Consider the following 72,089-nt stretch of genomic DNA (forward strand, 5'->3'; position numbering starts at 1 on the left):
GGATTTCGGTTCACTATTTCTATTCCCCAAATGTACATTATTCTTAATCGGATTTCATCAAGGAAGTGTATGAATATTAAAACTCTATCTCCATTTAAAAAGCTTCTTTCCAATTATTGGGCTTCTCTGGGATAAAATTGGCATTCGAATTCCACCAAAAACCGCCAGATCCATAACCTCACTCACCCCAGTGTCAAGCTAATAGATAAATACTACAATTGGTCTTCTCTTCTCCTTGATAATAAAGTTCACTAGAAATAAATCATTAAAATGTTGAGCAAAACTAATTTAATTTTCTTCTTTCTTTTTTCTATCTACTTAAATTCTTCTTTGCGTTGTTCTTAATGACATTATTATATTGTTATGTATTCCTCTCACTAGCCCTCGTGGGTAGCATACTTGGTAGGATCGATGTCCTTCCCACACAGGGTGGAGAAGACCTGAGTTTCAGTCCTGTCGATGATGGGAGGAGTTTTTATGGGCCTTTTTTTTTACAAACTGGCTAAGTTAGTCGGTCTCAGGCGAGGGTAGCATGGTTTTTCCTCCCGGAAACTCGGATGTTTCATCCAGCAAACAGAAAATTGACCTCACGCCATTTACAGCAACATAGCCTTAGTCGCTGATAAAACCCTCCTACAACATCTCGCTATTGCACTATGCAGTAACAGTGCAATATAAATGTGATCTAATTGGTGTTCGAGGCTTCAAAGATTGGCAAAAAATTCTTAGAAAGGAAACAAATGAGTAATTAATTTATTATTTATCATTATTATTTTTATTTATTTATTTCATTTTTTTTTACGTTGAATAGACTTTGTTTCCTTGCTTCATTTTGCTAATACTAGTACTAAATACGGTATTTTTTTCATAATTTTCTTGACCACGCAACGTCTAGAAATCCAGGATGTATGATTTTTTCCTTCAATATTTGCACTGAAGGGTAACATTGACTTAGGTTTACTCAGTTTATTTGAGGAGAGCAAAGAAATCGTTCTCCTACAGCCAATACCGGAAAAAATAAATAAATAAAATAAATCTGTCGTCCTTCCTCAAGTCGTACAATATCCTTTAAGACTACTGTTGCTCACTAAGCAAAGAAAAGGGTAACGTAGTTGCGTTTATTGCTGCTCTACATATCTCTGGTGAAGGTTGATCTGTATTTGACCTCCTTTTACACGTGTAATGTCGTGACTTGGCCGATTAATGAGGAGTGTATCGCACTCTACTTTAAATGACTAAAATATTCAAATTCACAATTTACTCTTTTTTTTGGGTGCTATTTAGTAATAATACTAAATATCACTATTTAGTATTTTGATTTTTTATTATATAGAAATACTTTAGTAGTTACAAAGTTGAGAGTGTCAAGAATGAGTTTAATAACATTTATAACCACGAATCGCTCTGGGCAGCCTTCTGTTTAATAAGTATATAATGGACTAGGGACACTGCATTTTTTTAGTAGAAGGAAACCAACGACCATAATAGAAATATAAAAGTTAATCGAGAGAATTGGGGATGAGAATAGAAGATGAACTACAAACGGTGATTGTAACTACGGAAAATTTACGAGAAAAAAGTACTTATTGCTGAATAACTCATAATTTCAATGTCATCAGGGGTCAACCCTGAAATCACAAGAAAGACAGCAAAAAGTGTGCCTGTTTCTGACATTAAATATGCGCTCAGAATGGTGGAGAAATGGGAATTTCGAAATTAGCGGTAAAAGACTTACTATATTTATATATATTTCCCCCCCTATTTGATTTAATCATATTTCATTCTACAAATGTCAAAAGAGCTGATTTATTTGTAAAGTAATTATAAAATTCAGCTTAGCTATAAACGAGACAAGTTAATCTCAGCAAGCTATGTTATACTATATGTCATACAAAATCCAGTGTAATGTAGTAAAATAAGTACAATTGCAAGGTATTTCACTTTTCGAATGTATATGTTCTGTGTTGAGGCAGTGTATGAGCAATTTAATCTGGTAGTTGTAAATATGCTCACCTTACAAACAGGTGTATCAGTGTATGTACAGGTGCAAATAGAGCTTCCGGTTAGTCAAAAGTATTGCTATAACATTGTAATAGTACTGAATTTATATTACCAAATTGTTTTATACGAGTACCTGACCTAAAACTGACATTTGAATACGATGTAGAAAGAAAATTAGTCGACATTACAATCATGGAGGGGGGAAGACGTAAAATTTCAAGTTACTGAACAATGGCACTAATGCAATAACTTTCAAAAAATGCGGAAATAAAATTTAAAAAAATAATAATAAAAAATTATACGGCGACTAAGGGTCAAGGGAGTTTTCAAGATAGAGAGAATACAAGATGTGGAAGTTTTTAGAATTTTGGCCTTCTCAAATATCAATACTTTATACAACGAATTTTATACATATAATTGAATTTTGTTTGTAATAAAATTTGTCCCACATTCTCTAAACTATTTTTTAGTTTAGAAAATGTGAGACAAGCAAATATTTGCTTCAGGCTCAAAGAGACGGAATAATTGGTGAGAGGGGGTTGGCCTTCTCAAGTTAGCCACTGAAAAAGAACATCACCGTATTTAGCAGTTAAATGTTTCATACCGCATCATATTTACACTGTCGCTTTTATTTCAGTAATAAAAGTATTACATAACACATACAAAGTTGTGTGCTTGGATGAATATTTCAACTTTTTGAAGGTCCTAAATATTAAAAAAGAAGAGAAACAATATTAAATATGACGTATCTATCTTGACTATAAATATGGCTGATATATATATAAAAAATGTACTTTTATCATAAAAAATGTACTTTTATCATATTCTCACAAATGCTTGTATTATATATATTCAAGTCCAACTCAATTACAATGAAGTACTGAATAACAAAAAGATTTAAAGTAAATAATAACATGGATGTCACTAAATTGGAGCATTGGGCATTAATCAAATTTTTGATTAGGTGTATTGAGTTAGTGTGTGTTAAGCAGAAAAACAACTAACATTATTAGATGCCAGTATATTGTGTAACTGCGTGTACTCTTCATTTGCTGGAAGAGAAACCGGAGTTTCCGGGAGGGGAAAAAGGCAACCCTTTGAGACCGGCTAACTCGAACACACTGGGAAAAAAAAAGCCTATAAAAATGGCCAGCTCCACCATATACAGCTGTCAAGTGTTCATGAACGCTTGACAGCTGTATATGGTGGAGCTGGCCATTCTGAATAACAGACAAAATTTTTGTCTAAAATTTAATTGGGCTGAAAATCCATAAATAAATAAATTTTCTGTTTATACTCCGCCACGACAACCAAGTCAGTAGAGTTTACAATAAATCGTCAATACAAATATTTATCGTATTTAGTAGTCACGGGCTTGAACCCCGGTCCACTCAAGGAACGCGTGCTATGCACTCTCGCTCCTGACCACTGGGCTACGTCACGCTAAGGACGACCAACAGTGGAGGTCGTCCAGAAATGTGCCAAAAAATTGAAGACCTGGTTATGCAGGATAGACTTATGAGGGATCGGTTGTAGCCATTCTCCATGTTCATGGAGAATGGCCACTACCGATGTTCATGGAGAATGGCCACTGCCGATTTGGCCAAGGTCAGTTCTGAGTACCAAGAATGCCCATACCTCTTCAGAAACAGTGCAGGGCTCAAATTTGTAATGAAACTTTACACATTTGTGTTGCAGGTCAGATCTACAAAGGCTTCTTGCAAGAATATGAAACATGAGTTCATCACTAGGATCCGCAAACAAAACAGGAGTCCAGAAAATGAAAACACCATAGATCAATACCCAAAAAAAAAAAAAAAATTCTAAATTTCACCCGGAAGATCATGGCCACCATTTGATATGGAAGGAATTCTTTTTGGTAGACTTCACGCCACGTAAGAAAATAATCACTGTTCTAACAAAATTTATGAGGGATCTAAAATGACATGAGGCGATCTGCTTCAAATACTTCTCCACAGAAGACCCATAAAGCAATTGCTGCTCTCACAAATTGCGAATTCTATGAGTTAAATCACCCGTCCTACAATCCAGACCTGGCCTGCAATGATTATTTTCTCTTCATAAATCTGAAAAAAAAAAAAAAAAAAAAACACTTTGGTGGCACAATCGATTTTCAAGTGATGACAATCTCATAGCAGTTGAAAGTAGCTTTTTCAGATACCAGAACAAAACGCCTCTTTTGCCAACTGTGTTGCCCTCGTGGGTAGAACAATTGGTAGAATCGCCGTCTTCCCCACGCCGGGTGGAAAAGATCTAAGTTCGAATCCCGTCGATGACGTGAGGAATCTTTATGGGCCTTTTTCCCAACGTGGCTGAGTTAGTCGGTCTCAGGCAAGGGCAGCATGGTTTTTCTTCCCGAAAATCGGGTTTTTCGTCAAGCAAACAGTAAATCGACTACAGAACACACGCGATTTACAGACAGTATACACGGAGCAATATGGCCTTAGTCACTGATGCCCTAAAACCCTACTAATACAGTTGGTAAAATCTGAAAAATCAGGTTAAGGGCACAACTCATGGAAAAGACCTAAGTTCGAATCCAGTCGATGATGTGAGGAATTTTAATGGGCCTTTTTCACAACGTGGCTGAGTTAGCTGGTCTCAGGCGAGAGTAGCTTGGTTTTTCCTCCCGGAAACTCGAGTTTTTTGCCTGGCAAACAGGAAAATTGAACACACACAATTCACAGACATTACATATGTTGCAATGAAGCCTAAGTCATTGATGTGCCTAAAACCTCACAACAACAGCAACAGGTATTTCCTATTTACTCTCAAAATGGAAGATATATATTGTACTTAAGGGGAAATATATTGAGAAAAAAAATATATACATATAGATTATGTGAATTCTTTATTACCGAAGTAGTTATATTGAAACAGGCCAGCCAAAGGCATTCTATAAAGTTTAATCTTGTAGTATCAAAATTTACAAACCTTGACATAAGCCTGGTTTAAAAATATAACGCATTATCATTTAATACAGTTCATTACATCAGGAATCGTCTACTATTTTATCAAAAATTACAATGTATTCTTAAAGTGCATGCTTTCTAGTATGTAGAGAAATTTTTGTTGTGATCCGAATAATTTCCTCTTTCACGGTCAGTGAATAGGTTACAGATGGTGCTTGATATCACTTAGGTAAAGGTTACAAATTCTGATCCATATACATCATCATCAATGGCTAAAAATCCGAAAAATTAGCAATATAGAGACTTAAATATGCGCCTGATACATTTTCTTCTTCGCTTTAGTTCTTTCGGATCTTCCCTAAAAATAATGAAATTACCTATTAAGATTACGTATTATGAAAGTTATATTTTGATTAGGAAGTTGTGTACTCTATTCAAAGTTTTTTAAGTAAAAAAATGATAAATTTACATAATAGTTTTCATTATTCAAACACTAAATCGAGTAAATAACAAAATTAATGGATATGCCTCGCAAAATTCCAACATATCTTTTTATGTACACTCAATGAAAATTATTAGGAACACAGTTCCTAATAATTTTCATTGAGTGTACATAAAAAGACATGTGACAATTGGGACAACTATCAGCACCAGTAACAGTGCGCTGAATGATATAGGTGAGTTACTATGGTCGTGCAGTCATCCAGAAGCCACTAATCACCCCGACTAATGCCAGATGCAGTATTGCTTGGCGTTCTTGGACCGGACACTAATGGAAGCTGTGCTTTGGAGTTACGATTCAGGGTATATGACAGTCGTGCCTGGGTATGGCGGATTTCCAGAGAAAGCCACCTGCCGGACTGTATTGTCCTAACAATGAAGTTTGGGGAGTTAGAGTGATGATCTGGGGCTGTTTATCATGGTTTGGCTAGGGACCACTGGTTGTTTAGAACAAAACCATGAATGCCGATGTCCTGGACAATAACGCGTTATCTACGTTGTAGCAGCAGATTGGGAACCCCATACTTGTATCAGCCAGACAACGCTCCATGTTATATTGCTTCGTACTAATTCGAGGACATCGGCGTTGAAAATCTGAAATGGCCAGCCCAGAGTGCTGATCTCAATCCTATAGAGAACCTCTGGGATGATTTGGATTGTCAGGTGAATGTGAGGAGGGACTACCCGAAAAACAGAACTGAACCGGTTTTCGCTTTGAAAGCTGAATGGCGTAAAATTCGAGATCATTTACAAAAAACTGGTGGATCCTTTCTATGAAGACAGAGATTGCCATAAAGGCTAAAAGTTTCAGCAAACGTTATTAGTATTCTTTAAATAAAGGTTATTTGTAGGGGGCAGTGTATATACCTTGAAGTGCGTGTTCTCCCTCCCCCTCTCTCTGCTTTAGTTCAAGTGTTTGCTGGTTCCTAACCCACGTGACCAGCGAGAGATATGGTTTAAAATAAATACGGATGCTCACACTGGGATAGCTGGTGGTATCACCCAGCTGGTTCCACCTGCTGTTACACTATACTAACTAGAATTTCCTTCTCACATTATTTTTCTACTTGGCTTCTTCGTATGTCTATCACACGCATAGCCGTAAACACGTGACTGACATGAAGGATACCATTTCTTTGTGAGGGGTGAGAAGTCCTAATAAATTATCAACCAAGTGTACATGAATTGCATGCATATGAAGAAGTTGCAAAATGCATTTCAACTATTAGTAAAATTTCAGAGAGTTGAACCAACAAAATTAATATTAAATACGAGTCCTAACGTTCTTATAAAATAACCTTACTGATTATAGAAAGGTAACGCCGGAAATTATTACATTTTAATATCTTATGAGGTAAAATAATATCCAATTTAAACTGAACAACTTAAGAGGAATTACAGATATTTTAACTTAATAAAAATAAGATTATAGTACAAACTGAAATAAAGTACTTACTTAAAGTATGTGGTTTCCACAATTGAATTAAAGCGTACCCGCTTAACTTCTGATTTTTGCTTTTTCATTTTTGTCAGCTTACGATAAAGATCTTTTAGCTTTCTAACCTGTTTTTCATCTTTATCGTGCTTTTTCTTCTTAGGGTTCTTCATTTTCCGAATTAGTTGACATATCCTATAAATATGGGAATAAATAAATCTTATGATTTTCTCTATTCTGCTAAATTCTAAAAATCAAGTATAGACAGTTATTTTCAAGATAGCAATCTGTTAATTGTTTCTAATTCTCTGGTAGCCAAGTATTCGTTATTTCATGCCATGCGGGTTAATGCCCACGAGACACGAATTTTAAACAACGTAGCAAGAAGTTCTGAACAAATCATATTAAATGAGAAAACGAAATATTATCTGTTCATAAATATTATTTGGAATGAGTGGGAGAAGGTAATACCTTCTCGGCGCAATATAGCCGAAGCAGCTTTTGTGCCACAAAACTACAAATTAATAATAATAATAATACCTTCTCATAAATGCAACAAATTCTTTATTTTATATACAATACATCTTTTGACATTCATTACGTTAACTTATATATATATATATATATGAAATACAAAATATAATAATGTGTTAAAACGTGATGCGGCAGTGGAGAGATAAAAATAAATATGATATGACAAATTATTATTATTATTATTATTATTATTTCCAATAATCATTTCAATAATAAACGAATAAAAACACAAAATCGTTTTCAACATTGATGTTTAACTGTAGGTGGAATTGTGAGCTACACAGTTTCACATTTTGGCCCCTGTGATGAGTCAATGCCTAGTTAGCAGGTTGCCAATACGCATTTTTTAGAGGTGATAAAACGATTAAAAGGAACTGCGGAGCGAGGAGTGCCGATTTGAACAGCGCACCAAACTTGAATGAAAAAGTTGTTAATATATTTTCAACAAATAAAAACCGAAGAATGGATTTTATTTTTAAATAAAATTTCGAGATTACCCAAGTCCAGTTAATGTTTTGTAGTATTTTTAACTTGCTTATTATTATTACCATCTGTGTCTACATGTCTGATAACCAAGGCAATTTAATGTAACTTTAAGAAGCAGCACCCCATACATCAGAGTCACGAGCCGCCACTGTGAAAGAAGACATTTGTTAACATTAGACTTGAACTTCTTCTGTAGATTGTAATTTTCAGGTAATACGTATGAACAAAGGTTGTTCCAGAGAACGGAAGTTGAATGAATAAATGAGGAAGAAGAAAAGTTGGCTCTGTGAGTTTGAAGTCGGACAATAAAATGATGTTAACTGGTTGCGGAACGTGTTTCAGACTGCTTTGGAAGAGACATCGGGAATTATAGAAGCCAATTTGTCATAACGATGTTTGTTTTCAACGTATCTGTAAACAGGTTTTTTATTTTATTATTTTTTTTTCTACCTTTTTGGTAAATTGCAATTGGTGTGAATCAACAGATAATTAAACTTATGACATGCGAATATAAGTTGTCACATGGCATGATTATAGTTCCTTGATATCAGATAAATACTGTACGCTTTGCTGGGGCTTCTTACTCGATTCGGTCATTGGGAAGGCAGGTGATGTTTCCGATTTTTAGAAAAACGATCTTTCCAATCTTCCGAATTATGCGGCAGGAGGTAAAGAATCTGGAATTTGTTAGTCGTGTGTTTATACGCCATTTCTTTCTGTAAAAAAACTGAAAGATTCCACTGGAGCGATGCCGACAACGCCAAGACTGGACTGTGCAATAGCGAAAAAAGATCACGTGTTTTGGCGATTCTCGATTTACACGTTTTTTGCACCAATGATAGGGTGAAAGCGTAGCATGAACTTCATGAAGCCATGCATCCAAACTGTCTCTTGTTCACCACTCAAGGCGGCTGGTTGTAGAGTCATAGTATGAGGTACGTTCTGTTGGTACAGAATGAGTTTACTCATAATGTTAAAAGGTTGTGTTACCTGCAACGAATATCTTTCTCTCCGATCGGGTCAACTTCACCTTGCAGTGCTTCATTTTACCGGGTTGCGATGGATTCTTTCAAGACAGCAATGCAGCTATCCACCGTGCAAAAATTGCATCTGAATGGTTCGAGAAACATTCCCAAAATCTACCCTGGCCAATTCTCCAGATCTAAATTCAATTAAGAATGTCTGGGACAGGGTCGGCGGAATACGGTAAGCAGAATATAGGGGCACCAACGTCTGGGGGCGCCAAAATTCAAAATAATATTTAATAAAAGTATCTCTCAGGAGCGCCGCGCCTGGTCTGAGATATGTTGGAAACAGCAGTTCGGTTTCGTAATTTTATATTGACCACAATACAGCAGCTAGCAAATATCTTGATGAAATAGTAAAATCTGGGTCTAGATTCCTTCAGACACCTAGTGGACCTCATGCCAAGACGTGTACCAGTTGTAATATGATTAAATATTAAAGGTTTCTAATTTTTTGGCCAAGTGAGTATGAATCTTTTGCCGTGATAAAACAAACTCAGGTGGATGGAGCCTCACGTGTCCCATCCACCTGAGTTTGTTTGAATACTGTTTACATCATTCAAACAATACATCAATAAATCTGAATACTGTTTACATCAGTATTCAGATTATAATCTGAATACTGATGTAAACAGTTCATTCACGAGGATGGCCAAAGAAAAGAATCAGGTACATGCACAGTAGTAGCGTGGGAAATAAAACAGCAGTTGTTGATGGAAAAGAACAAAACAAAGATCTGTAATTTTAGTATATTGAACCGACAGCCACGATTTTTAAACAGTTTCCCCTCAATCGACTGTCAGTCATATTTACTACAGATATTGACAGACTGAGTAATATTTGCAAAACTGTTATGGATCAACGCACTCGGTTCCAAAGAATTTAGTAACCTATTTACATAGAAATCATAATATTTAAACCCCAGTTTTCAGAAAATAACAAGTAGATTGTAGAAATATACTCTTTTATATGCGTCCTTGAATAACTAGTTTACTGGGAATTTCAAGTTCCTACTGTCAAACAGAAGAAAAGAAAAAAGGGCCGAGGTAAATAGTACAGTACTGAAGCATACGCTTGGGTGATTATTAAGTCGTGAGTTATATACAGTGTAATTCAAAATGACCTTTCCGATTTAAAAAAATTTCTTAAGTAAATCTGATAAAGACACACTGAAGCCAAGTCATATTCAGACATGTAGTACACTCAAAAAGTCCTTTTCAGGCAAATAAAGTTCGACACTTTCTTTTGTTGGGCTCTGTGCCCATTTACAAGATAGTGTCTCAACTCAAGATAGAGGTTGCGTACTTGTATTTCACGTAGATGAATTACCTCGGTATATTAATTAGAGGTCAAACCGACATTAGAAGTACGCAATTTACTAACACGATATACCGACGCCTAATGGCCTTAGTAGCCATATCATGACAACTAAGGCTATGAGGACTTTATGCAAATTTCCAAGAACAACTCTTTGCCCCAGACCACCGCAATCCGTCATTGTACGGCATGGTGCGTTATCGTGGAGGAACATGGCGAGATGCCCCCATTTTCAGAGGACTGTCACAGTGTAAGTCACCACGGAATTATCAAAGATAGTTTACGATTCAACAGTGGTTTTTTGGTACTACACCAACGGTCAGGGTTCCAACCACAAAAAGCAATTCCACTTGATCACGCCTCCTCTGAACTTCATTCTGGGAACTGCGGTTGATGATTTTTTCCTGTAATTCTCCATACACACTCGATCGTGTGATCTGAAAATGTAAGTGAAGCTTAGTCTTCAGATCAGATCACTATACAGAACCAGTTACCACTGTTAGTGTTAGTATTATAATGGCTAAATGATCCACGGAAGCAGATGTTTTCTGCATTTGCCAAAATAAAAAAGAAGAAATATTTTTACCCCTCAGTTATCCATATTTTCCACAACGCGAAAAAGTGGCTATCCAATTTCACTTTGAACTTTACCACCGTAGAGGGAAATTTATTCCAATGAAATAAAACACGCTACCCAAACGGATATCTGATTGTATCATAAACACATATACAGATATAGGATAGATATCTGATTGTATCATATAAACCCTGTCTTTTTCATCCTGAACCACTTTTAACCCCTCCCCGCTAGATTATCAATAATTCCTGGATTTTTGTTATCCAGGTAGAGAAGCGTCAAATACTTTTTGGTAGGCTGGTGTACGGTAAAGGGCTTTAAAATATTATGTGAATATGTTTTACGTTAAGTCTAAAGCAACATTCAATTAAACCTCCTATCCGATTTTAAGTAATATTGTAAATGAGAATCAACGTTTATAAAATGTTTCTGATATATACAGTAGCGGTCATATAAGTTGCATCACTCTGTTAGGGTTTAACATTTCCTTAAAACTCCCTCTACATATAAAATTAAATCATTTTAAGACCATTAAAACATCCTGTAAAACTAGAGTGACCATCCACCTGCTACTGTCTTCACTTCCTATTCAGCAGCGGTATGGCCTACTCTCAGTTAACTACAGGGAAGAAAGAGTAATTATTGCTCGTGACAGGAAGGCTTTTCTAGTCGGCATATAGTTGCAAAAGTTGGCTGCAACCAGCCTACTACGTCAAGGTTACTTAAAAAGAAACGAGAGACCAGAGATGTCAAAAGAAAATGTGGAACAGGACTGAAACGGAAAAGTACTGCAGCACAGAACAGAGTTTTGAAAAGTCCATGCCTCCGTTATCGTTGTGCAAGTGGCGCAGACCTAAAATACTTGTGGAAGAAATATACTGGGGAAAGCTATCACTTGCCCCAATATATTCCAACGAAAACTTGTGATGAGTGGTCTGAAAGTATTGACCTCGTACGATCCCTTATTGGCAAAGTTCATGAGGAAAAATCGACTAACCTGGGCTTAAAATCCAGCTAATTTAGACGATTGAGCAATGAGAATCTGCAATATTCTCAGATGAATCTAAATTTAACCTCTCCAAGGATCGGATGGAAATACTACATTTGGCGTACATCTAACAAAAGTTATCACCCTAACTGTATTCAATCAACAGTAGAGTTTCCACTGGGCCAGATGTTTTGGAGATGCACAACGAACAAAAAAATGGGCAGAATACATTTGTAAATGGTGGCTACTACATACAAATTTAAAGGAAACTACGTTACGGTACTTTTTTCTAAATGTTTGTTGTTTATTAAACTACACAGTCCACCATTAGAATTATGGAATTTTATGGAACTTGGTTGCGGTCTCGTCGTTCTGCTGTTGACCAACAAATAAAAAGGACAGTCACACAAGAATACTTAATCGATCCTGTATGGGAATTTCTATGTTTCTTCTGAACAGTATTTTTTATATTATTTTGGAGTTCTTGTTTTCGTTTTTTTCTTTTCTAATTTTTTTAATTTTTTGTCTTTGTTTTTTACTTTTGAAATTTTTATTTAATAGTTATAAATAAATACTGAATCTAAATATTCTAATCTTTGACTTATTTATTTTTGCAAATGAAAAAAGCGTAGGTAACTATTTGTAGTTAATCAGCGAGTGTTCCGGTACTATTTTTTTTTAGCAATACACCTCAGTAAGCGACTTCTATCAAGGAACAGAAAATTGTTTTCTAATATGTCTCTGTGCCTTTTCACACTCTACGTAAGGTTAGTACAATATTACATACCCATTTAATACAATTTAAAATACTAATATTAACTGGTTTCAAACATTAACTATTTTATCAATTTGTTTTTATTTTTAAATGAAGAAGTTCATGTAAAACTGCAATATCCAATTTTTAATTGCTAAGAAATACTTCCTATTTGAAACAGATTTGAAAACACTGTTGGAGTGATATGGGACAGTAAATTGCTTGATGGCTTTTTTGGAAGGAACCATTATTCATGTCTGGTACCGTGACCTAAGCAGAGATTATATCAAAAAGTATATATTTTTATATACACTCCATGCCAGACGGGTGCAAGGTGGCAGGTAATTAAATCTCGTGGTGAGCTAACAACTACTAATATTAGGGATGGTTGAGGGGGAGAAGACAGAGAGTAGTAATCAATGGACACTGCTCATTGGGGACTAATATTATTAGTGGAGTCCCTCAGGGTTCAGTGTTGGGTCCATTATTGTTTTCTGTATTTATAAATAATATTGATGATGGTATATCAAGCTTAATGTCCAAGTTTGGATGATACAAAGGTTGGCAGGGTTGTTAAGGACACTACTGACGCTATGCTGCTGCAACAGGATCTGGAAAGGTTGAGCAGATGGGCTGAGAGGTGGCAAATGAAGTTTAACATTGACAAATGTAAAGTATTACATAAGGGAAACAGCAACCCCAGAGCAACGTATTAACTCTGTGGTACTACATTGACAGTGGTAGAGAATGAAAAGGACCTGGGGGTAATTGTGCAGGCAGATATGAAGTTCTCTGAGCAGTGCAGACGGGCTGCAAGAGCAGCTCATTGTGTCTTATCAATGATATATAGGAATTTTTCTAGCAGGGATAAGGAGGTGATTATTCCCTTGTATAAGGCAATGGTCAGGCCACACCTTGAGTACTGTATACAGGTCTGGAGGCCTCATTTCAAGAAGGATGTAGAGCTGCTGGAACGAGTACAGAGAAGGGGAACAAGATTAGTGAATGGAAAAAAGGGTTGCTCTTACGAAGAAAGGCTTAAGTTTTGTAAATTACAGTGTCTGGAGACTAGGTACCAGCGAGGTGATCTGATAGAGGTGTATAAAGCCTTGAATGGTTTGAGCATGCTCAATGCTGATGGGATTTTGCCTCTTGCTAATAATAATCACCTGAGAGGGCATAAATTCAAATTGAGGAAAGACAGATGTAGGATAGATGTGCGGAAATTTGCCTTTGGCCAGCGGGCAGTTGGTTGGTGGAACAGACTTCCATCCCTTGTTGTGGAAGTTGATACCCTAAATAAATTTAAGGCTCAGCTGGACAAGGTATTTCGAACGAACGGAGGGGTGAAGTGGAAGTTTTTTTTTTTTGGGTAATTTTGTTTTCCAACTTATTACATAATGTTTGTCACAATAAAAAGGACTGCAGTGTACATCTTTGTTTATTCGTAAATAAATATGTCTAAATAGTTTTTTATTTAATTTATTTTCTTATATACAAAATGCATAATCATTTTAAATCAGTGTATAACAAATTTGAAGGTAATTTTTTTTCCACCTTATTACATAATGTTCGTCACAATAAAAAGGACTGCAGTGTACATCTTTGATTATTCGTAAATAAATATGCCTAAATAGTTTTTTATTTAATTTATTTTCTTATATACAAAATGCATAATCATTTTACATCAGTGTATAACAAATCTGAAGGTATAGGGACAATTTTTAAAATCGTAATATTTGTTTTCGGGAGAAAATTTACAACGATGCAATTTATGAAGTCGCCTCTGTAGATGGAAAATTTGCATTATCCCAGGGGCTCACATGTAGTGAGTATGGGCTTGGCACACCCAGGGTCCGATCTGGATACCATAATTCTTCTCTTCCTTGGTGATCCCCCCCCCATCTCTCTCTCTCTTCCTCTCAGGGTAACTCAAAAAAAAATTTTTTTTTAATGGTGCAGCATAAGCCTCAGGCTTCCTTGCACCCTACGGCTAATAATAATAATTTCATTATTATTACTATTTTTTTAAATATCCCAAACTGGCAACCGTAAATACATTTGATTTATTAATGATTACCCGGAATGAGACGCGTATTACACGCAACTGATACAATTACATGGAATTACTATCAAAACGGTACTGTTGACATTTAAATAGGTCAAGTCAAAAACCCTTGAAAATAACAAAACTTTTTTTTGTTATAACTACTATAAAAGTCATTAACTGTCAAACGAAAACAGCTTGCTCCTCCTTTGATATCAGAGGAAATATATTCTAAAAAAAAAAAAAATACCACTCAGCATATTTCTTGACGTTTGAAATCTCATCCTGCTAATACACTATTTTCAGTAATAGTAATCCTGCTTACGTTCATTCTTGTGGCATGGCACTCTCATCCAGCTATTAGATCTGGGTTACTAGTGTTTTCACCCCATTTTCGTAATGAATACAGGTGTTTCATTGTTCCATTTTTATATCCCACGTTGTAATTAATGTTGGTTTATTGCCACTTAACATTCAATACGTTAAAATTTCCACTTAAGTTAATTCTGAGCACTAGACAGGATAGACAGGATAGGAAGGGAGGAAGTGTTATGCTGTTAATTAAGAAAAACATAAAATCAAAAGAAGTGCACCCAGTTGATACAGATGAACAGTGCTCTGTTGAGTCAGTTTGGTGTGATATAAGCACTGCGAAAGCCAAAATAAGAGTAGGAGTGTGTTATAGGCCTAATGATACGAATGAGTACAATGAACAATTGTACAGAGAAATAGAGTGGGCTAGTAAATCAGAATGTCTTATAATGGGGGATTTTAACTTCCCAGATATTGACTGGAACTTGTAGGTTGGTCACTCACACTCTAGTCAGACTTTTGTGGATTTATTGGATGATTGTTTTCTGCAGCAGCATGTTCGAGAGGCAACCAGAGAGAGAGTAATATTCTTGATCTGGTTATCAGCAGTGATCATTCGTGTATTAAGAATTCGCAGATAAAGGAACCACTAGGTGGCAGTGATCACAGTGTACTGATGTGGGATTTACTTAAAGATTTAATTACCATCAGGGGTAAAGGAAAGGGTTTTTGCTTCCGTAAAGGCGAGTACAGTGGTCTCAGAAAGTTTTTAAATTCTGTACAGTGGGATCAACTGACGATGTTACCAACAGTAAATTTGTGGGAAGCATTCAAGGAATTAATCGTGGATGCTACTAAAAGTTTCATACCTATTAAGAAATATTGTTTAAGGTTTAGGACTAAATGGTTATCAAATGAACTAATGAGACTCGTGACAGAGAATAAAACTGCATGGGATGCAAATAAATTATCAAGCGACTCAGAAGCCGATGGCAGATATAAGCTAGTCTGTAATCAGGTCACAAAGGAGATTAGGCAGGAGAAGGCAGATTACGAGAAATCCTTGGCAAAAGATGCTAAGAAAAACAGCAAGGATTTCTTTACTTATATAAACTCTAAAAGGAAGGGGATGAATCTGATTGGTCCACTTGACATCGATGATTCCACTGTTGATGATCCTGCTCAGATAGCAAACAAACTGAATGAGTTTTGCATCTACATTCACACATGAGGAATTATTAAGGTTTGAAAATGGCAAAAGGTTATCAAATTGTAGCAGGGTACTTAATGATTTTGTAATAACTGAGAGCAAAGTGGAGGAGAAATTGTTGAAGTTAAACATAAGAAAAGCACCTGTGTTGGATGGGGTCTATCCAGTTATATTAAAGGAGCCAGCAAAGCAACTAAGCAAACCCTTAGCCATAATTATGAGAGCATCCTTGGACTAAGGGGAGGTTCCCACGGACTGGAGATGTGCAAATGTATCCCCAATTCACAAAGGGGAATCGAAGGGTGACACGAGTAAGTACAGACCAGTTAGTTTAACGTCTGTTCCGGGTAAAATAATGGAGTCACTAGTTAAAGATGCATCGCAGGATCATCTAGACAAGACTGCAGCAATAATTCAGACACAGCATGGGTTTGTTAAGGGAAAGTCTTGTCTGACATTGGTTATTATGATGTGGTTACAAAAGAACTGGATGCAAAAAATAATTTTGATATCATATATTCGTATTTCAGGAAAGCTTTTGACACAGTTGCGCATGGAAGACTATTGTACAAATTGGAGCAAAATGGTATTAAGGGTAAGTTGCTACAATGGATAAAAGGATGGTTAAGTGGGAGAAGACAGAAGGTGATAATCAATGGGTGCTGCTCTTCGTGGACTAATGTTATTAGTGGAGTCCCACAGGGTTTGGTGTTGAGCCCACCGTTGTTTTGTATATTTATCAATGATATTGATCAAGGTATATCAGGTTTAGTGTCGAAGTTTGCAGATGATACAAAGGTGGGCAGGGTTGTTAATGACAGTAATGGCAGTGTGCTACTGCAACAGGATCTAGATAATTTGGGCAGATGTGCTAAGAAGTGGCAACTGAAGTTTAACTTTGACAAATGCAAAGTACTTCATATAGGTAGAAGTAACCCGAGAGAAAAGTACCAACTGTGTGGTACTACACTTAAGGTGGTAGAAAATGAAAAAGACCTGGGAGTAATTGTGCAATCAGATATGAAGTTTTCTGAGCAATGCAGACAGGCTGCCAGGGCAGGTCATGGGGTTTTGTCAATGATATATAGGAATTTTGCTAGCAGGGAAAAGGAGGTGATTGTCCCTCTGCATAAGGCAATGGTCAGGCCACGCCTTGAGTACTGTGTACAGGTCTGGAGGCCTCATTTTAGGAAGGATGTAGATTTGCTTGAGCGTGTACAGAGAAGGGCAACAAGATTGGTGAGGGGAATGAAGAGATCCTCTTACCAAGAGAGGCTTAAGTTCTGCAAATTGCAGTGGCTGGTGACTAGGCACCTGCGCGGTGATCTGATTGAGGTGTATAAGGCCTTGAATGGGTTGAGCACGCTGAATTCTGATGGGATCCTTCCACTTGTTCAGATTACGAACCGAAGGGGGCATAAATTCAAATTAAGAAAAGACAGATGTAGAATTGATGTGTGGAAATTTGCCTTTAACCAGCAGGTGGTTAATTGCTGGAACAAACTTCCATCTGTCGTTGTGGAAGTTGACAGGTTGAATAAATTTAAGGAGGAACTGGACAGGCATTTGGAGGGAATGGTGTGATTTTTTTTTTTTTTTTTTGGCTGATGCTGCATAAGCTCATACACTTGCTTTCTTGCATCACATGCCACTACTACTACTACTACTATTTTCACCAGCTTAATTATGTTTCATTTATCACTTTTGGTAGGCCTAATTCGTAAGTTGCTTCTCGTATTTCACATAAAAAAAAAAAAAATCTTTTGACTGTAAATTTATTAATGAATTATAAATACAGTACTTATTAATAAATATAATTCCCCTTAAGTTAATTCTAAGCACTTTTTTCACCAGCTTAATTATGTTTCACTTATCATTTATGGCAGGCATAATTCGTAAATTATTCGTATTTAACATTAAAAAAAGTAAAAATAAAAAATAAAACAATTATTTTGATTGTAAATTTATTAATGAATTATAAATACTTATTAATAAATATAATTCCCCCTTAACTTAATTCTAAGCACTTATTTTTCACCAGATTAATTATTCACTTATCATCTTTGGTAGACATAATTTGAAAGTTATTCGTATTTCACTTTTTTTTAAAAACAATTGTTTTGATTGTAAATATATTAATGAATTATAAATACTTATTAATAAATATAATTTGATTGTAAAGTAATTAATAAATTTAAAAAATAAATCTTCACACTGAATTATTAAATTCAGTGTGAAAATTCATGTTGTGTTATTATATTTAATAATTAGTTAAACTTTTTGGATTAAACTTTTTTGGTTTTATTGCTTTTAAAGATCTTTTATATATCATGCTAAACGACAATTTTACTCCTCATGTGGCTGAGCCTAACACTAGCCCCCCCCAAATCACATCAAACGTCACTCTAAAAAAAAAAAAAAAAAAAAAAGTAATAAACAGGGTGTCTCAAAAATACACGGCATAACTTCAGGAATGAGTTCCTCATATGTAGACAATAAAAATATTTTATATCCACATAGTTCCGGAAATGCTTGGTTTCCGAGTTTTGAAGGTCTGTCTATGACACTTAACTGTTCACATCACCTTATAGTAATTGTTCAAATTGCCTTCTTGTTCAAATTGTTCAAAATACCTTCTGCCTAAATACAGGCCTCACATCGACGTCTCATAGACTCACGAAGACGATGCCAAATTCCTGGCATGTTTCGTATTGTCTCACAACCTGCCACAATTCGATTGCGGAGAGTTTCCACATCAGCTACCGGAGTCGAATACACCAATGACTTTAAATGGCCCCACAAGAAGAAATCTAGTGGGTTTAAATCAACCTTTCGTGGTACAAACGACGAGCCTCCAGAGCATTGCCGTCCGCCAAACAGTACATAAAGTGCATACCCGCTTGCTCCTGATTTGAGTATGGTTGGAATGGAAAACCACCAGATTCTGTCAGTGCCTTGTGATGAAGGAAATCACCTGCGGGAGATAAGACATTCTGGTTAATAACTCGAGAACCAAGCATTTCCGGAACTATGTTTATATAAAATATTTTTATTGTCTACATATGAGGAACTCATTCCTGAAGTTATGCCGTGTATTTTTGAGACACCCTATATATAATTTTAAAATAAAGGCTAATATCAGTTATCAACCTATATTTTTCAGACATTGCACACTGCCTCTAAATTTGGCCATCTGAAAACATGTATATATGTATCTACCAAACTGATAAAAAACGAAGATTATTAGTACTGCACAGAAAATGTACAGTATTACTTAGGCTGATTATACAGATATTAATATTGAGTAGCGAACCCATAAGAAAAGCGAGGAATAGAATGAATCAGGATAGCAACATAGAATGTGAGGGTGATGAGGGAGGAGAAACGGTAAAATTTAAGAGAGAAATGTAAACTATGTTACTCAATATTGTTGTTATTGAAGAATTTTAGGCGCAATAACTTAGGTTTATTATATATGTACTGCACCGTATATAATGTCTATAAATTGCGTGTGTTCTGTGGTCGATGAGCTGTTTGCTGGACGAAAAACCGGAGTTTCTGGGAGAGAAAACCATTCTATCCTCTCCAGAGACCGACTACTCAGCTATGTTATGAAAAAGACTCATCAAGTTTTTTTAATTCGGTGTGGGGAGGACGGTGATTATACCAATTATGCTACACACGAGGGCGCGAGGAGGAGGGGGAAGGATTATTCAAGTTATGGCATAAGGAAATTTCTCAGGTCGTGAGATTGTCTGTTGGCAGCAATAATTATATTTCCACTCATAACAAAATAAATAATTTGGTTGCGAGGCCCAATGCGGTTGCGCTTATTGCACATACCAAACGTCGGCTCTGTGCTCTTCTAAATCCATGTAAACCCCTTAAATATCTTGTATAAGTATATACAAAATAAAAAAATTCAAATTATTATATTAGGGCCACCCGTAATTTCTTACATATACCCGTTCATGTAATATGTCTGTAAATTGCGTGTGTTCTCTGATCGATTTGCCTGTTTTGCTGGACGAAAAACCCCAGTTTCTGGGGGGGGGGGGAAACCTTGCTATCTACGCCTGAGACTAACTCAGCCACGGAGTGAAAAAAGCCCATTAAAGTTCCTTGCGTCATCGACGGGATTCGAACCCGGGCCTTTTCCACCCGGTGTGGGAGGACGGTGACGATACCACTGTGCTACACGCGCAGACTTTGAATATATGTATACAGTATACACTTAGTGATCACTGAATTATAATCACCCCCATCCGTAATGGACTATGTTCGAAGTATAAAAAGCCGAATAGCTTCATACGCCGAAGCAGAGGTAATTTGCATCTGGTTGTGCTACTCAAAGTGATAAAGTAGCAATTATGACGTAGTAAAGATATTACGGAGTTTCAAAAGGGCATGCTTGTGGGAGCTCGGGTGCTTCCATATCGGAAACGATACGTCTTGTCGTTTGCTCACGGTCCGCTTTGGTTAAGGTGTACAAAGAGTGGTGTCGAACGAGTCAAACCACCTCCTGCCGATAAAACTGTAAATGATTACTCAAGGTGAATTGTTTAGTAAATGAAGGGTGCAGCGGGTTTTACGGGATCAGCGACAGATCACTGTGCGACAGTTGACATCGCAATACAATATGGGGAATACAAGAACAATATCCCAAATGACGATGCGCCGCACACTCAGATGTATGGAGTTCCACAGCAGACGACCCAAGAGACACGCTCTCCTCACCGCTGATCATCGGCGATTGCTGTGGAAGACTGAAAACGAGTGTGCTGATCGGATGAGTCCAAATACTTGGTGCAATACGCCGATGGACGCCTTCTTGTGTGGCGAAAGCAATACAAGTCCATGGCGCCCACTAGCCAGCAGGTTGCGGTGGTTGCTTAAATTAGGGCATGTTTTACTGGCGAGAACTAGTATCCCAGGTGCGTATGGACCAATGTTTCACTGGTGAGGTTTACCGGTAGCTCTTAGGAGACCATGTGCACCCTGCCATGTTGCATTTTTTTCGGACAGAAACGGGATCTTCCAAGACGATAATGCGCCGTATCATCGGGGCCGCACTTTGCACGAGTGGTTCGAGCAACACAGTGAAGATATCACTCATCTTGATTGGACTCCAAATTCACCTCAATCCAATTGAGCACCTGTGAGATGTTTTGAAGCGGTAAGTGAAGCATACAGAGACTCAACGGTCTTCTATTCTGACACTGTGGAAAGCCTTGGAGGCAGCATGGCTGCAGATCCCTAAGGACGTCTTCGGACATTTAGTGAAGTCAATGCCTCTTTGAAAAGAACTGATCACACAAAAAGCACAGAATGAAACATTTATTCTGATAAAAATTTCTAAAATCTTAAAAATATTATATGCACACGTTGACGTTGCACATGTAAATATGTGGTATACTTGAAGCGCGCCAGATTCTTTTTAGGTGATCTTTCATGTGCTTAAGGCTACGATAACTATTAATATTCCAAGGAAGTTTCTTAAACGCCAACGTGCCGAGCTTTAGATATGTATTACCGTCTGTATGAAAGCATGCAAGAGCGATTATGTTGACTAACAGCTGAACTTGTTTACATCCGTAAAGGTTTATACTGACTAGAAGATAGTACTAGTGGTTAAATTGTAAATAACAGTTCAATTTGTTAAATATGAACAAATGACAATAAAGAGTCAGGGCAAATGTTATCAGAATATCAACGAATGTGCTTCATCGAAAACATAATTTCTGAATGGAGAATAAGAAAAAAAAAACTATTCTTCCTAAGAAATAGTTATTATAACTAGGCAGTCTTTATCAATTCACATAACACTTTGCTTTTTATAATATACCGTGGAGAAATTCAATATATTCCTCGAACGTAATAACTAATTTTTTTTCGCCATTATAGCTTATAATTTAAAGCTTGTTTTTATCTTGTTGTAGCAGAGGGAAAACAAGTTTTTATTTGTGGAATGTTTATTTCAAAAAATATGGCCTAAGAATATCAGGACTTCAACTGCACTGATAACGCAATGGCTCGATTTTCACAACAGAACAGATGTCCTTACCAAAATGTTGACTACTTGTTGAAAAGATAAGGCTGCTATGAAAGTGTTTTCAGGCTTAACCAGTCTTTCATCAGATAACAAGTTGCCTCTAGTGACAACACTGAGATGGCAGCTGACATCGACTTCTTTACAACTGAGTTGTCTGAATGTTTTTTCTAGAAACCACTAGGATATGATGAGGAGCCAATTGGTCCTGAAGTAGAATATCATAGAGATCCGATCTTTTTTTTTTTTTTTTTCAACCGCTTAAACTTTTGGTGAGGCCTTTTGTACGATATCAAAAGACGCGTGTGTATGTGAGTGTATTATAAATGGAGAAGTGTCACTTTTTTTTTTTTTTTTTGTTGCATGAATTCTTAAAAAAATAAATACGATTGCTGTATAACTGGATTAATTTCTTAATACTTACAGAATTTTTTTTTGATACCCAAAAGTCACATTACAACCATGTTTTTTTATTTTTTTTTTATTACCTAATTAAGTAAATTGTTATATGAGATTTGACTTATTGATGCAATTAATTTAAAATTATAAATTCTAATATGATATAAATAATTTCTAACCGTATTATTATTTATTCAGTAAATAAATTAAATTGGCCCACACACAGTATTCGTATGCTAGGAGGAAATACAGAATATTATACAGTTTCGTTCCTTTGAGCTACCGCGTACCAACGTCATAAACGTTTCAAAATATTACCGCAAGATGGCGTTACTTGAACATAAGATTAATTATGTAATAAAATATGTACTCTTATTCTACACGAATAATTCAAAGTTAGTTTATTGAAAAGCCCCTTGGTTAGAGTGATGTAAATATGCTCGTGTAGCAGATAGTTAACGGGAATTTGATATTTCACAACCTACTACTACTTGTAGCAGTCTTGTTTGAAAAGCTATTATCAGCACCTGCATTGGTATGGTGACAGGATCCGAATCTGGTGATTAGGTTATAAATACTTAAACAGCATAACAAGAAAGTTTACGAATAAATCGAAACTATTAAATGAAATAATACATATATTACTTTTCCACATGTAAATTGGCTGTAATAAGTGTATACTGAGAGTCTGACATATCGGCCAGGTGCCACGACATGAATAATTTGGGAAACCCTGCTTTAGAAATTTTCAATGTGGAGATATATTTTCAAGTGATCACAAATAAAACGCCTGTGAAAGGAAAGCTGTGTGCCACACCAAATTAATATAAATATAAAAATCCTGGAGAACAGAAAGAGAATTAAAATATTTTAAAATGTTCTTACTAGGTTGCCATCAGAAGCTAGCACAAAAATTCCAGTTGATCAAAAAAAAAAAAAAAAAAGTATCGTATTACAAGTACGAGCCCCACTCACAAACTTTATCGGGACCGTATCATGAAAACTGCATGGAATGCATATATAAAACTATCAAGTAATACAGAAGCTTTATGGTAGATATAAAGTAGGCTGCAATCAAGTCACAAAGGAGGTTGGACAGGCTAAGGCAGGTTACGAGAAGCCTATGGCAAAGAAAGCAAAAATTGTTATATTAGGATCACCTGTAAGTGATTACATATACCCATCTATGTATTTTGTGTGTAAACTGCGTGCGTTCTCTGGTTGATTTGCCTGTTTTGCTGGACGAAAAACTCCCAGTTTCTGTGGAAAAAAACTTGCTAAAAAAGCCCATTAAAGTTCCTCGCGTCATCGACGGGATTCGAACCCGGGCCTTTTCCAAAGGAACTCATTTCGAATCCCGGGAGAAGCTTTTATGGATCTTTTTCACAACGTGGCTGAGTTAGCCGGTCTCAGGCGAGGGGTGCATTATTTTTTCTCCCGGAAACTCGAGTTTTTCGTCTAGCAAACAGAAAATCTACCTCAGAATGCACGCTATTTACAGACGATATACACGGAGCAACATGGCCTTAGTCGCCGATGCTCCTAAAACCCAACAACAACAAGGAAGGGATCGAATCACATAGGTACACTTGATATTGATGATTTTACCGTTGATGAACCTGCTTCGGTTACTGACACGCTGAATAGGTATTTTGTAAATTCACACATGTGGAATTGTTTAGGGAAGGGGATGCCAGATGTTTATCAAACTCTTAACAGTGAGCTGAATGATTTTGTGATAACTGAGGAAAGTTGAAGAGAAATTGTTGAAGTTAAACATAAAAAAGGCACCTGAAGTGGAAGATATGTATCCAATCATATTAAGGGAGGCAGCAGAGGAGCTAAGTAAACCTTCAGTCTTAATTATGAGAGCACCTTTGGATTCAGGCTAAGTACCTGTGCACTGGTAAAATGCAAATGCATTCCCAGTTCACAAAGGGTGACATGAGTATTTACAGACCTGTACTATACTTGGGATATTAGAAAATAAAAGGATATATGGGTAATTGTGTGCAATTTGATATGAAGTTCTCTGAGCAGTGCAGATAGACTATCAGGACTGCTCATGGAGTTTATTCAATGATATACAGGAATTTTGCTATCAAGGTTAAGGACGTGATTATGTGGCCTGATCATAGCCATTGTACAATGGCTATGGTCAGGCCACATCTTGAGTACTGCATATAGGTCTAGTGCCTCGGGGTACTCTTACCAAGAAAGGCCTGTTCACAAATTACACCATCTGGAGACTAGGCGACTGCGAGGTGATCTGATTGAGGTGTTTAAGGCTTTGAAAGGCTTGAGCAAGCTCAATGCTAATGGAATTCGTCCTCTTGCTCAAACTATGCATGGGGAGTAAATTCAAATTGAGAAAGGATGGTTGCAGAATAGATATGCAAAGTTTGCCTTCAGCCAGCGGGTTGTTTATTGCTGGAACAAGCTTCCACCCGTTGTTGCGGAAGTGGATAGTTTGAATAAATTCAAGGAAGAACTAGACGAAGTATTGGAGAGGACGGATGGATGAAATAGGATTTCTTTTGTTGATGCTGTATCAACTTGCTTTCTTGCATCATTTGCTACTATTAATATTAACACTAATAATGGACAAGATGATCCCACACAACACATCGATAAGGAGGAAATGGCCACCCACCTGATCAATATAATGGTGACCAACACCAGCAACCTTCAGAAAACTAACGAGGAAAAGATCAGGAAGTCAAAGATATGTGGTATATGAAACAAGTAGGGGCATAAATTCAAATTGAGGAAAAACAGTTGCAGAACGGATCACTGAAGAATTCAGCACTGAAATTAGAATGGAATTCGGACTAGATAAATGCAACACGGTTGCATCAGTCGGTTGAAATTACGAGATGAAAACCTGTAAACAGGTCGAAGACATGACAGAGGGAAAGACATACAAGTATCTGGGGATGATGCAAGCTGACATCTAGAACACAAGGAGGTCCTCTTTTAGCAGACACCAGTCTGGGAAATCAGGGACTCAGCTTCTTGCTAAAAGCAAAACTAAACGGAGGGAACACAGTCAAAGCTATAAGCGCCTACTGAGAGTCCCAGAACTAACGTAACCTTCGGGATCATAGAGTGGACGAACATCGAACTGGGGAAGATGATAAAAAGGACGAAGGGTCAACAATATCATTCGAAGGCGGCCTTCAGAAGACTAACCACAGAAGCTCGGAAAGAAGGAGAACGGGTTTTGACAGATCTCTTCGTACAACAAAATAAAGTGATTAAAAACCTAAAGGATTACTTCCGGAAAAACACAGCGCCATTCTTCCAGGTCATAAGGAAGATGAACAAACGGCACACCCTGCTCAACTGCTACGATGAGCCCCCACCCACACAGATGAAAGAAACGAAGATAGAAAAATAGGCAACGAAGGCACTACAATGACTTCCATCAAGACTACATGATGGAGACTACATGATGGAAGACATGATACAAGACTATATACTAATGCATGGCTCACCAGCCGGATGCTCTTTCCCGAGACCAAAACATTCATGCTCGCCATCCAAGACCAGGTAATTAACACCAGGAACTACAGAAAATACATCGCTAAGGATCCCAGAGATGGACGAAGCATGTCCACGATGCCACCTTGCTCTAGAAACAATCGAACAAGTCACCCCGGTGATTTGCTGGATTTTTTCAGTACACTAATAGGCAAGACCAGGTTGCCAGGAGAATACATCAGAAGCTAGAGAAGAAATACCAACTGATCAAAGAAAATATATCGTATTACAAAGATAAACCTCAGGCCGTATTAGAGACCCCTACCCATAAGTTGTACTGGGACTGCGCCAGTCAAGATCGAACAATCTGATCCTGCACAAGACCGGATAACTATCGCTGGTAAGAAGGAAAAGGCTACCTACGTGATCGATATAGCGGTGCCCAACACCAACAACCTCCAGAAAACCTACGAGGAAAAGATTAAGAAGTACACAGACCTTATACAGGAAGTCAGAGCAAGGTGGCATGTGGAACAAGTAACGATCATTCCCATCACCGTGTCAACCACTGGCATGGTGCCAAAGAGCCTACAATATAAGAAACTAACAGCAATACCCCTCCCAGAAAACACCTTCAAGGAACTCCAGTAAGCTGCGAGGCCTGACGTAGCCAAGTGATAAGGTGCGAGAGTGCAGTAGCACACGCGCTTTGAGTGAACCGTGGTTGCTGTGACTGCTAAACGATTGTATTCATGATTTATTGTAAACTCCTCTAACCTCTGGTATGGGGATTAGTCATGCCGAAGTATAAACAAGAACAAGAACATCCTGGATGCCTTTAGGATAGTCCTCGACTAATCCAAAAAAAAAAAAAAGCATAAGAACAAAGAAATAATGTTAAATATGCACCTAATTCCCATTAATATTGAAATCACGGGCACATGTAGTTTTGTCCAATAAGCTTTAATTACTCCTTTTCTCTGAGATAGGAAGCGGAAAAATCTTCAATTTTTGTTCGGGCACGATTTCCTATCTGGAACTTGGAGGGAAGGGGGATGAATGCCTTTTTTCTGTATGTAATTAATGACCATACCCAATGATTTTTTTTAACAGAACATATAATTTCTACTACTGCAGGTATCAAATCCGAGTACTGTATAATTAGTAGATGCGAACAGTGTTGCCAACTCTTAATAATACTTCCCGCTAGCCGCATGCTCAAAATCCGTTATTTTTAACACTTAACCCGCCAACTTTTTAAATTTTCATTTGGGTTAAATCCTATTAATGGGTACCATAAAAAAAATTTAAGACCCTACATTATGTCCAGACAAAAACCTCCAAATTGCATATTAAATGCAGTTTATTCTGAGGAAGAAGTCAAAAATAACAACTACCGTTTAACGGAGTTGAATTTATTAATCACTTGATTTCTTGGTTGGCGAAAAATCACATTTTGCGAAGTACAGCTTTTGGTGAAGTTTGCAAACATGAAATGCGGCTAACAAAAAGTAAATGTAAAACTGATGTGTTTAGATGGAGTTGTAAGAAACCTTGCCGTAAAACAAAGAGTATTAGACATAAATCATTTTTTGATGATAGTACATTAGCGTTATCTCAAAATTTATTATTTCTATACTTCTGGTCCTAAGATTGGTCTCAAGATCGCATTGCTCTTCATTTAAATATCAATTTAAAAAAATAGAAAAAAACACTGTTATTGGAAAATGCAAAGATCTGAGGGAGATCTGCATGATATCAATAATTGATTAAGATAGTTAACTAGGGGGATTTCAGAAAATGGAATGCCTATCGAAGTTGAAATTGGTGAATCAGCATTTTTCAAAAGAAAATATATAATAACCCCAGGGACTCACATCTGGTGAGTATGGGCTTGGGTACCCAGGGTCCTGAGCTGGATATCATCATTGTTCTTCTCTTTCTTGGTGATTCCCTTCTACTTCTCTCTCTCTCTCTCTCTCTCTCTCTCTCTCTCTCTCTCTCAATAATTCAGAATTTTTTTTTTTTTTTCGGTTGGTGCAGCATAAGCCTCAGGCTCCTTGCACCGTATAACTAATAATAAAATAATAGAGGACGACTAATAGGAACACAATGGGATTTTGGTGCATTCGAGAGAATTACCAAGCAATGTTTTTTTAGTTCCGGTAGAAAATAGAGATAAAACAACTCCATTATCAATTGTAAGAAATGGTACAAGAATCATCAGTGATGGATGGCCTGCATATAAAGATCTCTACCGAGACATTAATTATACCCATGATGAGGTTATTCATCGCTATAATTTTGTTTCTCCAGATGATTCAATTACGACGAAGAAAAATAATCCAATGGCATTCCTTCGCGGTTTCAAAAAAAAGGTGGGGCTAATTCATTCGAATTTTTTCCACATTTTTAGATTTGATTCAATAATTTAGAGCTATGAACCAACGGTAATATCGTTTGACCGCGAGTATAACTACATATTGAAATTGTTGTGGTTCCCCTCAGGAGATCCCTGAATAATATAAAACCGATTCTTCGCTTTATATAAAAAAAAAACTATTAAATAAGATATCCCTACTATGTTTACGATGTATATCAATAATACATTTCAATTATGAAATATTTATATCGTTAAATAAATATTTCTTAATTTAAATGTTACATTGCCAAAATATATAAAATGCTAAACATATTTTAAATTTTTACATTTAAACTCATTCCGCTAAAAAAAAAAAAACCGCTATCCGCTATTACATATTTTAATCCGTTAAATCTAGTGGGAAAACCGCTAAATTGGCAACACTGGATGCGAAGTAAATGAGATTTTGGTGAATGACGGTTAGCAATTAGGAAAAAGGATTAAGCCTCAGGGAAAAGGATAAAATGCGGATTATCCGACGAAATTATATATGCCGTGACTGCTCCCCTTAGTAATGAAAGGATTATGATGTTATTTCCTCTGTAAGTATATTAAATGTATTTGTAGATTTGTAGATTAGTAAATGTTTCCTCTGTATATTAAATGGTATTATAACTGGATATATAATACATCTGTGGTCTCTTACGGTGAACATTATGAGATTACGTTACAATTAACATTTTAGTTAGCGCCCGGAATTGTTTTAATTGGGTAAGCTAGGCAATACCCAATTAAAACTTTTCCAGGAATTAGCTCAGCAAGCTAAGCTACATATAATTCTCGGAAATGGCAGAACGGGCGTAGGATCACTTGACGTTTTAAGACGTTATAACTGTTGCAAGTAATATGATATTTTATATAAATTTATTTCTGTATTTATTATGATTATTATAAAAAAATATTATTATTATTACATTCTTACGTAACTCACAATAAAGACTAGAACTACACAGCATATCATATGGGTCGGAATATAGTACACTTCCGATTATTCTTGGTGGCATTCCTATAAAGTACACATTCATATACATAAAGGTGTATAAAAATTAAAAAAGTTTAATTTTAAAATTTAATTTAGCAGAGTAGATTCATTACAGTTGACACGCTTTGTACTATTTTCCTGTTTATTCATCTTAGTTGACTATGTATAAATATAGTGCAAATGCATCAGAAATACATAGCTATATCTGAATAAATCAGAATATTGGTAAAGCGGCATCGTTTTAAGTTATATCTCATATTGTGAATACCTTCACAACGAGTTGCCATGATATTGCACTACTTCGAATAAGTAACGCTTCACCTGAGGAGAAGACTAATGTTACTTATTCTCAGATGGATACCACCACCCAGACGGCACCGTTTCAGGGCTATTTGGCCCTTCTTCGGTGGGTGGGTAGGTACCCGAGTGATGCAATGATGGCAAAACAGTTATGAAGTATAACTCCACAATATGAGAGATGCCTGATGGTGTATCATGTATTTAGACTCAAGCGTTTAGGGCATAAGCCTCAAGCTATGAACCCATCTTAGTTGAATAAACGTGAAATAGAAAGATAGATTATGCCCTTCAATAGAAAGAACAGCATGACAACGCCTCGGCACACCCGTTCTTTCCATTAAAGAAATTTTTATGAACCACTCCATTATTGTGGAATCATATCTGCCATAATAAGCGCATTTAGCTGCCTGTGATCCCCCCCCCAAACTTAAAGCCCCCCTTTGGAAGGCCACAGATTTGCAACAACTGAGGAAATTATTTAAAACGCGAAACAGGAACTATTAGTACTGTAATTCCAAATGAGGTAGTAGTAGTAGTGGTAGTGGTATGTGATGCAAGAAAGCAAGTGTATGAGCTTATGCAGCATCAGCCAAAAAAAAAAAAAAAAATCACACCATTCCCTCCAAATGCCTGTCCAGTTCCTCCTTAAATTTATTTAACCTATCAACTTCCACGACAGATGGAAGTTTGTTCCAGCAATTAACCACCCGCTGGCTAAAGGCAAATTTCCGCACATCTATTCTACATCTGTCTTTTCTTAATTTGAATATATGCCACCTTAGGTTCGTAATCTGAACAAGTGGAAGGAACCCATCAGAATTCAGCGTCTCAATCCATTCAAGGCCTTATACATCTCAATCAGATCACCGCGCAGGTGCCTAGTCTCCAGCCACTGCAATTTGCAGAACTTAAGCCTCTCTTGGTAAGAGGATCCCTTCATTCCCCTCACCAATCTTGTTGCCCTTCTCTGTACACGCTCAAGCAAATCTACATCCTTCCTAAAATGAGGCCTCCAGACCTGTACGCAGTACTCAAGGCGTGGCCTGACCATTGCCTTATACATAGGGACAATCACCTCCTTTTCCCTGCTAGCAAAATTCCTATATATCATTGACAAAACCCCATGACCTGCCCTGGCAGCCTGTCTGCATTGCTCAGAAAACTTCATATCTGACTGCACAATTACTCCCAGGTCTTTTTCATTTTCTACCACCTTAATATAGTACCACAAAGTTGGTACGTTTCTCTGGGGTTACTTCTACCCATATGCAGTACTTTGCATTTGTCAAGGTTAAATTTCAGTTGCCACTTCTTAGCCCATCTGCCCAAATTATCTAGATCCTGTTGCAGTAGCACACTGCCATTACCGTCATTAACAACCCTGCCAAGTCTGAGGAATGTTTCCAGAAGTTTTAAAAGTGGCGTATGCAGCGTCAAGGAGAGACTTCGAAGAAGATCCACTAGAGATAATCATATGTACTAAGTTTTGTAATCTTATATCAATAATTATTAAAATAATAATAATAAAATAAAAATAATTATTCCTATTTATATATATTGCTAGTTTAAAAATCGGCAAATTCTATCCTTTTCCAATTAATTCAATACCCGAAATTTATGATCACGCTTCGTACATGTAATCAGATATATTTATAAATTTTCACGTCTTTATAAATTTCCACGTTTTTATAGAATTAAAAAAAAAAAAAAAAGTCAGAATTCGCAACTGTACCTTTCCAGAGTATTGGATTCCCAAATTTTCAAACGTATTCATATATACGAGTATGTTACAGTTATATATATTTATTTAAAATTGTGTTAGCAGATAAACTACTAATAATATACGAATTTAGTTTTTCGTTTCCATAAAGTTAGACTATTCTTTTGTCAATCAGTAGCAAAATATTGAAATAACAATATAGAATATAAACATAACGTACAAAAATAGTATATTTATAAAACTAAGTAGAAGCAAAAATTCATTATACAGATTCTATTTAACTTACCACATTCGAATTTTGCGACACATTCTTTGCACAATGAAATTTCGATTAGGCCTTTTACCATTTCGATCAGTTAACGGTTCCACAAGAAACATGTCTAGCTTATTTATTCGAATTTTGCGACGCATTCTTTGCGCAATGAAATTTCGATTAGATCTTTTACCATTTCGGTCAGCTAACGGTTCCACAAGAAACATATCTGGTTTTGATGGAAATGCACTACCCTCTGTTTAACCCTAAGTTGACACCAAAGACATGCCTCTCTAACCAGTTTACACGTTTTATGTAATATTCCGACATACAAAACATAGTTCGATGGTATTAATGGCATACGCTAGCACCAGGACTGGTGCTAGCGTATGCGGTGCCTGAGGCAAAGCCTGGTAACAAAGCCCAATTCATATCGTATGCAATAGCCAGGACCGACCAAGGTATGTCTGCGCCCCGGGGAGATAGATTTTTCGGCGGTTCTTTACTAAGGATGTATATATACTATATATATTTATTAATTTATTTGATTTATTTTTTCATGATTTTGTAAAATTTGGCGCCCCGGGCAAGGATACTGCTAGCTCATTCCTTAATCCGGCACTGGCAGTAGTGCATCTAGCAGCGTCACGCCTTTGCAAATGGATCAATGCGTACGCCTAGTGAAGGGCCCTAATTGTATTTAACATTATATAAATTTGGCTTTTAACATTTGGCTTCTTTTTCTTATCGATTTTATTTTATAAAACCATCCTTGAGTTTTACTCTTTAACCTTGGGACTGAATGCATGAGTTTTCTCTTTTAACTTGGAACTGAATGCAGTGTTTTTAAACGCGACAACTTTTAAATAAGTTCCCCGTCAACATCGCGATCTTAAAAATCTCACCTTCTCAGAAATAAACTTTGGAAAAAAAAAGTTAAAAATTAATGTTAAGTAAAATATTACGAATTCAGAACTCCAAGAAGAAATGTTCAGTGAGAGCATCAATACCATTCAGTGGCGTAGCTTAACCCCGAGGGCTCACATCTGGTGAGTATGGGCTTGGCACACCTAGGGTCCTGAGCTGGATATCATCATTCTTCTCTTTATTGGTGATTCCCTTCTACTTTTCTCTCTCCCTCTCAGGGTAACTAGGGATTTTTTTTTTTTTTTTTTTTGCTAGTGCAGCATAAGCCTCAGGCTTCCTTGCACCATATAGCTAATAATAATAATAATAATAATAATAATAATAATAATAATAATAATAATGTAGGCAGGCAAGGCAATTGCCTCCGGGCCCGGGGCATTTAGGGGCCAAGCGTTTTTGGCTGTCTCCTCTTTTTGCAATTTTCATTAATTAAGTAGGGGCCCGAACATGCTCTTTGCTGTTGTTGTTGTTGTTGTGGTGTTTTCTGGCGCAAGAGCTACTTAGACCATATTGCGCCTATGCTCTTTGCCTCGGGGCCCGAAAAAGGGTAGCGACGCTATTGATACCATTGTTAATAAAATTAACAAAATTTTAAAAAGTCAGCTAAAAAAATTAATATTTTAAATACATTGATACCTATTTTGTAATTTATATTTTTATTATATTAGCAAAAATAAAAATAAAAAAATAAATTAATAAAAATAGACTATAATCTATGTACATATTGTAATACAAGTTCTGTATACATTCTAACAATATTATTTGTAAACCTTTCTGCTTTTGCCGTCCAGGGTATGTGTGGCTGCATATAGTGTACATTTATTCACGTACAAATAAACGGGTATTTATTTGTTTATTTACCAATTCCTCGTCCCCCTCACCCGCAGCGAATTGTAAAATTTCATTTGTGTCTCCACTCCTTCTCATTTGGCTATTTGCGAATGGCCCCCTCAGGGAAACCATAAAATTGAAAAGTGACAAGAAATTTTGGACCATTCATATAAAATGTCCTCGATTCCTGGAGTGATGTGAACAGAGGTACATGCAGATAAATACACCTTTCCAGTTCATTCTACAGATGCTCAATGGGATTGAAATAGTGATAGTAACAGTATGAGCCATATAGTGCAAGGAGACACAGGCTTTTGCTGCACTGCCAAAAAAAAAAAACCTGTTGACCTTTTAATTTATTCAAACTGTCAGTCTCAACTCCCTGTGAGGGCAACTTGTTCCAAAAATTAACAATTCCTGATAAAAGAAAATTTCCTATAATCTAATCTGAAACTCAATCCCTGTAATTTGAATTTATGGCCTCTGAAATTCTTTATAACAGTGAGAATTTCACTTTCGTTCATTTTACTAATCCCTCTCAGAACCTTATAAACCTCAATCAGGTCGTCTCTGAGGTGCCTGGATGCCAAGCTCTGCATGCCACATAATCGGAGTCTTTCCTCCTAAGGTCGTCCTTCTGCCGATCTCACCATTTGAATTGCCCGTCTTAGTACACTTTCAAGAAGCTCGATGTCTTTTTTCAGATGAAGTAGCCATACTTGAACACAGTATTCCAAATATGGTCTTACAGTTGCCTTATACACTGAGTGATCACTGAATTATGACCACCTATCTAATACTTTGCAGGTCCTCCTTTTTCCCTCAGTACAGCAGCTATCCGACGTGGCATTGATTCAACAAGATGTCGGAAGCGTTCGGGAAGTATGGCCAGCCAAGCTGTGTGTAATGCGCCCAACAATGCAGGTATGGACGTGATTGGTGAATCCAGAGGCCCGATATGCCTTTCCATAGTGTCTCACAAGTGCTCTATGGGACTGATATCGATTGGAGTTTGGAGGCCAATCGATATGCTGAAAGTCAGAACTGTGTTCCTCTAACCATTCCTGCACAATAAGTGCCCGATGGCTCGGCGCATTGTCATCTTGGAAGACACCATCGCCATTCGGGAAAAAGTGTAACATAGCGGGGTGTACACAGTCAGCAAGTAGTTGCCGATAGCAGAGACAACTGATACGTTGTTCCACATGCACCAGGGTCCAAGTTCCTGCCAGTGAAACATTCCCCACATCACACAACCGCCTCCATCGGCCTGCACTTTTGATACCATGCATTATGGATCAAGAGCCTCATGTTGTTGACGCCAAATCCCTACACGACCATCCACGGTGTGGAGTAAATAACGTGACTCATCCGACCAGCACACCTTCTTCCCGTCTTCTAACGTCCAACATGCATGCTGTTTGCACCAGGCGAGTTTTTTATGCAGATGAACTTTGGTTAGGAGAGGATGCCGTAGGGATCGTCTGCTGGTATAGCCCATACGTGCGAGCGTGCGACGCATGGTCATTCCAGATATTGTTCTGGCTTGGCCCATGTTGTATAGCTTAGTCAAGTCTTCAACAATGCTGCGCCTGTTCGCCTGTAGGAGTCGTCGGACCCGGCGCTCACCTCTAACTTCAACCTTTCGCTGATCTTTTCAGTTTTGCCGTCGGGTCGTTGTTTGACCATTTTGACGCCAGTCCTGGTATACTTTAACTGCGGCAGCTCTCGAACGCTAGTTTAGCCGTTTGGGAAATCGATGCACCAGCTCGTCAAAGTCCGATAAATCCTTCCTTTTACCCATCACGCTCGGAATTTTACTACCTACTGAACCATTGACACCTTATCTATGCTACGTAGGTCGATTAACTGCGCATTCTCGTACCTCACGTGGTCAACGGATCGCATGCAGTTTTCATAGGGGTGGTCATAATTCAGTGATCACTCAGTGTATAGTGGGATTATGACTTTTCTATCTCTACAGGATAGCGTTCGATAAATCATCGATAGGATATCATGGGCTTTTCTGGCTGCCTGTTTACACTGTCAGACAAACCTATTATTCTCCAAGTATCTGCGGATTAGACTTGCCAGAGCAGATGCTTGTTTTCATGTTCCTCAAAACAATTTTTACATATTTTAAATGGTGGATAGCTGTGGTGTCATCCCGTGAGAATCCTCTTCCATATGGGCAAACGTGCAACATTGATTGATGTACATAATTCACAACAATGTTCAGATATGCTCTATGCAGTGTTCTTCAGCAAGGTCAGACAGCTAAGAATACAACACAAAAACATGTCCAGAACCATTTAATTTCCACCAGTAGCTTGTACCATTTGTATACCACTGGATAGTTCCAATGCCTCATGTCCTTTCCATCATATATACAACCTTCCGTCTAGGGGGAATGCATCTACAATATAAATATCCGTTTATACTCAGGACTGGCAAACTAGGCGGGGCATTACATAAGAGTTCAAATGAAATGTTGGAACATAAAAGAAGAGATCTGTAGGCATACATGTTTGCAGAGGCGGCTCGTCCATAGGCACTTCGGCATCCCCCGCTATTTAAATCTAGATATACAGTGAACGGAGTTATACGAAATTTTGTGAAGAACAATGCAACGCAATGAATATTTTTATTAACAGGATCCGCATATAGTATGCGCATCCTCCATTTCCAGTAATCATTTCAATAATAAACGAATAAAAACACGAAATCGTTTCCAACTTTGAAGTTTAATTAACCATAGGCCTCAGTGTGCGCCAGGCAGTGACACATTTTACATTGCAGTGAATATTTGGTAGTTGGTTGCAGCATATTAGCAACTTACCAATATATATTTTTTATAGGTGAAATGAATCAGTCACTGTAAAGCGCCCAGTGTAGATTTCATCGTTGACCATGATGGATGTGTAGCCACAATGTCGGTGTCTTCTTGTTATTCGCCCGCATTCCCATTAAGTAACTAAATAATATCAGTGTTAAGTCAACACGCAACATTCAACAGTATAATTATGTGATTACAACTTAATTGCGAATTGAGCTTGAACTTGGTAAATTAAAATTATATTATGAGGTGATGTGTAAGTAAAATATTATTTCTACGACATACGATTTTGTGAAATTTCATTCGATCATGGCCTCCATGCTTCCCCATGAAGTAAATCACGTGACAGTGAATAAATTTCAGCAACTTAGTTTTTCACAATTATCTCTCCAAGAAAAAAATGCGATTAAAAAAGAAGGCCGCCCCACACCAAAGATTCAAATTTCTCAGCGGGGAATAAGTAATAATAAGAAATATATTCGCAGTTTTTTAAAACTGAATGGTACCAAAGGAAAAGTTAGCTTTGGGGTTGTGAAGTTAAAAATGCATTGTTTTGTTTTCCATGTTTACTGTTCGGAGGTGACTTAACGGGGACAAAAAGTGGCTTTACAAACATAAACAGAATGAAAGAAAAAACTCTAAAACATGAGAGTTTGAAAAAACATATTGATAATGTGATCCACTATCGCATTGAGGAAGCGTTAATATTAAAGAACAACTTAGTGAGGCCTGTACACTTTCAATCTGCAAACATAACAGAAAAGTTACCAAGAATTGTGAGGTATTATCTAAAATAATACACTGTATTAAATTTTGTGGACAGTTTGAAATTCCTTTAAGTGGACATGACGAAAAATACGATTCTAAAAATCCGGGAGTATTCAGAGGATTAATAAATTTCGCCTGTACACTAGATTCCAATTTAAAAAACCATTTAGAAAGTAATGCAGCCTTTAAAGGCATTTAAAAAGGTATTCGGAATGATATTCTTGACTGTTTACTGCAAATATGCCGGGATGAAATAAAAAGAGAAATTAAAGAACCTTTTTTCGTAGCTGTCATGGCTCAAGACGCAACAGATGTTTCAGAACATATACAAATGGTAATTGTTCTGAGTTATGAACTGAATGGAGATATTTTTGAGCGTTTTTCGTTTTTTTTTCACTCCGGAAAACCAAATGGGATACGAAATATCGAATTGTATTCTAGATCAGTTAGACATAATCCTCGAACTGGTTGCTCGGAAATTTGATGGCGCAAGTGTGATGAAAGGCAAGAAAGGGGGAGTTCGGGCTAAAATAAAAGAAGTGTACAAAAATACACATTTTATTTACTGTTATGCACACCAACTGAATCTGATGATGAGAAATGCAGCAAATAATACCCGAGATTCAAGAATATTCTTTTCGAACCTCATGTCGATACCGACATTTTTCTCGAGATCACCACACCGTCTCTCTGTTCTCAGAAAGCATATGGACAGCCGTGTTGCCAGATCTTCCCCTACAAGATGGAACTTCAATATACGCACCGTGAACAGCATTTATGAAAATGTTGAATCCTTAAAAAGTGCATGGAGGAACTACAAGCGACAGCAATCCAGATAAGACGATTTCAGAAGCAACAGGAATTTTTCTCTTCTATCATGCAGTATGATTGATGACTTTTGAGGTTATGATGAACATCGTGGCGAGATCCAATATTCCTTACATTTCGAGGATACAGCTCTAAAACGGTGTTTCCAGGCCGGCCGCTAGTTAGTACACCGGACCGAACCTAATGGTATCTCTCTAGAAGGCTTCCGGATCAGCTAGTGTATAATCTTGCTACCTCTACTCTGCCAGATAGTGATTGGAGGGAGTCCGAGTAGTGTGTGTGTGCGGAGAGCATTGTCAAGGCCACGTTATGTCAAGGATCTGGGTATATTCTTACCATGTCTACACCATATCCAAAAATTTCATTACTTCATACAGCATGTCCCACCCACTTTTTCCTACTATTGAATACACCATGAATTGTCAAACTAATAGAGCAAGCTTATCTGCAGAAAGATCTAAACCTCCCAAGCACTTCCTAATTCATTTCACAAATATACGTGGTCTCAATTCTAATCTCAACGATGTCCATTTCCACTTGCAGTCTGCCAAACCACGTGTACTTTTTTTGACAGAATCTCAGCTATCGGTTGATTCAACTACTGCTCATCTCAGATGCCCAAATTATTCGCTGTATGATTCCTTTCGCCTCAAAGGTGGTACTTGTGCATATGTCCGTTCTGATATTTCCTGTCAGAGACTTGGCAATTTGGAATCTCCTCTCTTTCATCTTCTCTGGCTAAAAATCTCTCTACCTCATTGTGTCAAATTCATCTGTTGTCTCTACCGTTCTCCCAACTCCACTAATCACTTGGAGCTCTTTGACTTCCTCTCTTTGCAACTTGACTTTCTCCAGTCCAACTTTCCTAACAGTGAGGTAATTTTCCTTGGTGATTTTAATGTTCACAACTCCAGCTGGCTTCCTTTTTCTAGTCACACCGACCCAGCTGGTCGAGATGCCGAGCCTTTTGCAATTACTAATGACCATGCACAGATTGTTCATTTACCTACAAGAATAGCGGACAATCCTAATCATACAGTCAATACGCTTGATCTTTTTCTCACAAACAACCCTTCTAAGTACACAGCCGAAGTGAGAGGGCCTTTAAGCCAGGTGGGTAAAGTGCCTGTTTAGCAACCCAAAGGTCGCGGGTTCGAAATCCGCCTCGGGCTTGGATCAGAGTAAAATGCAAAAACTTTGGGAGGTGCATTATGGCCACAGAAGCCGATGCGCCAACAACTAACAAAAAAAAAAAAAAACCAACTTGGTGATTGTCTCTTCTCCAATGGAACCTTTATCTCATGGCTATTCCCAACCTCGTGTTGTTTGGCATTACAAGAATGCAAAATGGGATGACCTGCGAGACTTCGTTTCTTCTTTTCCTTGGTCGGATTACTGTTTCAAAACTTCTGATGTCAACGTTTGCTCAGATCGTGTCAGTGAAATTATTCTTGCAGGAATGGAATCCTTTATCCCACACTCCACTTTAAAATCTCGTCCTTTATCTAAACCTTGGTTTTACAATAAATGTGCTAAGACTGTTCAAGAGAAGAACGTTGCATATTGTAATTGGCTTGTTTCTAATTCTTCAGTTTCGTTTTCTGCCTACACCAAAGCTCGCAACAATTGTAAAGGAGTTATTAATCAGTCCAAACTAGAGTTTGAACAGGCTAAGAGTAGAAAACTTGCTTCTTGCCCTAATGGTAGCCGAGCATTCTGGTTTCTTGCCAAAACTATTGGCCACAACTTTTGCCCATCTCTGCTCCCACCTCTGTCCAAACCAGATGGTTCTGTAGTCACTTCAGCCAAGGATAAAGCTGACCTGCTAACATCCCATTTTTCTTCCAACTCATGTATTAATGATCTTGGTAAAACACCTCCCACCATTCAATGCCTCCTGTAGTCTTCCGTCAAAAGGATGTCAGAAGGATTTTGTCCAATATTGATGCTAAGAAAGCTCCATGTCCCGATTGTATTTCTCCACTTGCTCTCAAAACTTGTGCTCCTGAACTTACTCCTATTCTTTGCCGCCTTTTTTCACTTTCTTGTCCCAAAGGTGTTTTTCCTTCTGCTTGAAAATTTGCTCATATCCAGTCAGTTCCAAAAAGGGTGACAAATCCCTCACATCCAATTATCGTCCCATTGCAATTACTTCTACTGTTTCTAAAGTAATGGAGAAATCAACTAACCGCCAACTCTTAAACTACCCAGAAACCTTCCGTCTGATAAACGATCGCCAGTATGGATTCCGTCAGTGTCGATACGCTGGTGATATTCTAGCTTATGTTACCCATTTATGGACTAATTCAATGGAAAGGTTCGGTGAAACACAAGTAGTTGCTTTTGACATCTCAAAGGCTTTCGATCGTCTTTGGCATAAAGCTCTTCTAAACAAGCTTCCATCTTATGGTTTGCCAACTGTTTGTAGTAATTGGTTATCCAGTTTTCTCTCTGATCGCTCACTGAGGGTGATGGTAGATGGCTCTCTGTCTTCTAACTTCTCCACTAATGCCGGTGTCCCCCAATCTTTTCCTCTTGTATATTAATGACCTTCTTCCATTGACTGGAAATCCTATCCATAGTTTTGCCGATGATAGCACATTGCAGTCTACTTTCCATTTTGAGAAACCTTGCCCTGTTCAATCAGCTTCAAATTATCGAAAACCTGCTACCAATTCCTTAAATGCCGATCTTCAGGTAATTCTCCAGTGGGGCAAAGACAACTTAGTTGATTTCATCCCTTCTAAAACTCAGTCTTGTCTTATATCTCGCAAAAAGGATTCTTCTGCTCCTATGCTTATCTTTAGTGACACTCCGATTTCTAGGCAAAATGATATATCTCTTTTGGGGATTACCCTGACTTCTAATCTCTCTTGGCACAAGCACATTACAAATATTGCTTCCTCTGCTCTAAAAAACTTGGTTTTCTCTTTCGCTCTCGCCGTTACTTTTCTTCCAAACAGCTGCTCACTCTGTATAAATCGCAAATCCGCCCTGCCATGAAATATTGTTCCCACATCTGGGGTTGTGCCCCCAAAACCTCTCTCATGCTTCTTGATTCAATTCAGAAGAGGGCAGTTAGGTTAATTAATGATTCATTTCTAACAGAGTCTCTCCACTCGCTGTCTCCTAGACGTACTGTTTCTGCTGCATGCCTCTTCTACAGATACTTCCAATTGAAACTCTGAATTGGCTTCTATAATTCCCGCCCTCTCTTTCAAAACAGTCCGAACACGTGCCGCCACTAGCCAACATCCATTTACTGTCCAACTTCAAACTCACAAAACCAACTTTTCATCTTCCTCGTTTATTCATTCAACTGCCGTTTACTGGAACAACCTTCCTTCATACGTATTTCCTGAAAATTACAGTCTACAGAAGTTCAAATCCAATGTCAGCAAATATCTTCTTTCGTCTTCTCAACCTCCAATCCAAGCACGGTACTAAGTATTACAGGTTGTAATACCTCTCGTGTTTGGGGTTTACATAAAAAAAAAATCTTGAGTAATGAAAAATCCGAGTTCTTGTCAGAACTTTACCACCAGATAATGCCTCACGTGGAAGTTATTTATAACCAAATGCAATCTCGAGAAATTGAGGCAGTTAAAATACATGAATATATAGGAAAGTTTAAGAATGCCATTCTAAAAATCAGGAATTCAATGTACTGTGAAAATCCTTCAAAGCACTCATGATTGAAGCGAAGGAAGCATGCGACTATATAAGTGAGATTTCTTTTACAAAGCAATTAATTGCTGCTAAATTGTTTAACAAAGAAAACTTTGTTATTTTTCGTACGAAAATGCCCATGGAAGACTACTGAGGCATATTCCATGATTGAAAGAGAAAAACGTCTTACGGAATTACAAGTTTTCTATAGCAGACACGATCTACACAATTATTGCAAATTAACTGACTTGCTGAAATTTATCTCAGAAAATAAGCTATCTGAAGTTCTTGGTGAACTTACAAAACTCATAAAAGTTCTTTTGACCATTCCAATGACTACTTCAGAGCCCGAACGCTGCCATTCGTCATTAATAAGAATAAAAAAAAACATTTTTAAGGAGCACTATGAATCAGGAAAGGCTAAATACTCAAGCAATGCTTTCAATAAAGAAAAGCTTGGTCAACAGTGCACCAAACTTGAATGACAAAGTTTTTAATCTATTTTGAAGAAATAAAAACCGAAGAATGGATTTTGTTTTTAAATAAAAGTTCAAGTCTGTAAATGGTAAATGTCTCGATAACGTTTTGTTGTATTTTTAACTTGCTTATTATTATTACTGTGTATGTCTACATGTCTTATAACCAAGGCAATTTAATGTAGCTTTAAGGTGCAGCTCCCTCAAACATCAGAATCACTAGTCGCCACTGCATATTTGTAATGCATGTGTTGTGTTGTTGTTGTTTTATTTTTGCAGCAAAGCATTTAATGCTATGAGACATTCCTTTATTGCGTAAATAAATTGTGTATTCTATTGGCGGTTTACCTGTTTAACTGGATAATAAACCGTCTTTGTGGGGGGGAAGGAGGCTAGTAATCTTCCCCAGAGATTCATGTAGCACTCACCTGAAATCTATGTAACCCATGTAAAAGTTCCTATGGCCTTCACGGAATTCAAACTCAGGAATTTTCCACATGATGTGAAAGGACAGTGATTTTAACCGCTGGTAGTCGTAACGGCCAATACATACATATTAAGATAGTTCAATTAAAATGCGTTCAAAGCTTTAAAAAATCCTTAGGAAAAGTTAAAAAGTCGCCTTTAGCATTTAGACTCTTCCATTGCTTCTTTAATCAATATATTCCTACTTTAAAAAAATTATTTTGGCTGTTGACAACTATTTTTCGGTGTCTGTTTTGATTTCAACATTCGAATTGAAATGGATTAATTTTTAAAACTTGAAATAAAAAATAAAAGTTCTAAAACCTATGTACTTTGCATTGATAAGATGTGAAGAAATTGGATTGGCATGTTCAATATTAAAGTGAAATGTGTACTGTATATAGTTTTCTATATAATTTATTTTCATTCCTTATTTGAAAATGTATTTAAAAAATAAGGATTTACAATCCTTATTTTTTTTAATACATTTTCAAAATTTTGCTCTAATAAAATCTCCACTCACCTTATGTGCGAGTTCAATGTATTAGGAAATCGTTGCAAAGTTTAAAAATACTAAGGCAAGGATACCAGTATTCAAAAGATAGTCAGAGATATTCTGCACAGTTTTGGCAACAGTGCCAGTTCTGCTAGTGGATCAGGTCTCGAATTCCATGACCAAAAATAAGAAGGGTGTTCACTTGCTAGAAACAATTGAACTGACTTTTTTTTCTAGCGTTAAAACTATTTCAGTTGTTTGTGAGTGTATAACGATGTACTGGGGAAGGGAAATAATGCAACTTCCAGCATTGCGTTCGAAACAGGTGCGTCAAAAACAAGGCTGAAAGAGATGCAACAGTTAAATGATTGGCTGCTGTGTATATGAGCTAATGATTAACAGTAGAGGAACGAAACGACTAGAAATAGCTTTTTTTTTTTTTTTTTTAATTTTAAAAATTAGTGGTTGTTTCAGTTAATGGAAGGAGAGTCAGTTAAAAAAAACTAAAAATTTCTGAGTTCCTCCCACTAAAAATTCTTGAATGGGTTCCTCCCTCTCCAATAAAAAAAAATCAACCATCGGGATCAGTGACCACGACGGCTGATCTGAGGGAATTGAAATTTTTCCATCAATGAGGACTCCCTTCGAAACAACTGATTGGGTACAGAAATACTTCATCTCAACTCCGATTAATAATTGACGTATGCTTTTCTTTTAATCCTGGATATTTACATCGAGATCCTTCATTTGGCATTCTTTCGTTGAACACAAAGAAATAAATTTCGTTTATAATCGGTATTGCCACTTTTGAAACTACAGTGTAATAATCTTAGTGCAGCCAATATGCCACACAACAGTTAATAATAGGCCGTACATTTTTTTTATGCATTTTTTGATAATGTACAGGTGTGGTCCTGAAATGTGCCAATTGGTACCTGCATACATTACCCCGAGATCACCGCCAAAATAATGATCGACAGAGAAACGAAATGAAAACAAATGCCTTATTTAAAATGTTTAAAGATTGGAACTATAAATTCTGGCCACCCATAATCTGTGCCCCTACCAGCCTGCTGAACGTCTTTCCAGTGATTTTTAACAACCATAACAAATCAGCAGTATCCTATCCCCCCCTCTCCCCTCCGTGGCCTGGCGCTATGGTAGTTTTGCCGAGGTAGCTAAGGCCATACCGTCAGTATATCATCTTTCCATTTTGCATGAAGAAAACCAGTTTCCTGGAGCAGGAAACACCTAGTCGCCCGAAATCAACTACTGTATTTTGTTGTTGAATTAGTTTTTATTTATGATGTGAACGAAGTGCTTTTAAACATTAGTGATGTTATAAGTTATTTAATAACTAAACTTTAATTATTTTCTAAATCACTCCACATGAGAAACAGTGCACTGGATTCGGAATTTCACCATTTGAATGTACATGTATTTCTTAATAAACAGTTTTGGTTTTGTAATTTTTGAAAATACTCATGTATATTTTATATCCTGTACCAGTACTGCGCAGTGAGGTATAAGTACAATAATTACAATATTTGCCGCTAGAGGACAATTAACTGTTGAGTCATATGTTTATGAAGGCGTCTTGTTTAGATGTTAAGATGAGTTCTATGGAGAAGGCTAAGCAGTTTTTTCACAACAGGTTGGACGGCATCAAAAATGCATTACACCCAGAAGAAACTAAAGCATCTGATACTTTTGATGTGCAGAATGTGTTTTTAATCGATAAAGAAGAAAAAAATTATTCTAGATATGCAGCTGAAGTAGCTCTGCGAAAATATCATGGGCTTGTATTCGTACGTTTAGCGGGTATATTTGGTGCTGCAGCTGTGGCCCTAAGTGCATATGGAGCTCATGGTAGGTGTACGTTAAAATTAGAAGCAATTTAATTAAAGATAAATCGTTTCTACGTTAAACACACACACACAAGACCTATACACAAATTTTTGTCCCAGTACAAATTGAATTTGCCGGGTATAAATGAACATTCAGATCCACTCCTCCCAAAAGGTTTGTTTATTGCTAGTTTTGTTTCCGAGACGGGGGGGGGGGAATGGATCAGGGCCAGGTCTAATCGTCTTCCAGTTTCTTCCGAGGTGAGATTAGAATGTGGTACCCTTTATATATGTTTATGATGCGAGATACGAATGCGACTCCTCTTGTTATATACATCTTTGTTAATCATGAGCTTCATATTGCAGATATTATTATTATTAGCCATATGGTGCAAGGAAGCCTGAGGCTTATGCTGCACCAGCCAAAAAAAAAAAAAAAAAAAAAAAATTCCCGAGTTACCCAGAGAGAGAATCAGAAGTAGAAAGGAATCGCCAAGAAAGAGAAGAATGATGATATCTAGCTTAGGACCCTGGGTGTGCCAAGCCCATACTCACCAGATGTGAGCCCCTGGGGTTAATATGGAGACGTTTGAGCCAATGATGGCATTCTTGGTCACTCACAACATCACAGATGTTGTAAGTTCAGTATTGATAAAAATGAGAGAAAAGGAGGGAAAGTTAGAATCCATCCGGTAGTTGAAATATTGCAAAGATTTACAACAGTGGGAAAAAAAAGTGTGAAGATCTTTGTCAATGTAGGCAGCATGGCTTATATGCTTGACCAGCTGGTTTTTCTGCCTATGCTACATAGGCCAGGTTTACATCTTGCTTGTTTACGGCTGCAATCCATGTAACTCAGGTTGATAAAGATGGAGTATCACCGTTGGAAGCTTAACTTCTATATTTATACTTGTTGAATTTTATTTATATATTGGGAATTTTAATGTATGTTATACATTAAATACCATCAGTTTAAATACGTTAAAATTTATATATAAATTTTAATACATATTATATTTTAACTGTACCGGTATTTAATTTATTTAACCGGTATTTAACTGTAACAGTATTTAATTGTAAATAGCATTTTTAATTATGATTTTAATGTGTACAGTATACTTTATTAGAATATTAAAATATTGTTCTGCAATTTATTGTTTTAATAGTATAATTAATGGGTGATATTTAATGTATTCAGTACATGACCTTAAGAGGATTTTCAATGAAGTTAACTGTTTATTATGATGAAAATTAAGTGTCAGCATGATTCATTGTACAGTTCTTCAGATCCTTAGCAGTACTAGTAGATGTAGAATCGATACTTTTGTAAGTTTAAAATAAGAGAGGTACGAAAGTAGACATGGGAGAAGTTGAAGAGCATGGAATATAAATAAAGGGTAAAAAAATGAAACAGAAAAGCAATGCAAAATAAAAATGAAGGGGAAGAATAAAGATAATAAGAAGAGAGAAATTAATAGAAAATATGAAAGTATGAACATCTTGACATGGCATTTTGTATGGGCAGAATGCCCGAGGGTTTCAGTTCTAATTCTAGATTTCCTGCACTGGTGTAAGGTTAGAAAAAATTAAATAAAATAAATGCTGTAAGTATAACTACTTTCACTCAGTAAGAAATAACCAAATAACAATAAACCTTTGCTTGAATGGGACTGAATTTAACAGATTTCAGAAATAATGGACAGCACCCACTGAATCAGGCTCTCTCTGCACAGGAGACACTGCATCGGCCTGATGGTGCATCATTTCAAGGGCTCTCTCTGTCAAAGATCAGAGAGAGCCCTTGGATACAGTCATAAACGCCATTAGTTTTTCTCCAGACTCTCAAATACATTCTTATTACAGCTACTGAAGGAGTCAGTTATTCAGAAACCTCATCAGAAAACTATTCACTTCAAGCTTCTTGGTGCTCTACACACTAGTTCCAAGGATAGTTCCATCCATGCAGAGTTCTAGGGAGCCACGGGTTTCCTCATCACTTCTATCAGTGTGATGCAAACATCAATATGGAATCATCTGAACCTCTAGGAAGAGAGAGAGAGCTTCAGACTGTGAATAAGCCTTGGTTAGAGTTTTCGTAGCATTGTATGACACTGCACGATTTCTAGCTCTTGTACTTCATATAACTTGTGATAGTAGTAAAATAGAATATGGCATTAAATCAGTTAAATGTCTTTTTTATTTCATATCACACACCTTGGATACAGTCTAGCAACTTTGGTAAAAGTATGTACAGTAATACCCCGACTTACGCGATCTCAGAGTTACGTAGTTCTTGATTTTTTCGTTTGGTGTATATCTAAAATTAGCTTACCAGTGATTTGGAAGTCAAATCATAAAGCTTGGGTGACAGCTTCTGTTTTTGAGGACTGGTTTGGCCACCACTTCATACCCGAAGTCGAACGTTATTGCAAGTCTAAACAGATTCCATTTAAAGTGATGCTTCTTATTGACAATGCACCCGGTCACCCTCCTGCCACCCTAATTAATTTCGACCCACGTGTGAAAGCTGTGTTTTTGCCTCCAAACACAACCAGCTTGCTTCAACCGATGGACCAGGGAATCATCAAAACATTCAAGGCTTACTACACGAGGCGTTCGTTTGCACGTCTGAATGAAGTTATGAGACAGAATAGTGAGATATCTGTTAAAGACTTTTGGAAACAAATCAATGTTTTAGATGCCGTAAGAATCATTGAAGAATCTTGGGATGAAATTCACAAAAAAACATTGAATGGTGTCTGGAAGAAACTTTGTCCATTTTTTTTTCAAAAACAAGACGAAAACAATGCCAGAAACTGATCATGTTGCTCATGTGATAGAAGTTGTTAATCTTGCCAGGCAATTAGATTTGGAACTCAATGGTGATGATGTCAATGAGCTCATAGAGATGCGTGAGCAAAACGTCACCGAAGTATCCGACACTTCAGACCCAGTTCCACCAGAAAAGCACATGACAATTGCAAACTTGACAGAAGGTCTCAGTTCAATTGAAAAGGGCTTAAAAATTTTAGAAAATATAGACTCCAACGAAGAATGCGTTATAGCTACAAAGCAAAGAATAAAAAAATTATTAGCTTGCTATGAAGAAATTCTGCGTGAAAAAAAGGCGGCGCTGTGTCGTCAGACAAATTTGTTAGATTTTATGAAGCCACGACATCAAAATAACTTTTTTACGTAACTCATTTATTTTTTTAATACATATTTTGTATTAATATGTATAAAGAACTGCAATTTTATTAAATATTTTTCTTCTAAACTAGTGTTTTTGTTAGTCCTTGGTCCCAATTAAACAAAATTTATGTATTTATATGCAAAGTTGTACCCCGACTTAAGCGATTTTTGTCGGACCCACCTATTGCGTAACTTTGGGGTATTACTGTATTTCAAATGATATCATGGCATCAAATAATATCAATTTGGCTCTGGAGAGATTGCGCAAAACTCATGGGGTAGAATTTTTCTCAGCGTGATCTGTGCTTGTTAACAGGAGAGACTGCTTCTACAGGGATGGGGTACACTTAAATAGAAAGGGTGCAAGAATATTTGCTGATGCTATTGAGGCATTGTTGGGTGGGTCGGAAAACTGCTAGCTTGAAGGAATTCACAGACTAATAGGTTAATAGTAGCCACAGGCAGAGGTGGAAATGATTCTTGCACTGCTTCTATTGAAATGAGCAGCAGCCTGGAAAGCAGGTTTCTGGAGATTTCGTGAACTGCTGGGAGTCATTGTTATTTGGTTTATTTTGAGGAGCATTAGCAACTAAGGTAATATGCTCCGGGAATATGCGGTGGTCATTCCCTGACCTTTCCGCATCCTCTGTATTTGGTGTTGACAGGCTCGAACTCCGGTCTAATCAAGAAGTGTGTGCTACGCACTGCTGCTCTTTTCCACCTGGCTACGGAGGTGCCCTGGGAGTCATGAAACAAGTAAATACATGGGTTGTGTTAGTGTAACTAAGAGTAAGAATAGTAAATAAATTTGATGAATTTGACATGCTGGTCAAGACATCAAACACGGACTGGGGAATACGTGTACAGAAAGGATAAACAGGATAAGAAAGGAGGAGGGGGTTATGCTGTTAGTTAAGAAATACATAAAATCTAAGGAAGTGCATTCATTTGACATAGATGGACAGTGCAATGTTGAGTCAGTTTGGTGTGACACTGTGAAAGGAAAACAAAAATGAGAGTATGAGTTTGATATAGGCCTAATGACTCTGATGAGTACAATGAACAATTATTATAGAGAAATAGAATGGGCCAGAGTGTCTCATAATAGGGCATTTTAATTTCCCAGATATAGACTGAAACTTGTGGGTTGGTCACAGAATTTACAGATAAAGGAACCACTATGTGGCAGTGATCACAGTGTACTGATGCGAAATTTACTTAAAGATGTAACTACTATCAGGGGAAGGGTTGTTGCTTTAGTAAAGGTGACTACAGTGGCCTCAGATTTTTTAAGTACTATACAGTGGGACCAACTGATGATGTTACCAAGAGCAAATTCTAAATGGGATGCATTCAAAGAAGTAATCTTGGAAGCTACTAGACTTTGTTCCAACTAAGATATATTGTTCTTGGTTTAGGCCCAAAAGGATATCAGATGAACTAATGAGACTCGTGGCAGAGAAGAAACATGCATGGGATGCATATAAATTATCAGGTGACACAGAAGCCTATGGTAGATATAAGTTGGTCTGTAATCCATTTACAAAGGAAGTTAGGTAAGCAAAGGCAGATTATGAGAAATATATGCAAAGAAAAACAGCAAAGACTTTACTTTTATAAACTATAAAAGGAAGAGGATGAATCAAGGTCCACTTGACTGTAGATGATTATTCTCAGATAGCCACCAAACCAAATGATTATTTTGCATCTACATTCACACATTAGGAGTTATTCAAGGAGAAGGCCAGATGTTTATCAAACTCTAACAGGGAGTGAAATGATTTTGTAATAACTGAGAACAAAGTGGAGGAAAAATTGTTGAAGTTAAACGTAAAAAGGCACATGGGGTGGATAGGATCTATTCAGCTATAATAAAGGAAGTGGCAAAGGAAGCAAGCAAACCTTTAGCCATAATTATGAGAGCATCCTTGGACTCAGGGGAAGTCTCCATGGACTGGAGATGTGCAAATGTAACCCCAATTCACAAAGGGGGATTAAAAGGTGACACAAGTAATTATAGACCTGTCAGCTTGACTTCTGTTCCAGAGAAAATAATGCAGTCACTGGTTAAAGAAGCACTACAGAATCACCTAGGCAAGACAGCAGTAATAATTCAGACCCAGCATGGGTTTGTTAAGGAGAAGCCTTGTCTGACCAATCTGATTGGATAGATTACAGATGATACAAAGGTTGGCAGGGTTGTTAATGACAGTAATGGCAGTGTGCTACCGAAACAGGATCTAGAAAATTTGGGCAGATGAGCTGAGAAGTGGCAACTGATTGACAAATGCAATGCAAAGTATTGCATATGGGTAGAAGTAACCCCAGAGGAACATACCAACTGTGTAGTACTACAATTGGGTAGTAGAAAATAAAAAATAACTGGGAATAATTGTGCAGTCAGATATGAAGTTTTCTGAGCAATGCAGACAGACTGCAAAAGCAGGTCATGGGGTTTTGTCAATGATATACAGAAATTTTGTTAGCAGGAAAAAGGTGATTATCCTTTTGTATAAGGCAGTGGTCAGGCCATGCCTTGAGTACTGCATACAGGTTTGGAGCCCTCATTTTAGGGAGGATGTAGATTTGCTTGAGTGTGTACAGAGAAGGGCAACAAGATTAGTGAGGGGAATGAAGGGATCCTTTTACCAAGAGAGGCTTAATTTCTGCAAATTGCAGCGACTGGAGACGGCACCTGCGACGTGATCTGATTGAGGTGTATAAGGCCTTGAATGGGTTGAGCATGCTGAATTCTGATGGGATTCTTCCACTTGCTCAGATTACGAACCAAAGGGGGCCTAAATTCAAATCAAGGAAAGACAGTTGGAGAATAGATGTGCGGAAATTTGCCTGTATCCAGTGGGTGGTTAATTGCTAGAACAAATTTCCATCTGTCATTGTGGAAGTTGATAGCTTAAATAAATTCAAGGAGGAACTGGACAACTTTGTGTTGTGAATTTTTTTTTTTGGCTGATGCTACATAAGCTCATACTCTTGCTTTCTTGCATCACGTGTCTATTACTATGATGTGGTCACAAAGGAACTGGATGCCAAAAATAATTTTGATATCATATACTTGAATTTCAGGAAAGCTTTTGACACTGTTGCACATGGAAGACTTCTGTTAAAATTGGAGCAGTATGGCATTAAGGGCAAGTTGCTACAATGGATAAATGGAGGGTTGAATGGGAGAAGACAGAGAGTAGTATCAATGGATACTGCTCTTTGTGGATTAATGTTATTAGTGATGTCCCCTGGGGTTCGGTGTTTGGCCCATTGGTGTTTTGCATATTTATCAATGATATTGTAGGTATAACTAGCTTAATGTCAAAGTTTGCAGATGATACAAAAGTTGGCAGGGTTGTTAATAACAATAATGATAGTATGCTGCTGCAACAGGATCTGGAAAAGTTGGGCAGATGGGTTGAGAAGTGACAACTGAAGTTTAATATTGACAAATGCAGAGTACTGCATATGGGTAGCAGTAACCCGAGAGAAATGTACCAACTGGGTGGTAACACCACCCAGTTGGTACTTAGTGGATAATGAAAGAGACCTGGGGGTAATTGTACAGTCAGATATAAAGTTTTCTGAACAGTACAGACAGGCTACCACAGTAGGTCATGGGGATCTTGTCAATGATATATAGGTATTTTGCGAGCAGGGACAAGGATGTGATTATTCTTTTGTATAAGGCAATGGTCATGCCTTGAGTATTGCATACAGGTCTATAGGCTGCATTTTAGGAAGGATGTAGTTGCTAGAATGAGTACAGAGAAGGGCAACAAGATTGGTGAGGAGAACAAAGGGGCGCTCTTACCAAGAAAAGGCTTAAGTTCTGCAAATTGCAGCATGTAGAGAGTAGGCACCTGTGAATCGATCTGATTGAGGTGTATAAGGTCTTGAATGGGTTGAGCACGCTGAATTCTGATGAGATTCTTTCGCTTTCTCAGATTACGAACCTGAAGGGGATAAATTCAAATTGAGAAAAGACAATTGTTGAATATATGTGCAGGAATTTGTCTTTAGCCAGCGGGTAGTTGATTGCTGAAACAGACTTCCATATGTTGTTGTGGAAGTTGATAACTTAAATAAATTCAAGGCAGAACTAGACAAACATTTGAAATGGATGGATGGATGAAATGGAAAGGTTTTTTTTTTTTTTTCTGGCTGATACTGTATAAGCTTGCTTTCTTGCATCATATGCCTCTACTAATGCTAATATGACTGCAATTGAAAAGAACTATATTAATTTTAGCAGCTTATAGTACCATTATTTCATTGTTAAGTTTTTAATTTAACAATTTATTTCTTAATTCATTTCACCTTACCTGAATTTCACATTTTTAACCATATGAATTAAGAGGTGAGTACCATAAAAAAAATTTCTAAAAAAAAAATATATATATATATTTAACGATGAAAGATACTATAAAACCATTTGGAAGTGTTAAGGACGTTTTCTGGGACAGTTACATTGAACAAAATAACTACCACAATACAGATACTTAAAAGGCAATGTTATAAAGGGTTTTTAAGTGATAGAAGGTGGAAATAAACGGGCACTGAACTTCTTGGACTAATGTTATTAGCATAGTCACTCAGGGCTCAATGCTGAGCCCTTTACTGTTATTTATTTATTGATATTGATGAAGGCATATAAAGCTTATTGTCTAAGTGTTGCAGATGATATAAAGGTTGGCACTGTAATTTATAACAGGAATTAAGGAATAATAGTGCAACATAATCTAGAACAGTGGTCTCCAAAGTAGGGTGCGTGAGATAATCCTCAATAAAATCGTGAATGTTGTTTTCCACACTGATGTGTAATCTAGATATAATGCATACCAAGTAAATTATTTATAAATAAAACAAATAATATTGCATTACATTTACTACACTTGTTACATTAATGATTTCTTATCATTTTGTACTTTTGAACTTCAATTTAATTTTGTTTTGTATTTTTTTTTATTTGTGATCTTTTAAAATTATGTGATTTTAGATATAATACCTTTCATATAAATGATTTATAAATAAAAAATATATTAAACTTATATATTTAATTTTTTTTTCTGCTTGTCCTTTTAAATAAAATAAGGGTGCATGACCAAAAAAGTTTGGAGACCATTGATCTAGAAAATTTGGACAGATTGGCTGAGAGGCAATGTTTTTTTTTTTTTTTTTTTTTTACGAAAATCCCAAGACAAGAGGTATTAGAACCTATAGTATTCAGTACCATGCATGGGTTGAAGGAAGAAATGAGGAAGAAGAAATGTTGGTTCTGTGAGTTTTAAGTTGGACAGTAAAAGGATGCTGACTGGTTGTGGCATGTGTTCAGATTGGTTTGGAAGAGAGAGTGGGAATTATAGAAGCCAATTCAAAAGAGCAGTGCCCATGGAAGTATCTATGAAAAGAAAAGGCATGCATACACTGAGTGATCACCGAATTATGACCACCCTTATGAAAAGTGAATGCGACCAGTTGACCACATGAGGTACGAGAGCGCACAGTTAGTCAATCTACGTAGCTTAGATAAGGTGTCAGTGGTTGAGTAGGTAGTAAAATTCCAAGTGTGATGGGTAAAAGGAATAATTTATCGGACTTTGATAAAGGACAGATTTTGGGAGCTCGATGAGCTAGTGCCTCGATTTCGCAAATGGCCGAACTGGTGGGGGTGTTCAAGAGCCGCTTTAGTTAAAGTGCCAGGACTGGTGTCAAAATGGGCAAACAACGACCCGACGGTAAAAGTGCAAAGGTCAGCGAAAGGTTGAAGTTAAGAGGTGAGCGCGTTAAAGACTCGCCTGGTGCAAAGAGCATGCAAGTTGGATGTTAGAAGACGAAAGAAGGTGTGCTGGTCAGATGAGTCATGTTATTTACTCCACACAGTGGATTGTTGTGTATGGATTTGGCATCAACATGAGGCTGTTGATCCATCATGCATGGTATCAAAAGTGCAGGCCAGTGGAAGCGGTTGTATGGTGTGGGGCATGTTTTGCTTGCAGGAACTTGGACCCCTGGTGCATGTGGATCACTGGTCTCCACTATCGTCAACTGCTTGCTGACTGTGTACACCCCACTATGTTACACTTTTTCCCGAATGACAATGGTGTATTCCAAGATGACAATGCGCCGAGCCATTGGGCACTTGTTCAGGAATGATTTGAGAAACACAGTTCTGACTTCCAGCATATCGATTGGCCAACTGCTTGCTGACTGTGTACACCCCGCTATGTCACACTTTTTCCCGAATAGCGATGGTGACTTCCAAGATGACAATGCACTGAGCCATCGGGCAGTTTTTGTGCAGGAATGGTTTGAGGAACACAGTATAATACAGTGATCACTCAGTGTATAAGAAAAGGCATGCAGAAATAACATTTATTAGACAGAGTGGAGAGATTTTGTTAGACATGGGTCATCAATTAACCTAATTGCCCTCCTTTGAATGAAATTTAGAAGCCTGAGAGAGGTTTTAGTCACACCACCCTAGATGTAGAAACAATATTACATGGTAGGGCAGATTTGTGATTTGTACAGAATGAACAGCTGTTTGGAAGAAAAGTAACACCAAGAGCGAAAGAGAAAACCCAGTTTTTTAGATGCAGAGAAAGCAATATTTTTGATATGTTTTCTATTAATGTGTGAAGGTTGCATCATCTTGATTGGGTGTGAATCTCGGGAACTTATCAGGTGCGATTATTGATAAAGCTCCGACCATGATGGGAACATGAAGGTTTTGTGAAGTTAATTGAATAAGATGCAATAAAAGATTCGGAAATAACTCGCTAATGAGATATTGCTGTATCATCCACCAGGAAAACCTGTATGCTAAATAACTAAAGTTTTTCATGTCTGTTGTGATCAAAGTAATGCCTTTCATTCAGTCTAAAGGCTAACACCACAAACAGTTTGAGAAATTCTGAATGCCATGGGCAAGAATTTGAAGATGTTTATTGTTTTTCAATGGTTAAACTAAGATAAATATATGATTAAGCACAAATTTTCAAGGTAAAAAAAAAAAAAATGAATTGTATGCTAGAATATATTGGTAATCAGCTTACCAATATACTCTATTATTTTATATTGATTACCAATATAAAAGTTTAGATTTCTAAACTTTTATATTGGTAATCAGCTTATTTTTGTAATTTTTTTCCTATTTATAATATTATTTTACAATGAGGTTTATTTATTTATTATTTATTTTTTTTTTTTCAGTCCTCTTTCCACATGAAATACCTGAAGAACAAAAAAACATATACACAACAGCTACTTTTTATCATTTCATTCATTGTTTGGCACTTCTGGCTGTACCACTGACCAAAAAGCCATACTTGGTGAGTTTTGCTGTTTCGTTTTCAGTTTTTTTTTTCCCTTTTTTAATGTTTGCATCGCTAAATATTGTACTTATTTCTATGCACAGATGACTTTATTCACTACTGTTCATAATCATTGTCCTCTTATTAACAACTTTTATTTAGTTTATGTTTCATCAATGTATTACCTATACAGTATATATATAACTATAAAAGAAGTTGAAGAAAAGAAAAAGGAAACTGGGGAGGAAGACAAAAGGGGAAGATGAGAGGAGGCAGTATAGATATTGAAAAGGTAAAAAACATAATAAAAAATAATACATTTTAAACATAAGAAAAAATATAAATATATTGTTGGAAACGAACAACCCTGGTGTCTCCTCAAGTGTCAACCACCAGAATTGCATGAAAAATGACAATATAGTGTCCTCTGTTTCTAACATAAAGTACATGCCATAGCAAAGTAAAATTAATAAAGTGAATTAGGGGAAATAAGGAAGGTATAAATTTAGAGTTGAACAAAGTAAAGATATAAGTAAAATGATGAGTATAGAGGAGGATATGTAAAACAGGCATGTAATTTATGGTTGACATGACAGAGGAACTAATGAAAAATATACAAACAGAAAATATGTAGACAGGTAAAGAACTATTAGCATAACGAGCTGGAATCATAAGCAGCACATGATAGAAACAGTTGTATGTAGCGCATGGCAGAAATATAATATACAAAAACAATAGCCAGTCAAAACTAAAGAAGAAATATAGTCTACAAATAATGTTTTTAAACATTATTTGTAGACTATGGATAGCAAAAACCAAAGGAAATATGGACAAAACAGTTAGAAGAACGCTTAACCAGTATAATGGACGCTGACTATAAGATGGGAACAGGCTTGAAAAGAAATACGTGGGTGAGTATATACTATACGTATGGTATACTATACTACGTGTTTCTTTTCACTCCTGTTCCTATCCTATGGATGCTAACAATAGGACAGGATTTCTTTAGTTTTCACTATCCATAGTCTTCAAGTAATACATTTTTCTACCATCTATTTTTTTTTTTTTTAGTTTTCACTGGCTGTTGTCTTCATATAATATATTTCTACCACATGCCACTTACAACTCTGGGCTCGTTCATATGTTAGTAGTTCTTTAGCTGTCTATATGTTTTTTGCCTGTATATTTTTCTTTAGTTCCTCTGTTGTGTCAACTGTAAATTACATGCCTGCTTTATATGTTCTCCCCTATACCCATCATCCATCATTTTACTTTGTTCTACTCTAAATTTATGCCCTCCTTATTTCCCTTTATTTGGTTTATTAATTTTGCTTTGCTATGGCATGTACTTTGTTAAAATCAGAGGACATTATATTGTCATTTTTTTGTGCAGTTCTGGTGGTTGACACTTGAGATGTCAGGGTTATTTGATATGTGACAATATATATATTTTATTGTGAACAGTGTTGCCAAAGGCAAATATTTGATATGATAAGCATCCTAGTATGCAAATTCAGAGTATCAAATAGAAATCAAGCTACCACCTTACAGAGCTGCATGTTATGCAAATTATTTATGTCTATAAAAACACAGGTTGTGACCTCATCATTTCATTCCCATTTTTGGCTTGCTCAGTTGGATAGCCACATCTCCAGTATCCAGGATGGCAATTCGTCGTCATTTAGATCATTGTTTGAGGTGCCCGGCCCTTGGATGGCTTGAAGCTGGGTAGTCACAGGCTGAGGTGGTGTGTTGGCTTAATGTGCCATGCAGTGTCATCTCGGCACTATGGAAGCAGTTTCAGGAGACAAGAACCATTACAAGAAGAGCTGGCCAAGTTTGCTCTACAGCTACGTTAACCAGAACAAACTGCTATCTGGCCCTAACAGCAAGATGGAGCCCTAATGTGTCACGTCATGAACTGTCTCTTGAGGTTGCTGCGGCCAAGGTGAAAACATTTCCAACTGGACTGTGTTAAGAAGGCTCGATTCAAGTGAACTCTATGCAAGGAAGCCAGTTTTTTGTATCCCATTAACCTCAAATCACCGTAGAGCTCATCAAAACTAGTGTTATTAACATGTGACTTTGAGCCCTGACAAATGGAGCACAGTTCTGTTCTCTAATGAGTCCTGTTTTAGCCTACAAACAGATTCGAGATGTTATTTCATCTGGAGACGGGGAATTCAGTACTATACCTCCAACATCAAAGAAAGGAACACCTATGGTGGAGATGGTATTCTCATGTGGGTGGAATAATGATCAATGGTCACACCTCATGTTTTTGATAGGGGTACTATAAGTGTGCAGATGTACTGAGAACAGATCCTAATCCAATGTGTGACTTTTTGGTGGTGCGGTTTTCCCAGATTTTCTTTTCATGTACAATGGTGCCACTGCACATAGAGTTCAAGTGGTGGACGAATATCTTGAAACTGAAGATACCCAATGACTGCCATGGTCAGCATGATCACCCACCAGACTTAAATCTGGATGAACATGTGTGGGATACCCTTGGGTGTCACATTGACGACAGCCACCTCCTTGGTCACTTGGTGAGCTAAGGTCTGCACTGGTGAAGAATGAGATTTGTTGCCACAGAATTGTATAGACACCCTTATATTGAGCATGATTCACTGCCGCCAAGCCTGTTTAACTGTTGGAGGGGATCATGCATGGTACTGATGTCATGTGACCATATTTTCGAGCATCTTGTATCGACTTCTGTAATGTGACCTTTTTGTTAATTCTTATACAAACCCTGTAAATGCCCCTTATACCTGTCTGTAGTTTCTCACTATCTCCTAATTTTATCGTTATTCTATGGTACATCACTATACCAAATTTGGTCCTCCCTTCATTGCAAGCTGTATAAGTTACCAGGGCCAGATTTAAACTTGTTGTGGCCCTAAGCTATAACATATAACATGGTATAATCTCCACACAAGTACATGGTGGGTGACCACCCAGGAGTGAACCAACGTAAGCAGGGGTCGAGGTGTGGCACCCACACCACATGGAGGAATGCCACCCCTCTGTGTTACCAGGCAGTACTAGGTGGTAGATGACTCTCATCAACCACCACTTTGCTTATTGGAGGCTTGAAGTGGTGGAACCCATGTTTAGTCTCCAGAGCTAAATTCCAGTCAACCCTTCCCCATCTCTTCCATCATGCAGTATGATTGATGACTTTTGAGGTTATGATGAACATCGTGGCGAGATCCAATATTCCTTACATTTGGAGGGTACAGCTCTAAAACGGTATTTGTAAGCTGGCTACTAGTTAGTACACTGGATCGAACCTATTAGCAACTCTCTAGAAGGCTTCCGGATCAGCTAGTATATAATCTTGCTACCTCTACTCTGCCAGATAGTGACTGGAGGGAGTCAGAGTAGTGTGTACGCATGGGGGCATTGTTGAGGCCACGTTATGTCAAGGATCTGGGTATATTCTTACCATGCGTACACCATATCCAAAAATTTCATTACTTCATACAGCATGTCCCACCTACTTTTTCTTACTATTGAATACACCATGAATTGTCAAACTAATAGAGCAAGCTTAAAGATCTAAACCTCCCGAACACTTCCTAATTCATTTCACAAATATTTCACAAATATATGTGGTCTCAATTCTGATCTCAACGATGTCCATTTCCACTTGCAGTCTGCCAAACCCCATGTACTTTTTCTGACAGAATCTCAATTATCAGTTGATTCAACTACTGTTCATCTCAGTTGCCCAAATTATTCGCTGTATGATTCCTTTCGCCTCAAATGTGGTACTTGTGCATATGTCCGTTCTGATATTCCCTGTCAAAGACTTGGTAATTTGGAATCTCCTCTTTCCGATCTTCTCTGGCTTAAAATCTCTCTACGTCATTGTGTTAAATTCTTCATGCCCAAATTATTCGCTGTATGATTCCTTTCGCTTCAAAGGTGGTACTTGTGCATATGCACAAGTAGCACCAAGTCTCTGACAAGGAATATCAGAACGGACATATGTCCGTTCTGATATTCCCTGTCAGAGGCTTGGTAATTTGGAATCTCCTCTCTTTGATCTTCTCTGGCTTAAAATCGCTCTACCTCATTGTGTCAAATTCATCTGTTGTCCTGTTCTCCCAACTCCACTAATCACTTGGAGCTCTTTGACTTCTTCTCTTTGCAACTTGACTTTCTCCAGTCCAACTTTCCTAAGAGTGAGGTAATTTTCCTTGGTAATTTTAATGTTCACAATTCCGGCTGGCTTCCGTTTTCTAGTCACACCGACCCAGCTAGTCGAGACGTTGAGGCTTTTGCAATTACTAAAGACCTTGCACAGATTGTTCATTTACCTACAAGAATACCAGACAATCCTAATCATACAGCCAACAAGCTTGATCTTTTTCTCACAAACAACCCTTCTAAGTACATGGTTGAAGTAAGAGGTCATTTAGGCATCTCAGATCACAACTTGGTGATTGTCTCTTCTCCAATGGAGCCTTTATCTCATGGTTATTCCCAACCTTGTATTGTTTGGCATTACAAGAATGCAAAATGGGATGACCTGCGAGATTTCTTTTCTTGTTTTCCTTGGTCGGATTACTGTTTCAAAACTTCTGATGTCAATGTTTTCTCAGATCGTGTCAGTGAAATTATTTTTGCAGGAATGGAATCCTTTATCCCACACTCCACTTTAAAATCTCGTCCTTTATCTAAACCTTGGTTTTCCAATAAATGTGCTAAGGCTGTTCAAGAGAAGAACGTTGCATATTGTAATTGGCTTGTTTCTAATTCTTCAGTTTCATTTTCTGCCTACACCAAAGCTCGTAACAATTGTAAAGCAGTTATTAATGAGTCCAAACTAGAGTTTGAACAGGCTAAGAGTAGAAAACTTGCTTCTTGCCCTAATGGTAGCCGAGCATTCTGGTTTCTTGCCAAAGCTATTGGTCACAACTTTTGTCCATCTCTGCTCCCACCTCTGTCCAAACCAGATGGTTCTGTTGTCACTTCAGCCAAGGATAAAGCTGACCTACTAGTTTCCCATTTTTCTTCCAACTCATGTATTAATGATCTTGGTAAAACACCTCCCACCATTCCCAACATGCACCATTCAATGCCTCCTGTAGTCTTCCGTCAAAAGGATGTCAGAAGGATTTTGTCCAATATTGATGCTAAGAAAGCTCCAGGTCCCGATTGTATTTCTCCACTTGTTCTCAAAACCTGTGCTGCTGAACTTACTCCTGTTCTTTGCCGCCTTTTTTCACTTTCTTATTCTACAAGTGTTTTTCCTTCTGCTTGGAAATTTGCTCGTATCCAGCCAGTTCCTAAAAAGAGTGACAAATCCCTCCCATCCAATTACTTCTATTCTTTCTAAAGTAATGGAGAAATCAATTAACCACCAACTCTTAAACTACCTAGAAACCTTCTGTCTGAACAACGATCACAAGTATGGATTCCATCAGTATGAATCCACTGGTGAAATTCTGGCTTATGTTACCCATTTATGGACTAATTTAATGGAAGAATTCGGTGAAACACAAGTAGTTGCTCTTGACATCTCAAAGGCTTTCGATCATGTTTGGTATAAAGGTCTTCTAAACAAGCTTCCATCTTATGGTTTTCCAACTGTTTTTTCTAATTGGTTATCCAGTTTTCTCTCTGATCGCTCACTGAGGGTGATGGTAGATGGCTCTCAGTCTTCTACATTCTCCACTAATGCCGGTGTCCCCCCAAGGTTCAGTTCTTTGCCCTACTCTTTTCCTCTTGTAGATTAATGACCTTCTTCCATTGACTGGAAATCCTATCCATAGTTTTGCCGATGATAGCACATTGCATTCCACTTTCCATTTTGAGAAACCTTGCCCAGCTCAATCAGCTTCAACTTCTTGAAAATCTGCTATCAATTCCTTAAATGCCGATGTTCAGTTAATTCTCCAGTGGGGCAAAAACAATTTAGTTGATTTCAATCCTTCTAAAACTCAGTCTTGTCTTATATCTCGCAAAAAGGATTCTTCTGCTTCTATGCTTATCTTGGTGACACTCCGATTTCTAGGCAAAATGATATATCTCTTTTGGGGATTACCCTGACTTTTAATCTCTCTTGAAAAAAGCACATTACAAATATTGCTTCCTCTGTATCTAAAAAACTTGGTTTTTTTCTTTCGCTCTTGGCATTACTTTTCTTCCAATCAGGGCGCCTCCATAGCCAGGTGGGCAGGAGCATCAGTGCGTAGCACACGCTTCTTGATTAGACCGGGGTTCGAGCCCGTGACCACCAAATACGGAGGATGCAGAAAGGTCAGGGAATGACCACCGCATATCCCCGGAGCAATATGGCCTTAGTTGCTAATGCTCCTAATAACCAAATAACAACAAACTTACAGTTCGCCTGTGAAAATATGAAAAAAGGATTTCTTAAGATGGACCGAGGCCCCTTGTAATGTGAGGCTCTATACTGTAGCTTGTTTAGCTTATATGTAAATTGGGCCCTGCAAGTTACACCTTGTTTTCTGCTTGTTCTGTTAATTTTGTCAAGCAGTGTATCTGTATATTTCTATCTTATGTTTAAAATGTATTATTTTTTATTATTATGCTTTTTACTTTTTAAATATCTATACTCTTTTCCTTTTTTGTATCTGTATTGCCTCCTCTCATCTCTCCCTTTTGTTTCCTCATTTTACTTTTTCTTTTCTGTATATTTTATATATATATATATAGTGGATACGGCAAATAATTAACAGTTATAAACGTCAGATAATTAATTATAATGGTGATACAATCAGTGAAAACCTAAACAAAGAACCTAACAAGGGAGAGAAGAGCTGATTAATGCCATCAATGTCTAGATAAAACATTACATCAGTCTTAATATCTATGAACATAGTGTGAATGAGTAGGTGGTAACTAAGGGCTGTGATAGCTGTCATAGCTGACTCTGGTCCATGGTAATAACCTGGTAGGGAAACATGTTGTTATAAGCAAAAATGAAACATATATATATATATATATAATAATGATAATTACTAAATAACTAAGTCATGCCAATTGTAGTAAGGATAGGGGAGACACATTGCAAAGGACTTTATCGAGGGCTAACCTTTACAATGTGTCCTCCTACAATTGGCGAGCTATCAGTTTCTGTTATCATCTGCCTGTTATTCCTGACGAATGGCAAATAGATATCATAAGGATATCTGTAAGAGTGACAACTAAGTTGCCGACCGGGCTAGCCGAGTGGGTAAAGTACCTGCCCGGCAACCCAAAGGTCGCGGGTTCGATTCCCGCCTCGGGCTTGGATCAAAGTACTGCAAAAAAAAAAAAAAACCTTGGGAGGTGCAATATGGCCACAGAAGCCGATGCGCCAACAACTACCAAATCAAAAAAAAAAAAAAAAAAAAAAAATCGACAACTAAGTTAAGTTAAGATTAAACTAGAATATAGTATTGGATAGAAGATAATTAATTAGGGAGGTAAACGAATTTAAGGTGGTTAACAAGCTAGATGACTTCACAGCCCTTAGTTACCACCTACTCATTCACACTATGTTCATATATATATATATAACAGCAATGTAAATTAGAGGGGAAAAAAGCAGAAAAAGAACAAAGAAATAAATAGATAACAAAGACAGAAGAGGAGAAGGAAGATACATGGCAGGAATATGTCTAAAAAATTAATATTAAAAATACAGGAACTCCCCGACTTATGTAAGGGTTGCGCTCCGCGGAGCGCTGCGTAAGTCGGAATTTCCCCCATGCTTGTGCAGCACTCGCAACTGTGCTTGCTGAATTGATTGAATCAAAAAAGAAATGTTCGACAAACATGTAAATAGAATTATTTATTGTATTTATTCAATTTTTTATCTCATTGTGCAGGAAAAATTATAAAAGCGTGCAATTTAAAAAAAATTTCAAAATTATAAAATTACAAAAAAAGAGAGGAGATAGGCATAACATCAGTAAGTGATGTTATGCCTATGTTTATTACATCACTTACTATAAAATTACAAAAAAGAGAGGAGATAGGCATAACGTCAGTAAGTTTTACCTCTCGAGCATTGTTGCCAGAATCGACGTCTTCTGCTGATAAGTACACCGCTGCAGAGGTTGAGGGCTGTGGAGATTTAGAAGGGGTAGGCCACTCAACCTTATGAAAGAATGTATTAATGGATGACTGGACTGTGGCTTTTCCTAATTCCCTTGTGATAGATGAGAAACTTAGTCCTGCTTCTTACTTCTTAATCATTTTCATCTTCATTTATAAATCAATTTAGTTTTGTTTCCTGGCACTGCCAGCACTTGCACTTTCCATTGGTCCCTTTCCCTTCATCATTGTAATACATAAATAGGAATGAAGAGAAGTTTCTGAAAATTTGTTTTTTTATATGATTGAAGGTTTCAGTGAAGGGGAACACATTTCACCATAATACCGTAACGTAAAAACCCACAAAATTCCAGTTATTGGAATTATTGCAAATGCAATAAGGTTGAGTTTACTACCCGTTTATAATAGATTGCGCTAACAGAAAAGCAAACCCCAATAAACCGGAAAGTGCAAATTGTTTTTATTGTTTTTTTGGGAGTGACCTCCAGAAACGTGCTTTAGAAAAATAGCAAAAAGGCATTCAAAATTGATTCTTATAACTGAACGTATGATAATGATGAAAGTGTAGTGCAATTTCCATTATAATTATGACCTTTTAGAGAGATAAATAGCTTAGTAATATAGCGAAATTTTCAACTTCCAAGGACTTGGGACGAATTACAAAAAAAAGATATAATGTTATTGGGTTCACATTATGATATTTTCACAATACCTCCATTTATCCTTACAGATGAAAAATATGTTTCCATATTTTTTTCAGTTTGCACCAGCTGGCAAAAATTTATGTAAAGTCGAATTTGTGTAAGTTAAATATGTTGTATGTCAGGGAGTTCCTGTATTAAATATAAGGTAAATAAAGCAAAAATTATAAACCAATAAATAATAAATTTAGACCTGATAAACAATATCTAACTTAATTATTTATTATTAATAAATAATTAATTATTAATAACAAATTTATTATTAATAATTAATTGATTTACATAGTGCATTATGCAGCCATTTATGTTTGCAGTATTCTATTCTTTTTCATTTCTTTCTTTCTTTTTCCTAAAAGTAATGATTTTTATTATTATTTACTTATATATATATATATATATATATATGTATATATTTATTAGAAATGCTCCAATTGGAAAAGCTTTGTGATCCAGTAATGGCTAATTTAAATGTTAACTTATCCTTTTCTTGCTACTAATGTCATTTTATCTTTTTCCTGTTTATGTTCATTTATTTAGCTTGCATGGTGGCTCCATCTTGTCAAGTGTTATATTCTTTTGTTTCTGAATTTATATTTGCAATTGTCACATTTACAGTATTGGTTGCAATAAAGTTTTCTTAGGGATTGATAACAATGGGAATGCAATGTGATTTTATGTTTTCGGGCCAAACTGATGTTTAGCAATAGGTGCTATTTAGAGCTGCAAAATGTTCAGTGTGATTATCAGAATACCATGCAGCATTACGATTACTATGAGAGAGTGGTCTGCCCTCCCAAGCATTCAAACTTTGGTTATGGGTAATGAATATTTTTACTTTAAGATTTACCAGAATAATAAACATACAATAAAAAAAATAATACATAAAGAAGTGAATACACATTGTATACCAAACCATCTGTAAGGATTTTAAAGAGAAATCCAATCTTTACAACTGATTTGGAGGTGTTGATTGCAGAAAAAGCAGTCTGCACTTAAGACAGCTACTTTGTGGGAGCAAAAATAATCTCTGTTAAAATGGTCTTGATGTATTAGTAGATGATTTTGGTACTCCTCTTTACTACCACTGAACACTTTCAAATATCAAGGAGCACTGGAGTGTTGCTCAGTATTGAAAAAAATGCGATATATGTGCAAAGTAAGTTGCACTTTTTTTTTTTGAAGAAAATTGAAAATCAGAATGGATTTTAATATAATTAATAAAAGGGGAGACCATTTCAAATGCAAGTTAATGCAATATTTGAGACAGCTCACATATAATGTTTCTCTGCAGTCAAACATCAGGGGACATTGTGGTTTCTCCAGTGATGGTGACACCACTCAGGCATGTGCTCTTTAGAAACGACTGCAGTTGTTTATATAGTCAACCTAAAGTAACTAATATCACTTTTAATTAGGTAACATCACACATTTGGCAAATCTGTTGTCAACTAAAAACTCAAGGCAGTGCTTTGACCAGTTTCAGAACTTACTGGGCAGGTAACCATATTTGCAACCTTGTGTTGAGCAGCGAATGGATGCATCAAATCTAAATGAGTAGTCAATCAGTGGATTGGAAGAAAACTTCTAATTGGAAATGTAACCTATATTACATGGATGTTAAAAACCCCTATAGAAAGGCCTTGTGAGGCAGTGTTATAATATAATTAAGAAATTGGGGACCATTTCAAACTTTGACTGCAGAAGTTAACATAGAGAAGCATATTTAAGCTGTTTCAAATATTGCAATAACTTGCATTTGAAATAGTCCCTCTTTTATTAATTACGTTATAATATTGGCTTCATGTAGCCTTTCTGTAGGAGGTTTAACATATACATAAGTTACATTCACAAACAGAAGTTTTCTTCCAAGCTACCACTTGGCTGCTCATTTTGAGTCAATACATCCCTTCACTGCTCGACACAAAGTTGCTAATAGGGCTACCTGCTGTGTGATGATGGAATATCATTGGAAGGACAACTTTTAAAGAGCACATGCCCAAGTGCTGTCACTATCAATGCAGAGACCACAAGACCCCCTGACAGTTAACTGCAAACTTTAATTCAGGGAAGCATTATATTTAAGCTGTTTCAAATATTCCAATAACCTGCATTTGGAGCAGTCCACCTCTTATTAATTATATTATAATAATCGCCTCGCCCAGCCTTTCTGTAGGCATTTGACATCCATGTAACATGATATTTTTAATTAGAAGTTTTCTTTCAGTATACTACTGAGTTGCTCATTTAGATTGGATACATCTGTTCATTTCTCAACAAGGTTACTAAAAGAGCTATCCACTGTCTGATGACATGACCAATAAGTTCTGAAACTGGTTGCAATAATGCATTGAGTTTTTAATTTATAATGGGTGATGTTATCTGATTAAAAGCAATATTAGTTATGTTGACTATGTGGACATTTGTAGTTTTTTCTAAAAAGCCCAAGCCCAAGCACTGCCACCATCATTGGAGAGACCACAGCATTCCCTAATAGTTGACTATAAAAGTTAATGCAGAGAAGCACTTTATGTAAGCTGTTTCAAAATGGATTTTATTACTTTCACGTTTCCTAGTAGTATGCTGCAGCAGGTAATATTTTATTTGTTTTCTTTAAAAGTTTTTTGTTTTTACTCTAAAAATTTTACAGTTATCAACATTCTGTGCCTAAATAAAATACTGCAATTATAAAACTTGATACAGTATTACATAAATTTGTTATTGTATAACAGTTATAGCTATGTAATAAATGTACCCATGCATCCTCTCCCCCCCCAGTGGAAATCATATGTAGTCACCCCTTCCTTAGACAATAGTATATTGGGTATGTGGAATATCATTTTCTAGTACTGTAAATAAAACACATCATTATGTTTGTTTATTTACAGGTTGGGCTTCTTCTTACCATTGGTATGCTGATTTTTTGTGGTACCTGCTATATAACTGGCATAACAGGAAACAGGGAAGTGGCAGCATACACACCTTATGGTGGGATGTGCCTCATCCTGGGTTGGATGGCAATGGCAATATGAAATGTTTTTCATGATAATTAGTCATCTCTATATTAGAAAAAGGTAAAGGGATGGAGTGCACCTTTAAATCTTCACTCCTCACAATATATACTGCACAAAACTAAAGTTAATACAGAAATATATTTTTGAATCTAGTTGGGCATTGAATTTTTTGTGATATAAATAGTGAAGGGGCTTTCACATTTATGATGTACTTTTTTTTTTCTTTACAACTGTGTATGGGCACAACATAATATACCTTTATTATTTTCTGCTGTGTTTATCACCACAACATATCAACAGTTATGATACGTTGTGGTGCTATAATAGTAAAGCAGCATAATATCATAGTGGTGTTATAATAGTATAGCAACATGGATTATTTGTACTATCACAATTTTCCATTTCTGAATTTGAATAATATGTTAATGATTTTAGTTATATAACTGTCTTTCAAGTTATCTGGAAGGTCAACCTTCAGGTTGATATCATGATTTACTTAATTATATCACATAAAAGCACATATTTTAACATACGAAACGTGAATATTTGAACTTAAATTTTAATTTAGAATATACTTTGCCCAGTATTCATTTAAACTTTTGCTAAAATAGGTTCGTTTCTGAAATAGGTTTGGCAGTGCAGTAGGGATTAATATATATTTTAATGTATATTCATATAGATTTTAAAGATAATACAATCGTGATATTATATATGTATGTGTCATATTCAAATTTATGGTAATTGGTATTTTGTATTACAAATATACTCATTGCATACTGAAAGCATAAATATATCTCCTTAAGGTTTTTCATTTTTTGTTTTGGTTTTAAAATATGACAGCTGAGTAATCAAGCAAGGATTAGCAGTGTAAGATATATATGTACAGTGAAGGCTACTTTCTGTGATCATTTCAGGACAACAGCTTAATTGATAACAATAACCAAAAGAATGCAGCTGTTCAGCATTGTTTATTGATGCAGAGTGGAAATGTGTACCTAAAAAATATGGAAGTGGAAAAGAAAAAAATTAAAATCAAGCAGTACAAAATAATTTAATTTGACTGTCCACTTTTCTAGTACTGTAAATAAAACACATACAACACATTTCTTTGAGAAAGTAATCAATAAAAATGACTGTCATAATATTTCTGAAAATCAATACAAACCATTAAAAAATTAAAGAAAATATTAAAATTGAGAATTAGAAAAGGATTAATACTCTACTGTAAAACAGTCAGACTGGTTGGAGCAGACTCAGTCCTTTCTTTCATGGAGTAACAACACTGACAACCATACAAACTGTTTGAAACAACAGCAGTAACTAGGTACACAGTATGTTGGAGTTCAAGAACAAATCATCATGTTATGTAATCACTTCCACTGCATATGCAAAAACCACAATAAGGCAAAAAAGTGATTACAAAAACCAAAGCAATGATTACAATAATTTTTTTTTCTATGTATTAGTATATGTCTGATCTGGACTCCATAAAAGTGATAATATATGACACATAAATGATAATGTTATCTGTGATCAGAATAAGTGGTGTACACTGTACATATAATAATTAAGCAGTTTAAAATATAGCAACATTATAAGACTTGATGTTTAGTAATAGTACAGGCATGTGGTGCAAGGAAGCAAGCTTATGTAGCATCAGCCAAAAAAAAAAAAAAAACATTTCACACATCCATTCCCTCTAAACGTTTGTCCAGCTCCTCCTTGAATTTTTTTTAAGCTATCAACTTTCACAAGAGATGTAAATTTGTTCCAGCAATCAACTACCTGCTGGCTAAAGGCAAATTTCCACACATCTATTCTATAACTGTCTTTCCTCAATTTGAATTTATATCCCCTCAGGTTTGTGATATGATCAAGAGGAAGAATCCCATCAGAATTGAGCCTGCTTAATCAATTCAAGACGTTGTACACCTCAATCAGAAAACCTCACAGGTGCCTAGTCTTTAGATGCTGCAATTTGCAGAACTTAAGCCTTTCTTGGTAAGACCACCCCTTCATTCCCCTCACCAACCTTGTTGCCCTTTTCTGTACTTTTTCTGTACTTTCACAAGAAACTCTACATCCTTCCTAAAATGAGGCCTCCAGACCTGTACGCAGTACTCAAGGCATGGCCTGGCCATTGCCTTATACAAAGGGATAATCATCTCCTCTTCCCTACTAGCAAAATTCCTGTATATCATTGGCAATACCCCATGACCTGCTCTGGCAGCCTGTCTGCACTGCTCAGAAAATTTCATATCTGACTGCACAATTACTCCCAAGTCTTTTTCATTTTCTACCACCCTAAGTGTAGTACCACACGGTACGTTTCTCTGGGGTTACTTCTACACATATGCAGTACTTTGCATTTGTCAATGTTAAACTTCAGTTGCCACTTCTCAGCCTATCTGCCCAACTTTTCTAGATCCTGTTGTAGAGTTTATATAACTAAAGAAGTTCTTGCTGTTTTTCTTAGCATCCTTTGCCAAAGATTTCTCGTAAATCTGCCTTTGCTTGCCTAACCTCCTTTGTAACTTGATTACAGACTAGCTTATATCTACCATGGGCTTCTTTGTTGTCTGATAATTTATATGCATACCATGCATTTTTCTTCTCTGCCACAAGTATCATTAGTTCATCTGACCTCCATTTAGGCCTAAACCTTGAACAGTATTTCTTAATCGGTATGAAAAGCCTAGTAGCTTCCACGATTACTTCCTTGAATGCTTTCCATTTAGAATTTGCTATTGGTAACATCATCAGTTGGTGTCACTGTATAGAATTTAAAAACTGTCTGATATTTAAGGGGAACCATGTTTTCTCCCTGTTGTAGCTAGTTACAGCTCAGTTGAAGAGGCCTCAGAGAATTCCTCACATCTCTGATGGATTTAAGCTAAGGATTTCTGTACCACTGTGACATTTTGGTCTATAATGTCCTTTCTGCTTCCCTGTCATATGTGTGTGTTTAAAAAAAAAAAAACTGTAAAATCTGATTGAGATATGTTTATGTAGCTCTCTTTGTTCGTTTTATTTTATATTTGTTAACTTAATTTTAATCACATTTAGTATATGATATATGAAACTTATCATTGATTTCTCTTGGGTCTGTTGAGTAGGAAGGTTTATTGTCTGAATCTCATCAATGACTGGAAGAACTTTATTTAGTTTTTTCTTTATCACATGCTGAAATAGTCAAGCTTCAGGTGAGCAAGTGGGATTTTATACCCGTAAAAGAAATAAACTGACTGGCAATAAATTTTCGCACAATTTATTGACAGAATACAGAAGCATGTTACTTGACTTTGATGCATTATGGCCACTGTGACAAAAAAAAATCCCAACCTAACAGCCTTGTCCTTAATGTTATGCTATATTACATCTGAGGTTAGCAAATGGTTTAGGCAAAATTACATTGGATATTGTTTGAATGCAACTGTTGTAGAGTTCATGGAGGAATGCAGTCTTCTCACAGTCTACTATAAAAAAGTGAAGCTGTAATATGTCATTACTTTGGTTCATACAGTATGTTTTGTGAAATAGTAGGCAGTTATAAAATCTTTGCAAGTAATCTCTAATTTTTATGGATTTTAATTATCAGTCATTATAGCTTTTGCTTGGATTTTACATTGCTCATAATAAATAAAATCTTGTTTATAAAGTTATAGTTATCAACTTAAAACACGGGTTACTTAAGTCTATTTATTAGTTGGGGGATTCCTTGGTGCACTGACTACTTTAGTCATAATGTATCAGTATATATGTTATACCAGATTTGATCTTTATTGTGTATTCTGTCTGTACAAGTGTGCTCACAGGTTGATTTACCTATTATGTGGGTTAAAAACCCAGGAGTAATTCATAAGGGGAACCATGTTTTCTCCCTATTGTAGCTAGTTACAGCTCAGTTGAAGAGGCCTCAGAGAATTCCTCACATCTCTGATGGATTTAAGCCCAGACCTCTCCAAATGAGTAACAAGTAGCAAACTCACTATACTCTCATGGCGGACCTCAGTATAGGTGATTACAAGCTGTTCCAAAAATTTTATGATAACAGATTCTCCGTGAATCTGTTAAAAAAAAAAAAAAAAGGGGGGGGAAAAATATATATGATAGACATGCAGGATAGCATTCTCTCCCTCCATTCTCCTTCATCAATATTTCTGCTATTGCCCTTATAGTTCATAAGCTAAGGATTTCTGTACCTTTGCCATATCTCATGTGCTTTTTAACACGCACAGATAGTGGAAAATATTTGTTTAATGTGCAGTTACACACACACACACACACACACACACACACATAGTGTACACTTTCCATGTAGCTGTTTATTAAATGTATACCAAGTTTGTACAGGTATAAATGGGCGGTTATTATTTTGAACAATTTTTTAGAGTAAAAAGTCCACCTAGGATTAGGGCAGACTGCAAGCTTATTCGATTTTGAATAATTTACCAAGTTTATTGTTGAGAGTTCAGTGTGTGTTAGACTAGCAGTACACCATTGTATAGGATGACTGTATATTGTGGTTCTTATATATCTCAACACAAGTACAGTAATGTTATTACATAGACATACTTTTAAAATTCAATGCATTATGCATGCTTCAGCACAAAGTTGTTAATCAAAAGAAGTAAATATTGCAACGGGCAGTCATAGCAGCATCTGTTTTTTTTTTTGTTTTTTTTTTAATTGAATAGCAATTTCACTTCATTTGGCAATGCTGTTCAATTAAAAACGAACTTAGTAATTTTAGATTAGCTTTTGTGGGTGATTGTTATTTCTAAAGTGAACATAAACCCATGCCTGTCACTGTCAACAACAGGAGCAGTATTCCTGGAAAGAATGACAGAAAAAAATGCGGTGTAGCATTTATTATCATATTAAAATTTAAATTGCAGCTAATGATAAAC

At 36.7% G+C, this 72,089-nt stretch overlaps 1 protein-coding gene and 1 long non-coding RNA gene across 3 annotated transcripts; one reads left to right on the forward strand and one right to left on the reverse strand.

The window, feature by feature from the left end:
- Positions 1 to 5,026: 5,026 nt before the first annotated feature.
- LOC150084286 (uncharacterized) lies at positions 5,027 to 43,295 on the reverse strand. Of its 2 annotated transcripts, none has more exons than XR_016547057.1 (3): positions 43,052 to 43,295; positions 6,892 to 7,065; positions 5,027 to 5,292 (listed from the first exon to the last, which is right to left on the reverse strand). It is a non-coding gene; the product is annotated as an uncharacterized LOC150084286 (long non-coding RNA). The 2 variants fall into 2 exon arrangements; XR_016547056.1 differs by lacking the exon at positions 43,052 to 43,295 and adding an exon at positions 31,762 to 31,799.
- A 1,312-nt stretch (positions 43,296 to 44,607) lies between these two features.
- On the forward strand, positions 44,608 to 68,245 carry LOC150084287 (transmembrane protein 256 homolog). The gene is made up of 3 exons (XM_090375966.1): positions 44,608 to 44,893; positions 55,285 to 55,403; positions 67,054 to 68,245. Exons 1-3 carry the CDS (start codon positions 44,611 to 44,613, stop codon positions 67,195 to 67,197), a joined length of 546 nt encoding a protein of 181 aa, XP_090232092.1. The 5' UTR covers positions 44,608 to 44,610; the 3' UTR covers positions 67,198 to 68,245.
- Positions 68,246 to 72,089: the final 3,844 nt, after the last annotated feature.

This window comes from Mastigoproctus giganteus, chromosome 6 (assembly GCF_048544385.1).
Source record: "Mastigoproctus giganteus isolate SK-2022 chromosome 6, ASM4854438v1, whole genome shotgun sequence".
Lineage (NCBI taxonomy): Eukaryota > Metazoa > Arthropoda > Arachnida > Uropygi > Thelyphonidae > Mastigoproctus > Mastigoproctus giganteus.

Excerpts from the sequence above, each read along its gene's own strand:
- LOC150084287 (XM_090375966.1), top strand. The coding sequence starts at position 44,611 with ATGAAGGCGTCTTGTTTAGATGTTAAGATGAGTTCTATGGAGAAGGCT. Across the intron at positions 44,894-55,284 it reads AAGTGCATATGGAGCTCATG|TCCTCTTTCCACATGAAATA; the intron begins GTAGGTGTACGT and ends TTTTTTTTTCAG. Across the intron at positions 55,404-67,053 it reads TGACCAAAAAGCCATACTTG|GTTGGGCTTCTTCTTACCAT; the intron begins GTGAGTTTTGCT and ends GTTTATTTACAG.